Source organism: Vigna unguiculata, chromosome 10, assembly GCF_037176805.1.
Source record: "Vigna unguiculata cultivar grain cowpea cultivar isolate G323 ecotype 2 chromosome 10, ASM3717680v1, whole genome shotgun sequence".
NCBI classification, from domain to species: Eukaryota; Viridiplantae; Streptophyta; class Magnoliopsida; order Fabales; family Fabaceae; genus Vigna; species Vigna unguiculata.
The window spans coordinates 49451822-49523910 of NC_140801.1; the positions used below are offsets into that span (position 1 = coordinate 49451822).

The 72089-nt window shown below is 28.9% G+C and overlaps 4 protein-coding genes across 5 annotated transcripts in view; 2 read left to right on the plus strand and 2 right to left on the minus strand.

Annotated features, from left to right (window-relative positions):
* Positions 1–8816: 8816 nt before the first annotated feature.
* LOC114167449 (NAD-dependent protein deacetylase HST1-like protein) lies at positions 8817–12377 on the plus strand. Its single transcript, XM_028052544.2, has 5 exons — positions 8817–8958; positions 9115–9160; positions 9445–10088; positions 10341–10488; positions 12195–12377. The coding sequence occupies exons 1-4, from the start codon at positions 8953–8955 to the stop codon at positions 10485–10487; spliced, it is 843 nt and encodes a 280-aa protein (XP_027908345.1). The 5' UTR covers positions 8817–8952; the 3' UTR covers position 10488; positions 12195–12377.
* Positions 12378–24464: 12087 nt separating this feature from the next.
* On the plus strand, positions 24465–28880 carry LOC114167036 (cytochrome b5-like). The gene is made up of 4 exons (XM_028051947.2): positions 24465–24619; positions 24812–24911; positions 28082–28148; positions 28299–28880. The coding sequence occupies exons 1-4, from the start codon at positions 24534–24536 to the stop codon at positions 28577–28579; spliced, it is 534 nt and encodes a 177-aa protein (XP_027907748.1). The 5' UTR covers positions 24465–24533; the 3' UTR covers positions 28580–28880.
* Positions 28881–36220: 7340 nt separating this feature from the next.
* On the minus strand, positions 36221–38520 carry LOC114167002 (cytochrome P450 78A3-like). The gene is made up of 2 exons (XM_028051890.2): positions 37367–38520; positions 36221–37194 (listed from the first exon to the last, which is right to left on the minus strand). The coding sequence occupies exons 1-2, from the start codon at positions 38363–38365 to the stop codon at positions 36568–36570; spliced, it is 1626 nt and encodes a 541-aa protein (XP_027907691.1). The 5' UTR covers positions 38366–38520; the 3' UTR covers positions 36221–36567.
* Positions 38521–67304: 28784 nt separating this feature from the next.
* DECOY (decoy) overlaps positions 67305–72089 on the minus strand; it is a 7790-nt gene continuing 3005 nt past the window's right edge. For both annotated transcript variants that reach the window (XM_028050760.2, XM_028050759.2), the window contains 6 exons: positions 71072–71218; positions 70376–70441; positions 68973–69047; positions 68068–68197; positions 67870–67995; positions 67305–67640 (listed from right to left, as the gene is read on the minus strand). In XM_028050760.2, coding sequence (XP_027906561.1) covers positions 67497–67640; positions 67870–67995; positions 68068–68197; positions 68973–69047; positions 70376–70441; positions 71072–71217 — 687 coding nt within the window. In that variant the 5' untranslated portion in view covers position 71218 and the 3' untranslated portion in view covers positions 67305–67496. The remainder of the gene's footprint in view (positions 67641–67869; positions 67996–68067; positions 68198–68972; positions 69048–70375; positions 70442–71071; positions 71219–72089) is intronic.

A 72089-nucleotide genomic window follows, 5' to 3' on the forward strand; every position in this document is an offset into this window, starting at 1 on the left:
ATAATTTATCTAAGGGCCGGTCAACATCCAACTTGTTCTGTTGATATTTTAAGTTGATATTTTTAGAAACACTGTATGTCAGAATTTATATTTCCTTAGTTTAGTTGTTTGTTTTGTGACTACTATATGGAATTTGGTTTAATCCTTTCAAGTTGTAGTATTTTTTTTCTTTTATTTTTATTTTTTTAATGACAATAAATTTTTTAACAAATTTTTAAATTTTTGTTATTGACTGATATTTTCATCAGGGATCTATGGATAAATTTTGATGACAAGATGGATGTCAAAATTTTCACTTTTAAATCTGTAGACAAAATTTAGTGGTAATTAAATTTTTATAGATTTGTTAATGAAATTCTTTCATAACTGATTTTTATTTTAAATTTGTCAATAAATTTGTTGAATGTTAAATTTTTGAAAATTTGTTAGTAACTTTTTAGTTTACCAGTAATTGAAATCTTTTATATATGGGTAAATTTATTGGTAGATGATTGTTTTAAAAAGTTGTCACTAAAATTTTATCACTATAAATATAAATTCTCATGTTATATAAAAAAATTTCTGTAAATTTGTTAAAATAATTTACAAGAATTTTTTTTTTACTATATTTTCTAAGAATGTTAATTGGTAGATAAGTCCTTTGTGGATAATTATTTTCTACAAAATTATAAAATTTACAAGTATTTTCTACAAAATTTGTTGTAAAAAATGTTTTATATAAAATATTTTATAAAAGAATTAGTAACAATTTTTTGTAATTTTTTTTACAACAAAATTTGTAAGTATTTTCTATAAAAAAAATTTAAAACAAAATTAACAGGAAATATAAATTTTTTTAGTAATGTATAATAACTATTTATTTTTAATTTGTTGGTAAAATAGACTACAAGTATGTCTTATAAATTAACTAAAGGTGGATGTGAAGAAAAAGAAAGAGGAGAATGAAGATAAAAAAAGAAGTTAAATTACAATATTCACCAACAAATAATCAGTGATGATCAAAATTCTTCAATAACATGACAAACTTTTTTTATTCATCAATCAAAACACATCTTACCAGATTTTATTGTCATCAATAATCTGTGAATAATTTTGTTTGACGAAGAATTTACGCTATTACTTATGAATTGTGTCAATGAGTATCTAGTGATACTTGTTAATTTTTTTTAATAATGAAGTTTTTTTAAATTTGTTAGGTTTTACAGAGGGAGTTTTACTGGAGAGATATAACACCAATGAGATCTGAGTCTAACCATATAAGGCACTGACACCACTATCAACCCAAAACCTTAAGGTAATGGGTTTATGGGTCTTAATTCTTATATAGTGCTCTATTTTCTCATTTCTCGTCAATGTGAGACTTAGAATCACACTTGGATTCCTAACAAAATAGATAATAAATATCTTGTTAAGTACAAATAATTAAATATGTCCTTATAAATTAATCGAAGAAGAATGAGAAAAAATTAAAGATGAGGAGATGAAAAAAGAGAGAATTAAATTACTTATCAATAAATAATTATTGATGACCAAAATCCTCCAATAATTTGACAAATTTTTTTATTTGTCGATCAAATTTACAACAAACATTTTATCGAAATTTCGCTATTGATTATGAATTTTGTACATGTGTATCTGGTGATACTTGTTAAGGTCACAAGATTTGTTTATACACATGAAAACTAAAAAGTTGCTCAAACTCTTAAAAAAGTTTCTAAAAATTGTTTTATTCGAAAGTTAATTTTAATTTATCCAGAAATTAATATTATTTTTTCTTTTTTACTTGTAACTCATTATTATGAAAAACAAATTGGTCCAAACACGTGATAATGATATTATATAGAACTGTCAAAATGGGTCGTTCGGTTCAGCCCAACTCGATCCATCATGAGTTGGTTACTTAGTGGACCAACCCATTCCGGTTTACTTATAAGTGAGTCGAAAAACTTTGAACCCAATCTGGTTAACCACGAGTTGGTGGATTAAATGGGTTGACTTACTAGCCCACTTAATTTAAATAAAATATTTTTTTTTCTTAAGTCATAAATTATCATTCAAATTAAAATTTAGGTTAAAATACTCCGTTGGTCCTCGTTTTTGTAGCAAAATCTCAATTTGGTCATCATATTTTTATTAGTCTCAATTAGGTCCTCATTTTTGTAAATTAGTATCAATTAGGTCCTTTCCGTTAGTAGAGAACTAACACCATTAAGTAGGTGCCACGTGCGAGCTTCTCGTTTTTTTGAATTTTTTGAATTTTTTTGAATTTTTTTTGAATTTTGAATTTTTTTGAATTTTTTTTTAAAAAAATATTTATGCTAATGTGGCACGTGTCAATCTAATATGGTGACACGTGTCAAATTATTGTATGAATCGGTCCTCATATTTGTTAATTTGATTTGATTACAGTCCAAATTTTTTTAAAATAATTTTAATTTCATGTGCTCCAAATTTAGAACAAATTTAATTTTTTTATAAATGTAATGATGATACTTTTATTACATATTTTTAACAATATTTAATTTATTTAAATTTATATTTTACATTAAACTTTATTTAAATTTTATTTTAAAATTATAAATATATAGATTAATAAATTTATATTCGAAATATTTGTATAATATTCAATATCAACAATATTTTAGAGTTGGCTTAAAAATAACAATTTTATAAATTCAAATGTAAAATTTTAAAATAAATTTATAAAAAATTAAAATAAATATATTTAAAATTTTAATATTAAATATAATTAATATTATTAAAATATTTAATAAAAATATCAATTTTAATAAAAATAATCATAACATTATATAAAGTAAAATTTGGTCTAAATTTGGAGTGCCTGAAATTAAAAAATTTTTAAAAAAATTGGGACTCAAATCAAATCAATTTAACAAATATGAGGACCAATTTGAGATTCATACATTAATTTGGCACGTGTCACCATATTAGATTGACACGTGACACACTACAGAAGTGACACGTGGCATAAATATTTTAAAAAAAATTCAAAAAAAATTCAAAAAAATTCAAAAATTCAAAAAAATTCAAAAATTCAAAAAAATTCAAAAAAAATTAAAAAAATTCAAAAAAAGAGAAGCTAACACGTACTTAAAGGTGTTAGTTATCTACTAACGGAAAGGACCTAATTGATACTAATTTACAAAAATGAGGACCTAATTGAGACTAATAAAAATACGAGGACCAAATTGAGATTCTGCAACAAAAACGAGGACCAACGGAGTATTTTAACCTAAAATTTAAATAAACAACAATACAATCTAAGTACAATCCAAAATGATGTTAAACTCTAATACAAACCAAAATTTAAAAAAAAAAATTACTATATAAGATCAAAGCATTCTTGTTACTTATTCAACTATAATATTATAGTCTTGAATGGATAAATTCATAATATTTTCATCTTTTGAAACATCTCCTTTATCCCCATCTATTTGGAGTTGAAGTTAGGTTTCTATTTACCAACTCACTATGTTTGGTTAAAAGAAAATAGTTTAACATTGCAAAGCCCAACATAATATGTGTGACAATACGGATTGATAGGTCAACCTGGTTCACCACGAGTTCAACCTAGGTGAGTCGGATTCTTGATGCGCTGAATCAGAAATTAACCCGAAGTGACATTTATAAAAGATTCAATCAAATCCGACCCAGATCTATGGTAGCCCGAGTTGGGCATGAGTTCTGACTTACTTTCACGGTTCTAATATTATACACTCAAATCAGTAAGTCGCATGTGTAATATGAATTACATAGTAAGATTGAACAGTTTTGAATGGTACTGAAAGGAAAAGGTTATCACCGTCGCATTATGGAGAAAGGAGACTGAAGAAGGAAACAAAGAACGAATTATTCAAATATGTAACTCACTGTTATTTATTTTGTCTCTGAAATGACAGCATTTGAAAGTATATATATCTACCTAGGAAGAAGATAAGGTAGAATAAATTCCTCATTATCTAGGCATGCAGAGCCTACTGATCTAAAATCAAATTTAATTTATTTATAGTCAAATTTGGTGCAGTTTCAATGGCGATGTGTATGAAAGTATTAGCAAATATTTAAGTATTATAATCAATCGTTATGAATTGATTGAATGAGGCTTACAACTCCTAATGGTTATCCAAATTTCACTCATAGTGTTTATATGTATAATACTGACTTTTCAAGCCATTACTTTCAAGTGGGTCTTGCGTGTTGAAAAAAGGTTCCTGCATATGCATGCATTGAACAAGATACAGAATTTGACAAGGGTAATTAATTAGCTTCAAACTCTCTTTCATGGGGGTCTACAAGAAAAGCTTTGGACCATGGATTTTTAAAGTTAAAGGTAATGAAGTTGGATTAATTAAGAAAGTGTTTTAATTTTCATTCATTATATATATATATATATGGTCAATTATGTGAACATGAATGGAGCATTGAACCTAATCACCATTGAGAGAAATCATGCAAGGACAGTGTATCCTGAAACAAAAGAGACCAGACCACCTTGTCAAATTCAGAATTCCACGTTTGATTTTGGAAAATGTCTTAAGAGGGGTTTCGAGTATGTGCATGTTTTGATGAGAACTGGGATTAACATTCTGAATCTTTGAACCCTTCAACGAACTTAGCACAGAGACAGCTGTTTCCTCTGTGAGCTGTTTGGATAGGCACTTTTTCACATGCTTAATTGATTATTACAGAACCAAGATGTCCCACGATTAGGTGAAGATCCAAACCGCAGGGGAGTGTACCGTTTATAGTTAACAGGGTATCCTAACAGATTAGAGAGAGTGAAGGGTGGGTAGGCTTTGAAGGGGGAAAAGGAAAATGGGATGTGGGAAAGAAGCTAGAAAGTGAAAAGATGGTGTGGACAAACCTGAAAGCGGTGCAACAGTGGCTTTTGTACGGGCTGTCTCTGCATGTCATGGTCCCATCATCACTCAGATTACAAACCTAAACATGCAACCAAAACTCATTATTTTACTTGTTTATCTGTTTACTCTGTCTCTAGTATTCTCTTATACCTACATAACTGCACATTAAATTTCAGAACCAAACTAATCCATTCAACTTCCTGCCTACCTAAGTAGCCCATCAAGAGTGTGGATCTTTTAAGTATTTAATCTTACAGAAACAATATGTAAGATGAGATTTATTTCTGATAATGTAACTGAACACAAATACGACGAACATGGAAACGGAAATACCGTTAAATTAAAAAATATAGGACATGGGAAATACTGTTAAATTAAAAAATATAGGACATGGGATACGGTATATATATATATATATATATATATATATATATATATATATATATATATATATATATATATATATATATATATATATATATATATATATATAATATTTTTAAACTTTCAATTAACACATTGTCAATTAACATATAAATGAATTTATCTAATATAAAAAAAGTGAAAAGTAGTGATTATATAATACTTTTTGTTTATTTTTATAATCATAATAGAAATTTATATGATAAATTTACTAGTTTATGAATTTCTTAAAAGATCATTGTGGTTATTAATAGTGTGTTGGAGTCATTTCAAAATTATGTTAAAAACAAAAAAAATATCTTTCAAATTAGACACTTACGTGTCACACGAGTGTCATACGATTGTCAGTGTCCGATATGTGTCAAACATGGAACACGCCCATTAAAAAAGCGTGTCCGAACTTCATAGTAATGTAACATCTTCGACATCGTTTTATATACTAAGAAATCGTCTTCATATTTAAGATGGGATCTTTGACACTTTTCTTCGGGAGAAAAATTCCAGAGAGAAAGTTAGAACAACACTAAAATTGTTATGCTGGTTTAATTAAATCTACTATTGGTTTGTAACATGTGTTGTGTGTGGAGAGTTGTTATTATTATTATTATTATCCCAAAAGAGATTTCAACTGTGAGCTAAATTTGTAAGTTAGTGAGATGGAAGTACTCAATAATGACCCACTTGACTACATGAAGATATATGTGACAGAGGGTTTCAGCTTTAACAAGAATCCAAAGCGATTTATTTGTTTTTAAGGCAACACTAAGACGCATTAAGGGACAATAGATGAAGGGTGCATTCCAATTGGTGCATGGCATTTGCTGAATGCTACAACAAGACAATCAGCTATGAGTCAAAACATGGTACCATCATTTGAATGCCATCTTAACTCTGTTTCCTCTTGGCCAAGCCTTCTTGGAAACCTTCTCCAGCTAAGCTTTCACTTTCATGGAACATTCTTCTTGTGAATGTCTGCTTTGCCCTCGTGGAACCTTTGCCTCCTAAATTGTCCCTCTTCACCTTCACACAATCACACTCTGCTTTTTACATCAATATATTCTAAATTATCTTCAAAAATTTAAAAATGGCTACAAATTCAAGTCCCTTGCTGTGCCAGACACTGCACCATCCAGGAACACTTGGTTGGACTATAGCTTACGCCGTCGTTAGTGGACAACAAACAAGCCACAAGATAAATATTGCAATCAAAATGTATACATATTATTCAAATGTATTTCGGAAGCGTATAACAAAATCATATCCTTAAATTTCAACTTTAAAAATACGGCTTCATTAAAAATCGAAGAGAAACTTTGTTGTTTTTTCTTACTAGTTTTGTCGAACTTGAACCAATTGCTTATACTTAAAAATTGTTAACCGTAAATTAAAAACAGATATGTTTTTGTACTTGAAGATCTTGATAAGTGGGGTGGATTTGCTGTGTGTGGCCATTTAAAGAAAGATATGTTTTTATTTTTTATTTATTTCAATTATGTTTCGATGGATAACGATGCGTAAAACCCTAGTCCACAGACATGAAAAAGTTTTCCTACATTGCGATAGAATAGAAAATAACAACAGCAAGTAGTTCGTTAATGTGACTGTGCACCAACCACCAATATCTCATGGTCGGATATTCTTTGACATTTCAGTGTTCAAACTTCACATTAAGATTTATGCGTAAAAAACATTCTATTCATAATAACTATATTCTAAGCATTTACTTTCAGGATCCCAAACTCAAACGTAGCGTTCTATTGACATAGGATTCTCTTTTTAGAAATTTTACAAAGTAAGCGCTTAAACTTTTGAAATTGCAGATCCATCCTCGTCATTTATTTAGACGGTTTGCTGGAAGGGGCTTTATATGGAATTTCTGGGACTGGGACCATCATGGCGTGGCAAAATAATGTTTTATTTTTTCATTCAATATACATAGATTTCAATATCTATAAATCTGTTGTGTTTATCGATCTCTTAAAATTAACCTAATTCATCATATCTCATTCATATTATATTTCGCACATAAAACTCCTAAAAAACTAATCATATATTGCTACATGAATATTCTTCCGCCATTACTCACTCCACGTGGCACTGATTTGGATGCGAGCTAAGTGATACAACAACACCCAAAGATTTGTCTTTCGTGAGGAAAAAATCCTTTTTGAGTTTTTGATTCAAAGTTCATTCCTTGCTCTTTAAATTTTACTAAATAGTTATACTATTTGACAAATTCCATTAAAATGAAATTAAGTTTAAGCCTTTTAATTTAGTTAATTAGGTTACATTACAGATCTATTAGACGTGAGTGTTCAATCCGTTTACAAATTATACTATATTTTGGTAAGAAAAATATTAAACATTCAATATATAATATTACAAATTAATTAACAATAAAATCATGATATTTTTTACTTGTGGTAAATATATGCACAATATATATATATATATATATATATATATATATATATATATATATATTCTGAAATTAATAATTTTAGTGTGATAGACATTGGGACGAATTCACTATATAATTAAATATATTTAGTTATTTCAAATTTTAATTATAATATACTTATATATAAAATATTAATTAAAAAGACATTGTCATAATTTGTACATATACATTTGTATATTTACAAAAAATTATGAGACTAGAAATATATTTAACTTTTAATTTAATTTAAATATGTTTAACATTATAATTTAGTAAAGTAAAAAAAATTGGTGAAACGAAAAATTATAGAATGGCCAAGTTTAAACCTCGTAATAATAGTAAAGTTATTATATTCCATCACACTCTTGAAATATGAACTATATACACTGTGTAAAATCTTCTCTCTCTTTTTTTTCTTTCTTTTTTTGCAATATGAAGATCAAATTTAATATCATCTGTTTCAAATTTTTTTTATCACTAAACAGTTTTTAATGAATACGTAATAGCTTTTACACGAGTGGATTTTATCTGATATGCTGTACCCAAAGTATTTTACTTCTGAGTGATCCATAGTGCTCAAAAGATTATGTAATGGAGAAGTATACACAGGAAACGATTAACTAGGAAATGAGCTCGACCAATACGAACTAGTTTTTAGATTGCATGCCAACTGCTTGTTAAAATGATTCATTTCATTTTGGGTTAAACGTTGGCAACAAAGAGAAACTAATCCTCGAGGAAGAGGCCTGCTAGTTTTATACCAAAATCAACGTAATTTCACACACCGTAACGTAGCTTTCAATACCAAATTTGTGAGTAAAATTAATTTGAATACATTTCTCAGTTATGTATCATCAATAGTATTGCAAAACCAATTCCACGAAAACCTAAAACAAACAAACAACACCAAACGTTTCTGTAAATGAAAACCTCCCATCAGCATGTGCAACGTGAAAGTGAACAAGTACTGATGAGAAGACTAACATGATGACTCTTTAAGCATACTATGCTACGGACACACGAACATGGTTGAGCAACATGGGGGCCAGTGACCACGTGGCACAGCCTAGTTCAACCACCAATGTTGGTCCTCTTTGCGGGTTTATTCCTGTTCCTTATTATGTTGACCTCCACACTCCTTCACCCATTTCAATATTACCCAGCACAGCCCCATTCTCTGGCCAGCTTTTCTGAACGAGAAAAACAATGAAGGTGATTGAGTTGAAACCATGCACACAACCATTTTGCTCCTCATGCATATTTTCAATTTCTTGTACTACTTTTCCTTTAGGTTGGAAGTTTATCATATATATGTAGTGTTCTTATATAGGTATTCATATGTTATCTTCGTGAATTGTTTTGTCACAGATCTTCAATTGGGTGCACAAGAGGTTTCACCATAACTCTCTGAAAGGTTTGACCTCTATCTATAAGAACTTCTCTCATTTACAATTTAATAAATCTCATCCTTCAGAAGCTCCAAATATGGTGCCTATGAAGAAACCTTCATGATTATGCACATAGGTTGTTTGTTCTTTTTTTCAAGAGAGTGGCAACTTTTCTTCTCTGATGAACTCTACTGTTTAACCAACTCTGGGATCATGTGATCCATTTAACCAACCTTGAATAGTATGATAAGGTTTTGTTTTTTATGTAGTGTCATCTTCTCTTCTAATGAATCTTTTGGTTTTCACTCAGATGGGTTTGCTTCAAACATGAAAAAAACTGAACCTGCAATTAACAACGCGGATAGTCAAGCTTTGCTGAAACAAGTTGCCCTTACTGAATCACTTGGTGGATGGGAAGACGGCATTCTAACCATAGGCACTCTTGGCTATGATCCCTTGAAGTCTATGAATCCTCACAAAGAATACTTTGCTTTGGAAATTGAAGTTGAACAAGAAGATGGTGAAGGAGAGAACGGCATCATGGTGGATGAGGAGGAGGAAAAGTGCTATAATGCTGAGCACGAGGAACTGAATCCATTGATGTACAACACGTTTGAGCACAACTTTGAGGATATTGTTAGTGAAAACTATGATGATGGAGATGTGGTGAGGAGTCTGAACGAAATTGTGGTGGCTCCACCTGTGATTTGTGATGAAGTGATGGAATCATACGATATGGAGGCTGATGAAAAGAAGAAGAAAGGAGAGAGGATCACATTGGCTGATCTGTTCTTAGCTGATTCTGATGTTAAGATAAAGCTTAACCCTGCCAAAGTCTGTCACCTTGCTTCAAGTGAAAAACCAAACCTTAAAGCAAAGCATGGACTCTCTTTTGCCAAGAAGCTCATTCCCCGCGTTAAGGACAATCCCCATCCAATGAAAGATATAAAAAAAGTAAGTTATTACAAAAAAACAGTAACAGTTTTCATGTTCAGTAAATTCTCATTGATATATATTACCAATGATAAAGTTTATACTTTCAACCACTCGAAAATCAATGTTTGCATGATTCTTTAAACTAATATTACAGTGTCAAAATTTTGGTTGTTTCTTGGAATTTATATGTGTGTATGTGTATAGTGTTGGAACCACAGATTGCAGATTTGCTTGAATTAATTTGATTAAGTAATTTGTAATGGTGTGTAGCTGATGAAGAAGATGTTGAAGAGGAAAATCCACCCTGATCTTGATGTTAAGAATCTCAAACCAGAAGGGGAAGAAGTGAGTGCAGCAGCTTTAAATGATAATCACATGAATGAAGGCAATGACTCAAGTTATTTCCTTTCAATTTAAGGTATGGTAGCTCCAAAATCCCCTACATATATTTTCAATTTATTGAGTTTAACATCATAAGATGATTTTAGCTGATGATGCACTCACACATTCACTGATTAGGCTAGAGCGTGTTAATTAGATGGCATAAATTTAACACTGTTGGCAACTTTGTTTATACTTTTTTTTTCTCTAATAAACAATCTATATACTAATATAGACATTCTGCAACTGATTTATATTTGTGAATTTAATCTTTATCATAATCATACTGAGGTTAAACTCGTAATATGTGTATTATTAAATCAATTTTCATCAGTGAAACACTGTCAGAAAAAGCTTTATGACAAACACTTGTTTTTATTTCTAATGGTTGTAAAACCAATATTTTTCTGTACACTCATAATCTTTACAAGAAACCTTGGCTTGTAAAAAAAAAAAAAAAGAAGCTCTTTCAATAATTTTCTCATGGAAACTTTTTGTTTAGTGAGAATTAGGTACCTATAATTCCATGCATGTAAAACCCTTTTTTTTCAACCTCAACATCTTATCGATTTAACAAGACATGGCTTAGAAATTTACCACCACTACGTATATAACATATACTAGAGATATGTATGCATGCATTTTCGAACAAGGAGGTCATTTTCCAAATGATAGTCATGGACCAATTATTCATAATAAATGGGTCCCTCCTACAAAATAACCCTGAAAAATTCCAAGCATGGAAGTCAAAATAACATCTTCTCATCAATCTTAAAAAGTTGCATTCTCTTGTTGTGACCTTTTGCCAGCCAATCTGATAGCAAAAAGAGGGGACAAAAGCTAAGCTATATTATCTATTTATATTATAATTTTATTCTCAATTTTGATCATAATCATGTCTAATGAATTGAGATGTCTTGAAAATTAGCTTATTATACGGTATTCATTTCCACAATTTCCAAAACTTTAATCTTTTCTTTTTACAAAAACAAAGGCACAGGTTAACTAATAACTTGATTAAATGGAAATCGTGCATTATACAATAAAATTATCAAATAGATTGTAAAATATTAGCTTTTTGTTAATTATATTCCTTTTCATAAAATGTAATTTTTAATATCATTTCATTTTATATATGTAATTGATGTATAGCTATAATTGAAGGATTTGATGGAAATATATAAAAGTAAACATAAAGACATACACATGATCATCAGCTTGTCAGCTGTCAAAGACTATGAGTTTTGTATTGGCATTCTTCTTATCATATAGCTATTATTGGGTTTGAAAGTAACTACATGATTCTTCCATGAATTCGATCTGAAAAGAATGAACAAGAAATTTGTATTTCTAATTAACATATTATTAACAAAGTTCATATTGCTGATTAACCATTTATAAATTGTTGAGTTGAATCAATTTAGAAAGAAAAAAAAATTATAAACAAAAAACAAATTAAAGATACTACAACTCTATATACTACGGTTTATTAACCAAAAATAATTATAATCATATTCAGATATATCTACATTATATTCAAAACTCAAGACATGAAGAATGATGATAGGGACATATATGCTGCAGTACACACCATATCTCACTTTTTATAAAAAAAAAAAAAATCAAACTTGTATGGGTAAAAAATGAGTTACTCTTAATGATGTATAAATTAGTATTTATACTAGAGTGTTTAGATTTGTTAATTTAGTAAATATTTCTGATTAGCAGTTAATGATGTTGCAGGTACTAGCTAGTGTTGAGCTGGTGGGAGTATCAGTGTTTAATTATGTGGAAACGTAGATTTGTTTATGATATATGTAAGATTAAATACTTAGATTTTGTTCTTGTTTCTTTATGACCAATGCATTGAACCCATGTGATTCTGTAATTTGTGGTATCCCTTTGCTTCTGTTGGCTTTAGTTTAATTTGACGTAAGGAGTGGATGTCTCAAGTATATGTGCCTGTGCTTCAGGTTTATATTTTGGCACACCTTTATGCATAGTTTTAGATAATAAAAATAATAATAATAATAATAATAAATGGCTTTAATGCATGCAACCAGAACATTTATGGTGCAAAGAAATCAATTAAAAAACTTCCACCAAAAAATGACAAGCGCATAAGTCATGTAAATCGTATAAATTTTATTGTGGGTACTGCATCGTTAACAACAAAATAATATAAGTGTCACAAAAATTATTACGTCCCCACCCCCTCAAAACTCGGTGCTTAGTGTTTGTCTAATCAGAGTGATAGGCTTCTAAGAAGGGTATTAATGGGGTGAATAAATGAGAAGTTAGCATAACCTCACATAAGACATTGATACCACTCTCAATCCAAAATCTTAAAACAATGAATTTATGAGTCTTTAACTTTATATAGTATTTCACTTTTTTCATTCTTAACTAAAATAAAATTTACATTCACACTTGAATTTCCAATACAGAAAATTCATGAAACACAATGTAAGAAACCAATGAATAATATGAGAAATTAACATTATCAAGTTCTGTTTTACTATCGTTCCATAATGATTAATTCATAGAAAACATGTCAAAATAGGGATGATTAGTGTGAAAATGAAAAATAACATTGTGTATACTGCATGGGTTAAACGCAAAATCATCATTCAAAGTAACATGGGTCATTTTTTTTGTAAATAAATGTTCTATATAATATCAATTTTCATTTTTTGAGCATCGCTTTCTCTTTTTTATTCGGGTGAAGATGCTTATCAAGTGATATCACCACAATGTTGCCCCTTCATTTTTAAAACCCGAGGAAATAACATTTGCATCAAAAGAGACAAGTCAAAAATAAAATGTAAGAGAGTTTGTTTGTGCAAATTAAGAGTTTCTTATTGGACACAACACAAATCTTGATTTCATAATTTTGGTACTACCACTCAAATTTTTATTATAAAAGACAAGATAATTTTCGTTTATCTAATATAAGTTACCTAGTATCAAATATGTATTAGACGAAAAGCATGGTGCTAGAACTTTATGGAATAAGTTGTATTTATATTTATATTTATATTATCTATATATAGTATAGTGTAAATTAAACTCACTCTTTTTACATACATCTTTGCGTTCAAACTCATGGGGAATCTCTATGTTCATAAATAAGTGTTATATATATATATATATATATATATCAACATACATTTTTTATCATAATCAACATAATATACATCAATAAAACAATTGAAAAAAAAATTATAAAGAAAATATTAGATTGGTTGTTCCAAACAACCTATGTGATATTTGGCTTGGTTAGTAAAAGAAATCTACATATTAAATCGGTTTTGATACTAATCAATAATATATGCTATTTTTTAATCAGCTTTGTTTCCACCTATTCTTCCAACCTGTAATTGTAGTTAATTTCAAGCAACTGCACCCGATTAAGAAAAATGTAAATATAATATTAGTTTAAATTAATAAATGCCAAATTATACTTAAACATCAAACTATAAGTAAATTGATTATAACATTACTTAGTGAAAAGTAAACTAACTATAACAAAATAATTTAATTAACAATAATTTAAATCACATTGATATAAAAAAATCCTAAAATGAGAATAATTTAGGTATAAAAAATCATATAACTTTATTTCGTACTTTCTCAATTAGTTTTTTGCATGACAACTTGTTTTGATAACTTTTTTTTGGTATCCCTTATCAAAACAAAGTGTTGTTATTTTTCCAACTTCTACTTTTTAAAAAATAAAAAGTAAAAGTTTACTATATGGGTTTTTTTTCTCTACTTAAGACAAGTAGTTTTCTTTAAACGAAATTAAACAAACCCACCCAACATAAGCTCAAAGTTGGAAATTTAACCCTTATAGCAATTATCGGTTAATGGTGTTTTCTTGGAGGAAAATCAACAAAGATGATTAATTCAATTATGAAGTTAAATAATTTATAAAGGACTCACCTACTCCTAGAAGCTACAAATTAGAATTTTAGTGTCAAATTTCTCACAATATTGACACAAGTGTACAATGAAAAATAATTTTTTAAATATACACGGTGATAATCGATTATCACTTATGATAAATAATTAATGTAAAGTGAAATTATTTTCGAAAAATAGTTTTTTGGCAATAATTGATTAATGTTCTCAATAATTGATTATTAACGGTAGTTATAGTTTGACCTTTCATATTTTTAACCTAATTTTAAAAGTGACTTCCATAAATGAAAGTGAAAGTTCTTTTTACAAAAATAAGGAGTTGAGTTATATCTCTATGTGTAGAAGCTTTGAAAACATAGTGTTGGTAGTGCGATAACTTTCATCAAGTGTAATTTTGAATGATTGAGTTTTGCTCTTATTGCTAGGTAAAAAGAGTCATCCTTTTTGTGATTCAAATGAGCTCGTGACTTCAAGGAAGATGTTTCTTCGTTTTTTTTGTGACTCAAGAGGTGTCTTTATCGTTTGTAGGATTCAAATGTGGTGTTCATCCCTTATGAATTTCAAAGGAGATATTTCTCATATTTAGTGTAGTTTTAAGATAGGTGTTTTCTTTATTAAAGTGTTCCTAATCCTATTCGTAATCCCAATTTATATTAGTGTTTAGTTAATTTCTCTCTTAAGAGTAATTAACAACTGGAAGTATGATCTTTTTATCTATAAAAACAAAGTCAATTGCATGCAGTGGTGGATCTTGACCAAAAATGTTGGAGGGGGCAAAGTAATATAATTTTGAGATCATTAGATTTGATCATTAGTATAATGTTTCAAAAAATGACTTCTCCAATAAACAATTTGATCATTAGTATAATGCTTCAAAATATGTGAAGAAATAGAATCTATATTGTTTTCATCAATAGTTTATTTTTTATCACTTTTAAACAATACATGTATTCTTTTATTCTTTATCAATATATTTTTCTATAAATAATATTAAAAAATAATTTACCATAATTTAATAAAAAATTCAGACACGTAATTATTAAAAGAAAAATATATTATAGTCAAGTTACAACTAAAAATCGGTTATGAAAAAACACATAATACATTCTTTTTTTTCTATATTCATAAAAAAAATGAATAGACAAAAAGCTAATGAGATAAAAATAATATTTTCATTATCAAGTGAGACAAGAGACAAGAAAGGAAGAAGATAAATGAGAGATGAAGGCAAAAATAATGAGTTCGTGTCTAACTTTTTTTTTCTTAAAAAACGCAAAGAAAACATATAAGAGTGAGATATAATTACAATTTGTGAAAAAACTAAAAAGACAATAAGAAGAAAAATAAAATTATATTAATAAATATTTGATTTAATTACTCTTTTGATTCTTGTTTTTGTTTAAAAATGTTAAGTTGGTCCTCTAGTTTTTTAGTCTCAATTTGGTTCCGATTTTTTTAAAAACTAATACAATTTAGTCTTTTACATAAATTTCTTGAAATGAATCAATGATTCTTCGTTAAAATTGAAACTCTTAAAACTGATGATTTGTTTTGTGAGTGTAATTAATATAATCCTAGTGTCAATTTTTGTTGACAAAAACAAGGACCAAAAGAGAAATTAAACCTAATTTTATTAAATTTTATTGATATATAAATATTTGAAACAATATTTAAATAAAGTTCAATGCAAAATATACATTTAAATAAACTTAATTTTGTTAAAAATATCAATTTTGATAAAAATACCATTGTAAAATTTATATAAAAACTAAATTTGATATAGGAATGAAATTGATTTAGTTTTAAAAAAATTGAGACCAAAATAATAAATATAGGGACTACATCGAAACTTTTCACATTCAATACGTGGCACTGTCACAGTCACATTACATTGTCTCTACCACGTGGCACAATGTCAGATTGACACGTGTCAATTTAAAAAAATATAAAAAATTAAAAAAAAACATGTGCTGACACGTGGTACACAGTTAACACCGTTAGTGTACTACTAACGGCAAATACCTAATTGCAACAAATTTTCCAAAATAAATTAAGTCAAATAAAAATGAGGGAACATACTTGAGATTTCATTACAAGAATGGGACCTCTGGAATGATTTAATCATATTTTTTTCTTTATTATCTATTAACATTAAATGTTGTGCTTTATAAAAAAATAAACAAATACACAATTTAATTTTTATTAATAAAAAATAAACAAATACTACCTACAATTTAAAAAAAAATAATAAATTTCCATATATTTATAATATATATAAAATTTAAAAAATTCAAAATTTTGGGGGGCCACGACTTATTTCTGCCTCTAAGAACACCCACCCCTGATTGCATAAAAGTAAAATGAAATTAAAAGAGAAGGATTGAATTCAAAACATAAAATAGAGGGTTACACTTTCATCCACCCAACGTAACCCTTTTGCAACCATAAGAACCTGAAACATCGAAGAAAGGGGCTTATTGCGACAGTTAGCATCGATGATGAAGGGCAAGTAGTGGTACCACCACTAATCACTCCCGATAAATCGAGAACCTCATTTAGAATTGGGAATTTGAAGACCGTATGATATCAGAATGATGGTATGGAAATTATGACTTTAGAAAGATGAAATTAAGGCAAATTTTGGAGAAAATGACCTTGAAAATGACAGATTTTAGGAAAGACGATCTTGGACCTTGCTTCTTTGTGAAATAGAGAAGGAAGAAAATGCTTCCTCTAAATCTTAAATTTTTTTTCTCTCACTCAATTACTAACAACTTGAATTCGTCCGCTAATAATTGTCACAAAACAACTACCACAACGTTATTGAGAAATATAATTGTCAATAAAATAGATATCAATATTTATTGTTAATTTCTCTCGATAATTATATATTATTGACGAATTTTAATTCCTCGATAATTTCAATCAATAAATTCAATATTTCTAATAGTTTTTTGTCTAGTTTGAATAAATTTAAAGAAAGCATGTCTCACTTTATTCATACTTTTGATTTACTTATTTTTGTTGAGTTTTGTGTAATCATAAATAATATTTATATTTTCTCCCATTTGAAATATCATTTGTTTTCACACCACCATAAATGGTAGGGGACCATAAATGGTAAGGGTGATCATGGATTGAATTTTTAATAATCCAATCCACATCCATTTTGGATCCAAATAATTGGATTAGATTTTCGATCCAAATCTATTTTTTCAAAAAAAGTAGATTGGATTTTTTAAAAATCCAGATCCAAATATTTAGATCAAGTTTAAATCCATATCTAAATATTTGGATCAAGTTCAAAATTCAAAATCCATTTTTTATAAAATAAATTCAAATTAATTTTTTTAAAACTTGTGTCCATAGGACTGACACCATAGAATTTGGTAGATTTTTTGTCGGGGCCAACGAGGCCAAATTTTAGCATGGGATGAACTTGAATGACTTTCGAACGAATTTCGGTCGGGGACGACGTGACCAAATTTGGGTCAAGGTTGACTTGACAAAATTTCAGTCGAGATCGACTTGATTGGATTCGGTTGAATTTCGGCCAGGGCCAATTTTGCCTAATACGACCAAATTTTGGCCAAAGCCGACTTGGCCAAATATGGCCACATTTGGGCCAAGGCCTGATCAGTCAAATTTTGATCAGAGTTGACTCCACTAAATTTGTTGGTCTGAACCAACTTGACTGAATATGGTCAATTTTTTATGACAGCCGACTAAGTTGAATATAGTCAAATTTTGTTCGGGACTTACTCGAACGAATACCGCTAAATTTGGGCTAGTGCCGACTCGACCAAATTTTGATCATGGCCAACTCGACTAAATTTGGCCAAATTTAGGTCAGGACCGACTCGCCTAAATATGACCAAATTTCGGTCGCGATCGACTCTGCCGAATATGACCAAATTCAGGGTAGGACCAACTCAGTCAAATTTTGGTTGAGGCCAACACGACCAAATTTTGACCGGAGTCAACTCAACTGAATTCGATCGAATTTCGGTCGTGACCGACTCAGATGAATACGGCCAAATTTTGATCGTGACCGACTCATTTGAATACGGCTAAATTTCATCATAGGTTGTCTCAGCCGAATACGACCAAATTTGGGCCAGGCCCGACTCGGTCAAATCTCAATCGAGGCCAACTTGATTGAATTCGACCGAATTTTGACTAGAGCCAACTAGTTCGTCTCAACCTTTAGCCTAACCTAACCAAAAATATAAACTGAAAATTTGGATTGGATATTTTGGATTATCCATTTTGAAAATCTAGATTTAGAGTATGGATATACAATCCATAAAATATATAAAATGTAAATCAGATTGATATCCAAATCCAATAAAATGGATTAGATTTTTAATAAAAGGAATATTAAATGGGTTGGATCATAGCAAAATTGGATTGGATCATGAAAATTAGATATTTTGCCCATCCTTAGTTTAACTTTTCAGATCATCCTCTACTCCATTCCGCTCATTTAAGAGTTCAATAAATATAATTTATTGTTGTTATTCTCATAATTTTTATTTATAGGTTTAAATAAACATTAATTATTACTTTTACCCTCATATTTTTATTCTTTCACTTTTATATGTATTTAATCTCTTTTTATTAACACATTTTTTTACAAGAGTATAATTTAAATTTGTTTTTACAAATTTATGGATACATTAACAATTCTTTTATTAAACTTCTAAAATTTTTAATTAAATTGTAAGGTTTAAAATTTATAAATATAAATTTCAAGGTTTAGTGTTTACGGACGTTTCACGTTGCACGTCGCACATCTCAAGTCTAACGTCTCACATCGCGCATCGCACATCTCACGTCGCAAGTCGCACGTCTCTCACGTCTCACGTCCCACGTCCCATGTCCCACGTCCCATGTCCCACGTCCCATGTCTCACGTCTCTCGTCTCACGGTCTCACGTCGCACGTCCCATTTCTCACGTCTCACGTCCCATGTCCCACGTCTCACATCTCATGTTTCATGTCTCATGTCTTACGTCTCACGTCGTGTTACGTCCCACGTCCCACGTCCCACGTTCCACGTCCCACGTCCCACGTTCCACATTCCATGTCCCACGTCCCACGTCTCACATTCTACGTCCCACGTCCCACGTCCCACGTCTCACGTCTCACGTCTCATGTCTCATGTTTCACGTCCCACGTCCCATATCTCACGTCTCACGTTTATGTCTCACGTCCCATATCTCACGTCTCACGTCCCACGTCATACGTCTAACGTGTCACGTCTTACGTCCCACGTCTCACATCCCACGTCCCACGTCCCACGTCTCACGTCTCACGTCGCACATCCCACGTCCCACGTCTCATCTTCTACGTCCCACATCGCACGTCTCACATTATTGCACTGAAATACTTCATTCTTTCATAAAATAATTGTGCTTTGGTTTACTGGTTATAGTATAGCTAAGGTTCTTCTTTGTTGTTTATCCTTCTTCAGATAATAGTTTCTTATTGATCAAAAGAAGGAAGAGAAAGAACATTATTTTATCGAAAATACGAAAGCTAACATTATGCAACAACAGTAATTTAGAGCTTTTGCAAATGTCTGCTATCATTACATGGATGATTTTAGAAAAGTGTTTAGATGTTGGCAAATAATATTTTTTTATTGGTTTTCTGTTCTGACATTCAATATGCGAAGAGATGTGTCACAAAATTCTAATCAAAGGTGGGCAAAAAATCCATTTTTTGTATTCCAATCTATTTTTTCTATGATTTAATCCATTTAATATCTATTTTATTTAAAATTCAATCCATTTAAAATCCATTTTATTGGATATGGATATCAATCTGATATATATTTTATATATTTTATAAATTGGATATCCATTCACTAAATCTAGATTTTCAAAATGGATAATCCAAAATATCCAATCTAAATTTTCAGTTTATATTTTTGGTTAGGTTATGCTAAAAGTTGAGACCGAATAGTCCAAATTTAGTCGTATTTGATTGAGTTGATGTGACCCTATACAAAATTTGGCCGAATTTTGTCAAGTCGATCTTGATCGAAATTTGACCCAGCTGGTCTTAGACAAAATTTGTAAGTATTCGGTTGAGTTCACCCCGACCCAAATTTGACTGCATTGGGCTGAGTCGACCTAGACAAAATTTGACCGTATTCGGCCAAGACAACTGCGACCAAAATTTGGTTGTATTCAGCCTAGTTGGCTCCAGTCAAAATTTGGTCGAATTTAATCGAGTTGGCCCCGATTGAGATTTGGCCTAGTCGGCCCTGACCCAAATTTGGTCGTATTTGGTTGAGACAACCTAGGGTGAAATTTGGCCGTATTCAAATGAGTTGGTCACGATCGAAATTTGGTCGTATTCAACTAAGTCGGCCACGACCAAAATTCGGCCGAATTCAGTCGAGACAACTCTGGTCAAAATTCGGTCGTGTTGACCTTGACCAAAATTTGGCCAAGTTGGTCCTGGCCTGATTTTGGTCGTATTCGGCAGAGTCGATCGCGACCGAGATTTGGTCTTTTATAGGCGAGTCGGTCCTAACCTAAATTTGGCCAAATTCAGTTGAGTTGGTAATGACCAAAATTTGGTTAAGTCGGCACTTGCCCAAATTTAGCCGTATTCGGTCGACTAAGTCCCGAACGAAATTTGACTATACTCAACTTAGTCGGTTGTGATCGAAAATTGGTCATATTCAGTCAAGTCGGTCCCGACCGACGAATTTTGTGGAGTCAATCCTGACCGAAATTTGACTGATCAGGCCTTGACCCAAATGTGGCCATATTTGGCCAAGTCGGCTTTGGCCAAAATTTGGTCATATTAGGCAAAATTGACTCTGACCAAAATTCAGTCGAATCCAGTCAAGTCAATCTCACCTGAAATTTTTTCGATTCGACCTTAGCCTAAATTTGGTCACGTCGTCTCCGACCAAAATTCGTTCGAAAGTCATCCAAGTTCATCCTATGCTGAAATTTGGCCTCGTTGGCCTCGACAAAAAATCATTCAAATTCTATGGTGTCAGCCCTATCGAAAATTTAATCCACATCCATTTTGGATCCAAATAATGGATGTGGATCCAAATTTGTGTCCATAGGGCTGACACCAAAGAATTTGACAAATTTGGTCGAATACTTCCAAATTTTGTCCAGGACCAACTGAGTCAAATCTTGATCGGGACCAACTTGATAGAATTTGGCCAAATTTTGTATAGGGTCACGCCAACTCAATCAAATACGACTAAATTTGGGCTAGTACGTCTCAACCTTTAGCCTAACCTAACAAAAAATATAAAGTGAAATTTTGGATTGAATATTTTGGATTATCCATTTTGAAAATCTAGATTTCGAGAATGAATATTCAATCCATAAAATATATAAAATGTAGATTAGATTGATATCCAGATCCAATAAAATGGATTTTAAATGGATTAGATTTTTAATAGAATGAATATTAAATGGATTGGATCATAGAAAAAATGGATTGATCATAAAAATTGGATTTTTTTACCCACCCTTAATAAATGATAAGACTATAGTGAAAAAAATGACTAATCCTTCATTCGTACCATAAAATGACAATACATGCTCTCTCTTTTTCGGAAACGTCAAAAAGATGTAACAAGTGGCTGCTAACTTTCTTAATTAGGCGTTTATTAATTATTTTCTTATAGTACTTGAATTTTGAAAAAGGTAAGCACTAATCCAATAAATGCATTAACTTATTTATTCCCAATTTTAGAACACACTTTCCACAAACAACAATACGTTTTATCACCTTAGAAGTTGCTGTGGTATGTTTTATAATTGAATTTATCTAAAAAATTATCAGGTTCATTAACATGTTACCAGTTACACGTTAAATTTGTTACCTTTTGTTTACGATGGCCATAATTAATCCATAAATTAACATTTAATAAATTATAATGACATAAACATAAAACGAAAATAAGTAAAGTGTGAAATAAATATTTATCCCTTCCTTGCATGTGTGGGAATTAAATAGATGGGTTTTTTTTTATTTGTTTATTACTTTATAAGTTTAAGAAAACATCAATTCTTTTTATAATATTACATATATTTATTTTTACTTCATTTTTAATTCTAATTATTTTATATGTCATTTTTTTTATTATGTAAAAATGAAAAAAAAAGATAACATTTTATCTATAATAAAAAAATTATAAAATCCTTTATTTATATCTATTTTTTAGTAATAAAAAATAATTTTTTTATTGCCATAATAAAAAAATGTATATGTATGTATTTCTATTAGTAGTTACATAAACAAATTATAAAAAAATACACGCAAAGCTAATAATGAGTAAATAAGAATGAGAAAAATTGATGTCAATGACAATGAGAGTAGTTTCATAAACAATTAAGTTTGTGGGCAAAATGAGTTACAATATATATAAATTGGTGTAATAAACAATTTAATTTTTTAATTTAAGACTTTAATAAATTTCTGGAGTTATTATTAAAATTAATTGTATTAAATGGTATAATTAAATAGGTCCAAATTCTTATCTCTTCATGCATAAGGGGCCACCAAGTTCGTGTTTTCCACATTTCACCTTCCTAATAAATGTTTCACTCTTCACCTTCTCTATAAACATCAAATATGTTGAATCAAACACTTTCTTCCATATCTGATTCTCGCATTTAAGATTTTGAATTGAATGTGAATTGAGAACATGTGCGAAAAACGCAAATTTCAACGTTTGATTTTAATGATGCAATAAAGCGTGAGAAACAATGTCAACATAAGCTTCATGTGAATCTTTCCTTTCTTTCAAGTTTTTGTTCATATAAGAATTCACAAACACTTTTAAAATAACTTAATTTCATTTTTAAATATTTTATACAAACTTTTAAAGGGTTAAATATGATTTTGGTCTCTTAACTTACAGTGAATTTTAGAATTAGTCCATTTTGAAACTTTGGACCAATTTAGTCATTCATCATTCAAAATACGTGGATTCAGTTCTTCTAATCAAATTTTGTTAAGTTTATTTGACATTTCAAACATGTTTCATAATAGTATTTGACTTAATAATAAAACAAAGCAAAAATGTGTCAAACAGTATAAATAACTCAAATACAATCCTGAACCTGAAATGCGTATGAAATATCAAATAAACCTAATAAAATTTAATTAAAAAGACTAAATTTACGTATTTCGAAAGATAAAAGACTAAATTGGTTCAAAGTTTCGGGATGGACTAATTCCAAAATTTACTTAAAAGATCAAAAATATATTTAATCCACTTTTAAATTAGTCTAGTACATATTTAGTGAATGTAGTTAATTTTTTATACGGTAATTTAAAATTTTTAATATCACATAAGTTACTATCTTTCATTAATTTATATAATAAATTATTGAAAACTGACATTACCTATTATTTTGAATTGGTAATATTTTAGAAGACATTTTGTAATTTTATATTTGTTCATATCAAATATTATGAACAGATGAGTTATTTTTTTGATAAAAGATCATCATGAGTTCCATTCAATATATCCTTTTTCTTTTCTATTGTTAATTAAGGAAGAGAAAAACGATTTTTGTTATCAATTTAATAAGCGTTTTTTATCAATAAATGAAAAGTTTTAATAATAAAATTAAATTAGTAACTTGTAACATTATTTTATAAATTTAATAAAATTAAGTAAATAATTGTTTTTCTTATTGGTAATTTAGAAATGAGGGATTAGTAATTTAGTACCTCTTTTGATCCAATTATTGAATGTTTATTTTTTTTTATGTGGTTGTAATATTCATTAAAAGGAGATAATGTATTTTTTTTGTTAGATTAATGTTAATATTAATATTTTTTCTCTCACGAAAGTACAAATGTACGTACCATTCTACCAAATTATTATCATTAAATAAAAATAAACCACATTAATTTTTTTAATAAATATTAAGATTAATTAAACAAAAAAATATTAAATTGTTATAAATACTACAAACAAAAAACATGTTAAACCTAGAACTGAGTGATTATTTTTAACGAGTGGGGAAGAGAATAATAAATGAGGTTAATATTTAATTAAATAAACAAAACAAAATTTCCTTTCAAAATTGTAGAAAGAAAAGAAGTGTAGTCTTGGGATTTTCAAATGTACAAGTATATAAATAGTCTTTGTCTTTAGATGTTGGATGAGAGAAACAGCATCACTGTTAAAAAGTACACTGTTCGAAGGAAAGACCATCTTCTCCTTTCTATCCTCAGCAGCGTGTAAGAAATTTTCTTCTCTTTTAACTTTTTTCCATCTATGGCTGTGATTTTCTTCCTTTCTCCATTTTTAAGCCTAAGTTATCTGAATTTGTCTTGGATTTTGAGTGTTAAACAAATATTTTCCCCTTCTGTGTGTTGTATTTTATGAATAATACTATGGCAATGGGTTGTACTTGGTTTTTCTGTGGGCAGCGAAGAGGCAGTGATGGGTTCAAGTACCAAAACTTTTACCTTTGAGGAGGTGGCTAAGCATAACCACAAGAAGGATTGTTGGATTATAATCAAAGGAAAGGTCAGTTTTTTGTGATCTGAATTCAGTTTATGTTATCATTTGATTCTAGATCTGTTTTCCTAAGTCGATCTTTTATTTTTCCTTGGATGAATCTGATGTGTTAATAATCTGTGGATGAATGTTGAGGACTTTATCTTACTTTATTTGACTGATCCTGGTAGGGGGAGGGGGGAAGGTCCTAATTTTCCTCTGGCGTGGTTTGGGTTTGAACAAAAGTCATTGATTCAGTCCTTGTATGTATCAAGTTAAAAAAAGTTGTGTATGGAATTTAGATTTTAGAATTTTGATGTAAAAGTAATCAAAATTCTTTCATCAGTTTAATCCATAAGCATGATATGTACAATAGTAATTTATGCATTCCTATAGCAATGAACAGGGATTCTCATACAATGATGCTGAACACCCTATGATAAATGATGATAGCATTTACTGATTAACCAGATTAATATAGCGTACTCATCATGGAAGACCCCAAAATCCCAACATAATGCAAATGGGTTAAGTGTTTATACTAGCTCAGTAATAAAAGAATTCTCCTATGGGCAAATGGCTAAAATGTTTGATTAATTGAGGAGTTGTACTGTGATTGCTGAAATCATGTCAAATTGTGGGAAAATGCTTGACGTGGCTGAAGCTGTGGTAGTGAATGAAGAGTGGTTACCCAGAACCAAAAAATGGTTCTTAAGCATAATTTTGTGGGTTGACATTGCCATCTAGGATGCTAAGAACTTTATTGTTTTTTTTTTCTCTCTCCAGGGTTAAGAACTCTTTTGAAGTTCTTTATGTACCTCATCCCCTTCCCTTTTTCTTTCTCAGCTCTCTTTTCACCTTCTCTTTCTCTGTTATTCAGAGTTCTTGCTGAAGAACAATTCTTCCAACGTGGAGAACTTTTCATCTACTCCAACCACAGTTCTTCTAAGAAAAATTCTTAGATTGAAGAACCCAACAATAGAGATGCTCTTAGGGGGTGCAATTAAAGCTACTGTTCTTGGCTCAAATAGTATAAGCATAAATAACTGGACTAAACCCAATACTGTAAGATTTTTTAATGATGCAAATTCTTTCCTTGTGAAATTCATTGAAAGATGGATAAATCAGAGGGCTCACAATGGGAATATGCTATTTAATGATTTAGAAAGTTCTTTTGGGCATAATTAGAAGACATTTATACGATTAGTAAAATATGGATTGTCTTTGTTTATTTTCTCATTTTGGCTTTTTAGTATCTGCAAAACACAAACTACTATTACTATATTCTTAATTTTGTTGAGGGCAGCAACTGTTGGAATTTGAAGTTCAATTTTATCTCAAACTATTTCTATGATAAAACTGTGTCGCCTTATCAGTCATTGAACATGAAAGAGATAGCATACTCCTGGTTGGTAAGGAGACTATATATCAATGGTTGTCCTGGCGTGACTCGATTCATGAAAGTTTATGAGCCTAATTTTCCTTATTAATATTTAATATTTTATTAAGATATTTTGTATATGAGAGATATTTTGGTGAGTCGGTTATTATATTTGTTACTATTTTGCCTATAAATAAAAGATTAACTCTTAGGGTTGGGGGACTATTTTCTGGCCTCAGTGTGCTCTTTATTTCACATTAAGTCAGAAAGATTCTTAAAATTTTGTCTTTGGTAAAACATATTCAATTTCTTGCCGGAACAGTTATCTTTCTATCCTGGCTGGTGAGTCTTTTCACAAAGTGACGTTGATGTCAATTTTTTTATTAAAGAATAGGATTTTCCTGTTTCAATAAGTGGATGTTAAATGAGTTATTTTTCAAGTGCTCATTACATATTATCATAACACTACCAGAGTTAACAAGCTTCAAAAACTAACATATCATCTCCCATCGGGAAGAACATTTTGCTTTCCAAATTCTAGTTGCTAGAACAAGTTGTTTGTGTGAAGTGTTCCGTTGCATTTCATTAGCCTGTACACCTTTTTTCTCTTTATCGAAAGAACAAATTGTATTTAAGAGAATACAAACTCATTCAGAAAAGGGAAAACAATGAAAGTAGAAATTCTTCAAACAACATTTCCGGCAATGAATCTGAGCCAAAAGAATCCCTTGCTCTCCAGGTCTCCTCCTAGACCACTAATCTTCCAAAGCTTCATGTAAACAGCTTTTTCAGAGTTGCAAAAGGGAACAAACACCTTTCCTCTCTAAGTAAGAACTTTACATGGTATCAGGTATTGATTTCTCCATCAACAAACACCTCTGCGTCCATCACACCCTCCTCAAGCACTCAGAATCTCAGTCTTTCAAAAGTACCTCCACTCCTTCTCATAACCATATCTTATGATTTCTGGTATTGAAAACAATATGTTGCTAAGACTCTTGATTTCAATTTTCAAAGACTCTCTAGAAATCATTGTTCATTCCTGCCCTTTCATAGAGCCTATAATGTTTTCAACCCCATTGAGGGATGCCACACCCACCCCACCACCAGCTCTATCTAATCAGGGTGTCATCAATTCTTCCAAACCCACTTATCAGTAAAAGAAAATAATTCCTTATGTTTCTAATATCACAAATCTAAAGTATTTATACGAATGACAACCTGGTCATTGTTTCAATGTTCTATTCAGACTGTCTTGAATCTTAGAGAAAGATGAACACAATCAGTGATTAGTTAGTTTAGGAAACTTTAGGTACTGGTAATACCATTTATGTTATAAAGTTATATAGATCGTATCATAAACAACATTGAAGAAATAGTTAAATACATTTGCTTTTATACTCACTGTCTGACTATTGAATTGATTAATACACTCTGCACTGCAAAAAGAACACAGTCAGTGGTTAGTTAGTTTAGAAAACTTTAGGTACTGATAATGCCATTGATCTTATAAAGTTATATAGATCCATTTGCTTTTATACTCACTGTCTGACAATTGAATTGATTAATTACAATCTGCACTGCAAAAAGAGCCAACAGAGGGGGGAAACTTTTGTAGATAAATAAGATACTAATTTTAACCTTTATTTCTAGATGTCAAATACACTCCTTGATGGCCCCTGATTTCTTTACTTATCCTTCTTTTTCCTTTTTTAATGACTATAGAAGCTCAAGTAGATGTTCCTTGAGATTTGTTTTTGTGAATAGTAGACTGTATATAGATCAAAACAATTTACCTAACGCACTTCATTTGTGGCAGGCGTATGATGTGACCCCATTTTTGGATGATCATCCAGGAGGTGATGAAGTTTTAGTGACCGCAACAGGTAATTATTTCATCTTGGTCCGATAATGTCATTAACATGCCATCGGAATCTACTTCCTCTGGCCTAGTTTGCTAGAAGAAAGAAAATGAATCAATAAAGAAACAGAGAAAATAATAGACAGGGACTAAGAATGTTTTGGTGTTTACACAGAGAAGGATGCCACCACTGATTTTGAAGATATTGGGCACAGTGATGCAGCAGTTGAGATGATGCAGACATACTTTGTTGGGAATGTTGACACCACCTCTCTTCCAGCAGCACAAGTTCCCAACGAAACTCTACGCCCACCTGCACAAGCACCTGCCTACAACAATCAATCTTCTGGATTTGTGAAGATCTTGCAGTACCTGGTGCCATTGCTGATATTGGGCTTTGCATTTGCTCTGCAGTACTATGGCAAAAAAACCAAGTCCACTGAATCAGAAAATTGAATATGAGCTGTGGCCATAGTTTTAGTGCATCTATTATTCAAAGTCCATATCAAAAGTGTCCTAGTGGTAATAAAGTGGCTGCAGTGTTGTTTCTTTTCCTTTTTCCTTTTTTCTGGGTATCATTCAAAACTATTTGGCTCTCTCAAATATCATGCAGGGATTAATTTTGTTTCCTTGATTTGCTATGGCCTCTTTCTCAGTTATGCTAGTTGCTCATTTGGACTCAATCTATTATCTCATGAATAATATTTTGAAATAGATTTTATCAAACATAGTAATTGGAGTGCAGATTATTGTATTATGTCTTGTGTTCCATGTTTAAATTCTGCAGCCCTTGACTGAATAGTTTAGTTAAAAAGATCGAATCATTTAATTGCAGTAAACACTTGGAAAGTAGAAACAACTATCTTTTTTTGGGAATGCCCTTATGTTGACGATATTATGTGAAAGTTGTGTATCAATAGATAATAAATACATGAGATCATATTAAAAAAAAAAAAACTGTTTAACACTAAAAGGAAATTTATTGTTCTTGGGTTATAATTTCTGTTTAATTGACATATTGAGCTTGCATGAGGGCTTATATATACACATATATCACTATAGTTTTCTTTAACAGCGGCCAAAAGATTTAAAGCTAGAACTTTGTACAAAATCATTAAATTTTTCAGCATCAGATACTGGTCTTAGTAGGTTTTAACAACAGTATATGTACCCTCTACAATTTTTTAGCACCCCTTCTCCTAAATATAGATATGTTGCAGAAAACTTATTACTATAAGTAATTTTCATTATAGCAAAATACAACAACGAACAGAAAAATAAGTTTGACAGCTAATATTCTTCCTCCAACCCAAAGAGAACTTGGTTCGATGAATAAATCTGTTTCATACACCACTCTTTCTTAGTTTTTAACAAAAGAAGACGAAGAAGAAAGGGGTGAAACTTTACATATTTGATAAATCAAAATTAATTTTTGATAATCATGCTGCATCCGTTGTAGACCCGTTATTATTGTTTGAAAAGTGACAATAGAGGTATAGATAGATGGAAGAGTATAAAGTTTAAGATTCGGTCCCCCACTGAGTGAATCCCAATGACAAAATGTGTCATTTAGGTGTAGACATCATTGGACCCATGTTCCTTTGTGAGCTAGAGGGCAATAACCAAACGCAAAATCTTGTTTGTCCCACTTTGTTTGGCCCAAATTTGTGCCAAACGACCCACGAACCATTTTGTCCCGTTTGTTATGTTGTCAATTGCATATTTGAGCTCACTTCTTATTTCAGCTTTCTTTTCCCAACAACGTAATCTACCTTCCTGTTTTTGTTTTTTTATCAGTAAATTTTTTCCTTGCCTTCTTCTTTTTCTATCATGCAAAAGGATAAACTATAAAGTATATGGATGAATATGCCACCAGATTTTTTTTTCGTTAATGAGACAGGAACAGGATAAAGACTCAAGCTTCAACTGGTGTCACTGTCATTCATATTTCATAGGCTTTCGGTAGTATAAGATTTTTTTTTTTTTTCATGTCTTTGGACAAATCTTTACCCGCAAAAAGGGTAGGGTAAATTCTTTATAACTTTTTAGCTACCACTTTTTTTTTATATTGGAAAAAATGGTGTTCGTTTTATGCCCAACCGTTGTTAAATAATTTTGTTAATTTAATCCATATGATGCCAAGTCATACGACCAGCTTTATTATTGAAAATGTTGAAAGTGACACATTTCAAACCATTAAAAACCAATAAATATGTAACAAATGTATTTCATCCTAATGTTTGTTCACATACATTAATTGGTGTTCTTATCAATAATGCCAGTTTGCAAGAGACTGGTAGATAGTGGTTTCTCTAAAATATCATTATTCTTGCTTTAGTAAAAGCAAATATTATATATAAACCCCAAAATTCGTTTTCAATTCAATTAGCCTTACGTAAAAAATATCATCAGCTAGAACTACATATTTATTTATTAGTACCTTTCAGTATTTGTCCTTTTCTCTTTGAGCAACATAGATTTCTATCGAAGAAGAAGTCTAAGAAAACAAACTCTATTTGAGAGTAAAATTCATGTATATTTTCATTCAAATTAAAGGGTACATATACAAAAACTAAACCTGACTTTCATCAACTTTTAAGCTTTTACAGTCTATCATTATAATTGTTTTTTTTTTCTAAAGGATCGCTTCATTTTTGTGAAGTTGAGTATTGTTACAAATATATGATTCTTGCCACAACTCATATGAGAAATTGCAATTAAAGAAAAAAAAAATGCGTTGATGATTCCACTTGTATATAGTAAAAAGAATGAAGATTGTTTTCTCTTTCATCTAGGTTCTTTAGGACAAGGCTTGTCCATAATAGCTCTTTGTGTATCTATTAACAATTTTGATGTCATGTTGCATTTGTCATCAACAAACAATGTTGGATAAAACCCATCAACAAATGTTTCTAATTCATATCACATTCTAACTTCTCAGGTCCTTATTGTCTTTGTTATATCAATCTCTACTCTCTAAGGACTAATATTCTTGGTTGTCTCTCCTACTTACAAATATATAGGATAGAATGTAGAGAGGATGTAACAAAGTTTTCTTACAATTGCATGACTTCACAAAGTGAATAGTACAAAGATTTAAAATTTCCATACAAAAAAATTAAAGCTTAAAGCATTGCATATTTTATAATTCTTGACAAACTATATCTTGATGAGCAGTTGGAAACTTTGTCCTTTATATAACTCTTCAACAATATGATCATTTTTTGCCTAATCTTTAGCAATAATATCCTTTTGTGCTTGATAATAAAGTCACTCATCTTTTACACAAATAAGGCTTAATATAACTTCGTGGGCAAATTTATTTTAGTCCATGAGTAATTTCAAAAATTTGGATTCGACTTTTAATTAGTTTAAAACTACAAACCCACACTTGAATGAGTTGTGAAATATTATGCATATAGTATATGAGATTTAGTTTAAATACTCCATTACTTTTAGATAAAGCGTTCAAAGAGCTCATGGGTATCATAAAAATATATGTTGATGACTTTCTAAGGTGGGAGAATGTTAATCCGTATCCACCTGTTAAGGAATAATTAATGCATGTGGATTTATTATTTTTACATTGAAAGTTAGAATTATTAATTCTATTAATTAAAATAATATAAATGCATATAACTAGTTTTATAAAGACAAAAATATTCTTTAAAATATGTAAATAATAAAAATAAACATTTTTGAAACTCAATTAAATCTCAAATTGATACTTTAATTATTATTCTTTTGTAAATCTTTTAGATGTTTAATACTACTTTTTGTTGATTTTTATGTTAAGTTAAACTTTTTTATGTTTAATTATATTTTAATTTTTAATAACATTAAAACATAGTTATTTTATTATTTAATTATTTTGTAATTTTTATTGGTAAACATTAAATAAAATATTATATAACAACTATACAATACTTATGGATATTCTTGTCTTTTAAATAAAATAAAATTGTATTAATTGTGATTAAGTTAGATTTCATTTAATATCACAATTAATTATGAACTTTTGTACATTTCAAGATGTATTAATTATCCTTAACTTAATCGGTGCTCTAAGTGCCTTTAATGACAATGGTTAGCAAGATCCATTAAGGTAACTCTTGTGGAGCATTTCCTTGAAAATATCAAGAGAGCTTTTCTTATAAGAACGACAAAATAAATGCATTTGAAATCATGTAAATGTGTTTTTGGCATAGGATGTAAGAAATTTCTTGTTTTTATGTCCACTCAATGAGGAGTAAAATATAACCCTAAAAAATGTTATGATATGTTGCCTATAAGATGTGGTAATTTGAAAGGGTCAACACCTCAATAGAGTGCTCGCTTCCCTCTCCATTTTCCTTCCACATTTGGTGGAAAAGGCAAAACTCTTCTTTTAATTTTTAAACTAAAGAGTTTGAAAAGATTTATTCAGAACAAAAATTGTGAAGATGCTTTAAAAGATCAAGTGAGATATTTTTTTTTTTGTACTCTTCATTCCACAAACATGCTTTTAATCCTTAATTTAGTAGTTATAACACCTTGTTTTTAGAAATTAATATTAATTATTACTTGTTTATTTATAAACATATATGAATTTATAATTTCTAAACATAGTTTTCATTGAATCTTTGGAAATGATTTGTGATTATGACTTTTGGTTTTATCTTTTGATTTTAAAAAAATAATAATAATAAATGAAAGACTTCATTTGAGATATTCAGGACGACAGACAAACGAAGAACTTTGTTTGGTAAGCTTTAAAAGACATTTATATGAATATTCATGGGTAATATCTTAAAGATATATCAAATGGGTATTCTTAGTGAATATTCACGGATAATGGATATAGGTATTTCAATTCCTACTTGCAATGGGACATATTTAGTATCATGACATTCGACCAAATATATTAAGATGCTAATAATTATTACCGAAATTTTTTTAGCATTTTTTTTTAAATTTCAAGTGATCAAAATAAAATTATTGGTAACAAAAATATTAATCATACAACAATCGTTTGAAATTTTACTTCAAATATATATATATATATATATATATATATATATATATATATATATATATTTAAATGATTTTATTTAAAAAAAAATTAAAAATAAAATATAAAATTATCTATGAGTATTTAAGGTACCTGCAGATATAAAAAAAAATATCGGATACATTTTTACATATATCCAACAAATAATGAGACATGTTGTTAAACGAATTTTGTTGAACAGGATGGGTAGAAGATAAATATTACTTGCATCAATCCAATCTTGTCATCCCTATATAGATATCAATATTAAAGGAAGTAATCATTTAATATTTAATTATTTAGTATATTTTTTATTTAAAGTTCTTATTAACTTGAGAATATAAAAGAAAAAAACTGATTTTTAAATGAATCTCTATTAAGTTTTTAACAAGAACTTGAAGATCATTCATTCCAAACTCCTAAAACTTTAAAAAAAAAAAAAAAATCGCCCTTTCACATTTTAAAGACGCTATTCTTTCTCTTAGCAATATTCGTTTTATATAATAAGTGTCTTCCTTGGAATGTATATTGTGCTCAATTTTGGTGCATGATTTTAGGATCTTATGTTAAGAATATCAGGATTGTATATGTTTTAAACCACAAAAAAAGCAATACTATGGGACCAGAACTTTGATGTTAATTAGGATTTGGAATTGAATATGTTAAAAGTGTTGAATAGGGGATCTGAACTACAAAAAGTTTTGATGCAAAATGCATTGAACCACCTTTGAAGACAAAGCATTATAGTCCCAACGAAGAGACCGCCACTAACGTAAGATGGCTCGCACGCTGTGATCTCAGGCCATTACACTGTATCCCGCATTCTGAATTCTTCATCTTACAAAGGCAAGAACTTTAGGGCACACAAACATGTGTAAAACCAATAATCAATATTCATTCTCTAAGATTTTGATTTTTAAGCTCAAATATCGAAGTGCTTTTGAGTAAGTTTTCAGCTTAATTGGATTTTGTGTTACATAGGTCAATTGAGTTTTTCAAAATTCTAAAGATCCTTTTTCTATTAGTTAAATATGTTTTTGGTCTTTTAACTTTCAGTAAATTTTGGAATTAGTCTATTTTGAAAGTTTGGACCAATTTAGTCATTCATATTTCGAAATACATGAATTTATTCCTTTTAATCAAATTTTGTTAAGTTTATTTGACATTTCAAGCACATTTCAGAATTTTATTTGAGTTGTTTATATAGTTTAACACATTTTTACTTTAATTTAAGTCAAATACTATTTAATCATTTTTCTATTTCTTGCTTAGCAAAAGAAATGTATTTTAATTAAACCCTTTTACTCTTTTTTTTTTTTAATTTTCTCACACTAATTGTGTGGATATTCAACCCGATTAGACTTACATCATTGCATGATTGATGTCATGCATTTCTAGTTTGTCAACCTTCGAAAACAAAGCCGACTCTTGATACGTATGTGATGTTATTCAATTTCTAAAATTCATTTTAAAAAATAATAGTCATTAGGAAATCCAAAAGGTGCAACTTTTTCTACAATTAGTAAATACCAATCACTAATCATGTTATGTACAAGGAACACTTTTAGTAACTTTACCAAAGGTATTTCAAATCTCCAATAGCGATATGTGTTTTAAGCTAATTCAGCCGAGAGATCTACTTAACAAGAATTATTGCACATAGTATTAAAAGTGAAAAAAAAAAAGAAAAAAACGTGAGAAAAAACCAAAATTAGACAAAATAAAAGCACGAGTATATTTTTCCATGTCCTTCATAGAATTGGAATTGTCAATGCAGTATTCATTTTGTTTCCTAAAAAGTTGGAACAAGATATTCAATGAATTTGTATTCTTATCCAAGACATGTCACTACACTTGGGCCCAATTATGATGATAAACGTGTGAGTTTCGATGAAGTAGCCATAGTTCTTATCCTCAGGGTAGTTCACTACTAGTAAACAAAAAAAAATGTTGATAGTTGTTATCCGAACAAGTTTGTTATATATAATACGTGAATGGTTGTTTCTGAATCGAATTTCGCAACATCGAAGAAGAGACAATTTATAATTTTGCAATGACTAGAAGAAACGAAACGCTAAGTTCTTGAAGAGGAATTTAGAGAAGAAAAAAAGGTTGTGCGAATGGGAAAAGGAATAAAGTTGAGGTTGACAAGAATGGGATAATTGAAGACCAGGGTCAAGTAAATTGGTTTGACTTAAATGGTTATAGCCAACTATATGTACACGAAATTGCCGTATTAATGATTTTTTGAGAGGGTTTTACCGATGATAGCATGATGATAGTAACAATGGGGGCAAAGGCACTTTACGTGAAATGAAATTGAAACTGAGCAAAAGGGGAAAAAAGATTAATAAAAGGCATTGTAATAAATAAAACATTCCCTGTTGTGTATGTGCTAAATTTGAGTAAGATGTACCTCTCTGTGCTGTCAATTACATGTATAGTTGAAGTCTTACTTCTCCCTAGAAAATTGAAGATACAGATCAATGTGGTCCTGTTTTTTATGACAAATGAAAGAGTTTGTGGTGCAAAGCGTCATAGGTGGTAGGAGGTTAGGACAAGTTGAAAACCAGAGTTGCCCCCACCCATAGTAATAATCAACATGTCGTTGTGCATAGGAGTCACAATAAACCTCAGGGAACCATGTACTTGGTTGTAGACTTAGATCAGGCCAAGGTTTTTGTCTCTCACTGCATACTGCCAAATCCCAAATATTTCAAATTTAACTTTCATTCACAACTCCCACATCACCTCTCTACAACTTGCAATTCCACACTCAACCACATTCCATCACGCACTTCTCCCGATTCAATTCCTTAAATAAATTATTATCTACATTCTTTTTTTATTATTATTATTATGTGTCCTCAAATACATATATTTTTTCAATTCAACCACAATTATGATGTAATCACGTGTGCTATCTTGTCTATAGCTAAACTCCCACTGGCATATGTGTACCAGTGTACTATCTATCTATCTATCACATTAGCGTGTGTTATGTGCTACGGATTATGACATGATGATGAATTATTTTATTTACTTCCAGTTTAGTTTTTAACGACACATTATTTAAATGGTAGAGGCCAAACTTAAAAACTTGTATTAATTTTACCAAAATATTTACAATGAAAATAGATATTATCTAATTTTTTATAACCGGACAACTTCAGACTTCACTGTCAACTTAAAAACCAAAAACCAAAAAAAGAAAAAAGAGAAAAACCTGATGACTCAAAGGGCCATGCACTTAACATTTAGTGCCTCCAAAGGGCCATGCACCTCCCACCAACCCCTGCCACATGCAAAACCTTCCTCTCTTTCCCTTTTTTTTTTTTTCTTTTTTTCTCTTCCCATTAAAACAAAGAGTTTCAAGTTAATAACTTAGACAAACTTAAACACTGCTACTATTATTTCAAGGGCTGAGTCCACGCCTGGGACGGACTTTAACGGTGAGGGGGTTGGCCATTTCGCAAGAGAGCCTGAGCACCTCCGTTAGATCAACACCGTTGGCTTCATCAGAGGGTATCCATTGAAACTCGTGCAAGAGACTAGCCACCCAGAAGGTCACGGTACTCAAACCCAGAGTCTTCCCAGGGCAAGTCCTTCTACCCGATCCGAATGGAGCAAGTCTCAGATCCGACCCAAAAACAGAAAACTCGTTCTCCAAACCCACGAACCTCTCCGGCTTAAATTCAAGTGGGTCCACCCATACATCCGGGTCCCGTGCTATGGCCCACATATTAACCATAGCCGTGGTCCCTGCGGGCACATGATGCCCATCAATGGTGGTATCAGTTATGGCCAAACGGGCCCAGGAGAGAAGCGGGCCTGGAGGGTGCAGCCTCAGAACCTCCTTCACCACCGCCGGAAGATAAACGGTCATGGCCACATCATCCTCTGTCAAGGCACGTGACCCACCACCAACCACCGCATCCAGTTCCTCTTGCACCCTCCTTTGCACCTCGGGATGAAGCACCATCCTCGCCAATATCCACTCAATCAAAACCGCCACCGTGTCGGTCCCTCTAAATATCATTTCCTGTCAAAAAAATAAATTAAAAATTAGGAACATGTAATAAAATAGCCTTACATCACCAATTAGACATTTATTTATTTATATATTATTTAGGAACATGCATGCGGCAGTGAGTAATTAAGTTCTCAGGTTAAATTTATATTATTAATTTTGGTAGGAATTAAATTAAACTTACCCAGAGGACAGCAATCATGTCGGAGTGAGACAATTTATCTGGACCTTGGAGAGAGAGCAAAACATGAACGAAATCGCGGTTGGTTTGGGTTATGTCGGCTTCATGGTCGGCGATAATTGAACCAACGAACCGGTTCACTTTGGGGACGAGTTTTGAGCAAGTGAACCGGATTTTCTGGAGGTCAAAGTCTTTGAGAAAAGGGAGGTGGTCGCCCCAATTAAGGGTACCCAATAAATCGTACCCCTGTTCTACCAACTGGGAAAGCTCCTCCATTTCTGCGTTTGCCTCATCCAGCTTATACCTCTGTCCAAACACAGACCACATGATGTTGTTAAGAGAAGCTTTTTTCAGAACCTGGCGAAGCTGAAAGGCACCATGGCGGTTGGCGAAGGAGCGGGTCATTTGAGCCGCGATTTCTGCCCGTTGGAGCTCGGAGGCCTTGATTTGCTTGGGACAGAAGAGGTGCGTGGCGGCTATGCGGCGGAGTGTGCGCCAGTAGACACCGTATGGGGCAAAACCGATGGCACGGTTGAACATGAGACTGTATGCAGATTCCTTGATTGGACGATCAGCAAAGACAGAGCTGGTGAGAATCTCCTTGGCGACATCGGGGTGGCACGTGACTATGGCACGTGTGTCTCCGAGGCTGAAGGCCATGAGCCTGATGGCGTTGCATGCCTTGGCGGCGGTAAAGATACGGTGGTGCGCGAGGGAGATCATGAGGGTGATGCTCCCGATAATAGGGTAGCCTTTGGGACCGGGAATGATTTTGTCAGTATCCGAGGAAAGGTTAAGGTTGTTGGATGAGGTTGAAGTGGGCTTTTTCCAGTAATGGAAGGAGTAGTACTTACCCCAAGCAGGACCACCAGGGTGAGACCAGTAGAAGAAAGTCATGGTGAGCCAGAGAGAGGCCATGATCAAGAGTGACCATGCAATGTTCTCTTGAGTACATTTGGAGGCCAAGGCCAACACCCACAGGTTATCAATGTGCGTTGTCATCGAAGAAGAGTGTATTTTTCAAACAGAGAATTGAAGAAGAAGAAGAAAAGGAGAGGACCGAAGGAAGAAACTTTCTTTCTTCTGAGGTTGGAAAGCGAAGGAAGAGATGAGTATGGGAGATGGTGGTTATCGAATATATAGGGTCACAACACAAGGGAGAGAAACTGTTATACCTCAAATCATAACTGTTATAGTTATAGTTATACTTGTGTTTATGTTTATGATGTTTTTGTTACATGCTAGAAGGCAAATAGATTGCATACATGTACAGGTGAACAATACTAATAAGAATTGATTGATGGACTAATAATGAAAATAAAAAATAAATAATAAATAGTAATAACTTAAATTAAGAAAATTAGGAGTTTGTTTGGAAGGTGTATGATACAGAGGGTGGGGAATGAAAATAATAGGAGAGTTAGTATAGTTGTAGTGTGCAGTGTAGTAGTTTTTTTGGAGGAAATATTTGACGAAATCTCTTTGGAAAAAGTAAGTTACTAGATTGAGTGGGGTGATTAATGCACGCGCCATTGCCGCTTTGGTGTATAGGGTATGATGTACTACCCATTCCCTTTTGCTTTTACCCACTTCTTTCTATTTCTCTTTCCCTTCAACACAAGAATTAGAATATATACTTTCAAAACTTTTACCTTACCTTCTTACTTCTCTTTCAATTATTCTTTTATTGTTCAAATTAAATCATAAAAACTGTTTTTATATATATTTCTCTTATACACTCTTATTCAGATTTTATTTAATCTAGGGTACTAACTTTAATTCATATTTTAAAAAACATTTTTTATAAAAGTATATAAATAATAATCAATGCTTGCTTTATGGGTGGATATTTGATTTCTAAGAAATGAATCATCTATTTCCTCATTATGAGCTAATATTAAATTTTGTAAAGAACACATAAATAGGAAAAGTACAGAGTTTATTTGTTTAGGCTTAGAAGATATGAGAAGAGTCTGATGCGACATCAGACACATACTATTGAGAATTGAACTGAGATGTTCCTTTTAGTTTGATGGTGTGCCAATTTAAAATCACGTGATCTACTTATTGGTTATACGGACTAATTGTATTTAACAATCCAGCAACCATCATGTTCTTTCTATGTCTTTTAATCATTTTACATTATTTTTAATACTAACTAATTATTCATTTAACATCTTTTATTAACTGATAGATAACTAATCTAGTCTTCATAGTTTTACACCATACACACAATAATGTTTAATTGGATAAAAGAATTAAAAGTTAAAATACAACTTCAGTCTTTCTATTTTTTTTTTTTACAAATTTTATATTTTATCTTTTCCTTCAAAATATAGCTAGTTAGTGTTTTATATTTTGAAATTAAAAAAATTAAGTTAATTATCATAATGTATCCTTTTCAATAATAAGATTATTACTTAAATAACAGCTTATTCAATAACAAGCAAATAGTTGAATAAGATCAATATTGTTTTTTTTTTATGGACAAAGATCTTTATATCCTAGTTTAAGCCTTCAATAAATAAATATTTATTTCAGTTTGATGCTACATAAAATGCAATAGAAAAAGAGTATAATTAATATATATTAATTATTTGAAATCAAATCAAACATAAACTTACCATTTACACCTAATTCAAAATTATTTTAAATAACTTTTGTTTTTTTACATTCAAAATCTAAAACATGAATATGAATATGAAACTCTCATCAGAGTAAATTATATGTTAAAAAAAATACGTAAAAAAAAAATGTACGAAATTGAGCATGATCATGTTTCAAATGTGTTAATAAAAGGGACATCCTTCTTGGTTTTTTCATCAAATATGATCCACTAAAATTTGTTTCAACTGCCATTTAACATCTCAACCTAGATTTTCTAAATAGTTTTACTTTTACAAATCACAGTACTGTAATATCTACATTTTTATCCCATTTCATCTAAAATAAAATTTATTTTGCACATGTATGCACCTGAACCTACAAATTAATAAATATAAAAAATAAAATAAATATATTTACTATCTAAAAATATAAAATTATTTTAAAAAATCATAATTATATTTTAGATCTTACTAAGAACATCATGTTCTTTAATAAATACAGTTAGTAAAGATCACACCAAAAATCTATTGGAGATCACAGCAAATTCTCTTAATAATTCTATTAACATTTCTTTTAATAGAATCTTCTATTGTTGAGTTTTATACCTTATTTCAATGAACAAAGTAAGCAAGAATAAAACAATATTAAAAATAAAAATAATTATTTTTTAATAATTAAATTGTATTTTAATATGCTAGGTTTATGTGTACCTTAAAAAAGTTATATATATATATATATATATATATATATATATATATATACCTTTGTGGATGGACAGAAGATCTTAGACAAATCTAAGCATACCCCTTGTCTAAATCATGTTTGATGAGTCTCTTGTAATATATTTTGATAGTGTTTGTAAGTTGCCACTAGATTGGACACACCAATATTTGTCAAAAGTGACCCCAACTATGATTCATCCACCATCCAACACTGCTTCCTCCTCCAACTTGATAGCTACCAAATCACTGTTTACTGTACATATAAAACTATATTTCTTTAATTACTGTATATTGTATATAAATATCAATGTTTTCATTGATAAATACATTTCAACAAATAATTATCACATCCAGATACTTAAAATCAACTTCAGAAGTTGATATTAAAGATCATTATGTGTTGTTTACCAGAACCTTTATTTAATTTTATTTGATTGTCACATGACTTATTATATCTATTATATACAAAGTAAAAGTATTAGGACATTTTAGGTAGAATTATAGGTTTAATATCACAATTTTATAGATATTTTGTTCAATATTTGATAAATCTGATGTACAATACAAAAATAATTGAACAACTCATCTTGTTTGTTTTTACACTTAACAGCTGCATCAAATTTTGTTTAAAAAATCCTACCATTATAAAAGGCATCGAAATAAACAATTTTAAAAGCGCTAAAAACTAAATTGAACCTTTTAGAGATTAAAAAATGAAATTAAAGAAAAGAAATAAGGAAAAAACAGGTAGAGGTCGGTATCAGTCTTAAATGATATATGTTACTATAATTGATATAATATTAGAGTGATAAGAGGAGTGGTAATGAAAAAAAAAAAGTAGACAAAAACGATCTAGGATGAGAGGGGTTGGTTGGGATTGAGATCGATTGAAGAGGTGTTTAATGTTGGTGTGTTGTGTTGTTGAGGGAGGGAGTGTGCATGTCGTGTTGGGTTGGACGGTGAGGGGAAGCGCGTGGGGGAGAGACATCCTGGGACGACAAATTAACGTGGGAGCAGTAAAAAATCAGGTTAGGATGTCTGACACGTGGGGGTCGTGTGGCTTGATACTGTCTGGTGATGCGACTGAGAGAGTGAAAGGGCACATGAGGCCCATCCACTTATGGCTCTCATACATTGCTTTTAGGCAGTGAGTACACAGTATCAGTATCAGTATCTCAGTATGGCCTCTTCCCCCTCCCATTTTTCCATTTCTGATTTCCAATTTTATCATCCAGATCTCCCTCAATCTTAACATTAATTATTTTCTTTGTCCTTTTTTTGATTTCACTGTTAATTAATTGTAATAATAATATATAAGAAATGGTGAAAAAGGTAATAATAATATAGAGAGAAGTACATTAGTACAAGGAGGGCAATGTTGAGATGTACGAGAGTGTCACGCTTTGCTCCCTCACACTGCACTAACCCCTTTTGTGAGTGCGACAAGTCGTTGGGAGTGGGTTTGTTCCCCGATTTGCCCTCCACAACCCATTCTCCGTCTGCCCCACTATCGTCTTTTCCCATCCAGACCACCACACATGGAGCGAAGGATCCGCTGCAAGGCTCGCAGGGAGGGTGGCGTGTAAAGTGAACTTTTAAGAAACTGGGACCCACTCTTTTTGTTTCCACCTCATCAACGTTCCTCCTTTCTCACCTTCTCTCCAACCAATCCCTGTCCATCGATTCCATCCATCCCTTTCATCCCATCATCCCATACAGTCAAAATGTCAAAATTATTTCACTCTCTTCTGTTCAATAAATTCTATTCATACTATGGGTGCTGCTGGACTCATTCTCATGACTAGTCTAATCTCCTAGATATAACAAATCTAATTAAAATAAATTTACATCTTCTTACACACAAAGAATTATATATTTTTTAAAAATTAAATATGTTTTTATCTCATTAAATTTTAAAATTTATCTATTTTAAAATTTTGAACTAATTAGTCATTCATTTTTTAAAATACATGAATTTAGTTCTTTTAATCAAATTTTGTTGGGTTTATTTGATATTTTGTACGCATTTCAGGATTGTATTCGAGTTGTTTATATTATTTGACATATTTTTTGTTTAATGTTAAGTCAAATACTATTATGAAACGCATTTGAAATGTCAAATAAACTTAACAAAATTTGATTAAAATGACTAAATCCACATATTTCGATAGATGAATAACTAAATTGGTCTAAAGTTTCGAAATAGACTAATTTCAAAATTCACTGAAAATTAAGGGACCAAAAACATGTTTAACCCTTTTTTAAATATGAATGTTAGTAGGTGATAATAATATAATGTTATTAAATTAATATATAAAATAAATTTTATGTATTAAAAATAAAGTGAAATGAATAGATAAATTAATTGTTGATGAATAAAAAAAAGATACAGTTTTATAGAAAATAGGTAAAAATAACCATTAATTTTAAAATATTTAATAAATAATTATATTGTAAAGGGTAGAATTGACATTATGAAATATGGACACAAAAGGAAAAATCTTTTTTATATATTGTTATAAATATTAGTTTCAAACATTTTAATTTAATAAAATTTTCTTATGTTTATTTATTTAATACAATTTCATTTTATTTCTTTAATTGTTTATCATAAGTGAGATCAATAAAAATGAATTAGAAGGTAAAGTTTGTATTGTTCACTTAAGAGATTTAAGATGAAAATGAAGAATTTAGAAGTAAATTTGTGAAAAATTGTAAAATATTTGATTGATGTGATAGATTAAAAATTTAATTTAATTAAAAGAAAAAGTAAGATTATCAAATTATTTTTTATGTTGAAAATAATCTCAGAATATATTCAGATGAGTTAGTTTTATTTTATAAAAAATATTTAAAAAATATTTTTTATAACAATTATAATAAAAATGCAATGTATTTACTTTTTCAATTTTTTTTATAAACAATTTAAAAATTCTTAGAACTGAACACAAAACCTATTTTCAAATGCCTTTATAATTTCTCTTAATAATAAATTTCTTCAAAAGAATATAATATTAATATATTTAATACGATCAATAGTATATTATAATTATATTATCATATAAGACGGATTAAAAGAATATGTCTATCTTAGAGAAAAACCCTTGAATGGAGAAAAATAGTTAAACAATATCTTAAAACTTATGAAAATCATAAAATGCAATTTAAAATGATATTCTATTATTCATACTTTATTAATGTTCCATTCAGTGGTTCATGCTTTTTTTATGATTTAAAATCTTATTTAAAATATAAAATTATAAATATTTTATCATAAAATCTTAAATTTATAATGTTATATATCGCACTATAGTACAAAACTTTTATTTAAGCATTTATAACGTTTTACTATAAAATTTAAAATTATTATTTTTAACTTTTATGATATTGTGAATTTTGGTACTTTAAAAAAAAGTTTAAAATCACTAACTTTAATCATTTTGGAGATAGGTGACAGCTTGCAATATAGTTTTCTTTTTCTTTTTAAAAGGTTATTTACTATATAATATTATTTTATTTATTTTACATGGTTAGTTATTATTATGTTATACTAAAGATAAAAAATAATAACTTTCACGTTTAAAAAGGCTATAAAACAAAAATTATATAATTAAAATTAAAAGCACTTTTTCAATAGAAATTAAAAAAATATTTTAACTTCTTTCTTTATTAAAAATAATTTTGAAATAAAAAAATTGATAAAAATTTAATACATAAAAATAAATTTACTGTAAATTATAGTTTTAATAAATTTTAAAATCTGACAAAGAATGCATTTATAACAACTTGCTAAAGAGTCTATTTGTTACTTTTTCGGTTGTCTTTTGTTCATAGATAGATAAATTCAAGGGCACTCAGAGCTCAGGGACTGACCACCAACTCATTCAACATTTTTGTTTCTTCTGTGAAATAAATCTCCTTTCATATATTCATCTTGCTTAGATCAAAATTATTAAAAATTGTTGTTCTGATGTTTAATTTATTTGGGCAAAGAAAATTATATGAAGGAAAATATACTTTAACAAATTTTTTTTAACAAATTGACAAACCAAAATAAAAAAGTACAATTTTATTATTTCATTTTACTTAAAAATAAAAATTTCTTTTTTTAATTCTATTTATAAAAATTTTGTCAAATTTATCAAAATTTGTCAAAACATAATTTTTCTTGTATAAACTGGTTTATACATTAAAAGTGTTATTATAACACTCTCGTAAAAAAATCTCACTAGTGTAAAAATAATTAATTTTTATTATTTATTATACTAATTATTAGCATAAAAAATGACTAAATGATAGAAATGTATATAAGATAAGATTTTTTATATAATTATTACTAGAATCAATATAGAAAATTAGCGTAATGACGATTTCATAATAAAATAGAAGATTTTACTTACTAGTTTTAATTCACATAAAAAGTTGGAGTAAAATTTTGTAATAAATTAAAAGATTTTTCATGTCAGTTATACTTATAACTAACATAGAAAGTTGATACTTTTAATTTTAAAAACAAATACTATGTCACTTGGATCCTATTATTGGCATAATGATTTCAAATTTTCTCTACTCTCGTTCGTCCAATACTAACTTCACACTCAATGCACTTCAAAGTTCTCTCCTTTCGGATTGCTCTAGCACTGCCCAATTTTCGTCATTGTTGTGTCCTAGGGTAGTTGTTGTTGTCGTGCCTTAGTACTGCCCTCTTCGTGTTGTTCTCATCGCTATTTATGTGTCCCTATCATCGTGCTCTACTTTTTCTCTATTTTAAGGTGTTAGGAAACATTGAAAAGGTCATACTTGAACCCTAATATCTTACATTACATTTTTTTTATTTAAAAAATGCCCAATCAAAGAATCAGATTTAAAAACATGAGTTATTATTTGTAATGAATCTTACTACAAGACTTCAACTTAGTATACTTCGACAAAGTTATATCGGCACGATGTTTTAATATCGAGGTTCTTTGACTACAAAATGAGTACATATTTTGTATAATGTTGAATTAATACATATAAAGTTAAATACTTTATTGATAAAAAAAAATCAAAGAACAAAAAAAAACTAAATCTAGGGGTAATGCAATGGCAAGGGGTGCATGCTCTCGGCGTTGGGGACATGTGACGAGCTCAAACCAGGGGGTTCAAGGATGAAGTCGAACTTGCAAGGATTTGATGACGAAAGGAGAGTACGAGGAGCACTCACAGTGTGATGTGCAGGAATGTCGAATGGAGTAGTGTAGGCACGACCTCAAACGAATGTGATCTAGAATTCAACGAAGATGAAAGTGACCTAGAATCAGACGAGCTCTGATGCTAGTAAGCTTGTAGTGAGCTCGAGCGGAAGAGGAACGACCAACAACTAAGTTGAAGGAAGAAGACCCAATTTGGTTAGGGTCTAGTGGTAAACGCTGGTGGGCACAATGAAGCTCCGTGAGGGTTAGGTAACAGGTTGAGTTGACGCCATTGATGGGCAAGGCTAACCGGAAGATCTCATAAATTTGGAAACAAGTACCCAACTCTTTGATGCTCGCTATCGTCAATGATAGTGAAAGAGTCCAAACAGAGATGGTTCCAGTGAGGGTTTGGTGGATGCTGGAGAAGGTGATTGGTGCTTCTTTTCCCGTGTGAAGGAGAAGAGAAGGAAAAGTTGAATGGGAAAGATGGAGGATCGTGCGTGAGCGTGGTGTTGGTTTTTCCAAACGAACTTTTTATGTTGGTTTTATAACCGACATAAAAAAGTCTTTTTTAACCTAGATAAAAAGACTTCATTATCCTAATGGGTTAATTTTAACAAGGGTTATATTCCACGTTTTAAAAAAATTTAACCCCTAGTAAATATATTATTTGTGGTTTATCATTTTTTTAAAAGAGTCAATGTCACTAACCTATAAATCGAGATTTCTTGTAATCTTTAAAACAATAAAATTTACTCATGGTTTGTGAAATCCGTAATATTTCTCACAGTTTGAAACTCCAATTTCTTTCCCAGGGTTAAGGTTTGTAAAACCTCAAATACTTGTGAAGAATATAAAACTTTTTAAATAATAACAAAATATGAAACCCTGACGAATGTAAAACTCCTTATCTTATGTATTAGTTGTTGTATATGACAATTTACTAAGAAAATAAGGGATAAGTTTGATACACATATTCTAATTAATACTCTCATTTGAGAGGCTAAATCACTATAATTTACAAACCACAACTTGTTTTTACACAACATTCTAATTCATAAAAAAAATCATCAAATTTATTGTGTTAAATATGTTCGTGGTCCCTTAACTTTCAGTGAAAATTGAAATTAATTTCTTTTCGAAACTTTTGTCTAATCTAGTCCCCCAACTTTAGAAATGTGTGAATTTAATTTGTTTAACCAAATTTTGTTAACTTTATTTGACGTTTCAAATGCATTTCATGATACTATTTGAGTTGTTTATACCATTCAACACATTTTTGCTTCAATGTTAGCTGAGAAAAATGTTTGAAATGTCAAATAAACTTAATAAAATTTGGTTAAAAGAATTAAATTTATGATTAAAATGACAAAATCTATGTATTTCTAAAATTGAAGAATTAAATTGAGTCAAAGTTTTAAAAAGAAACTAATTCCAATTTTAAGGGAAAATTAAAGAAAAAAAACATATTTACCCCAAATTTATAACATGATATTTCTTTTAATGTGAATTCAATGAATGAATAGAAAGATGAAATAGTCTTTTACAAATATCATTCTCATCAAATTCAACGTTTTAATCATTATACTTAAAATTGGACAAATTTGGTTAATATTTGTTTTTTTAAATGGATATGGATTAGGAAATGTATGTACGTATCATTTTGTCTATGTTATTTTACACATTTTAATACATGTTTTCATTTCAAACTTAAAATATATTTAATTTATTACATAATTTAAAAAATTAATATCAACTTATTTTTTTGTTTTTATTTTCATTATTTATTTCTAAGTCACACATTTCATATTTTTGTATTTTTTATAGTTATTTAATATTTATTCAATTTTTATTTTATATTTTTACTTGAAATTGATATAATTATATTTTCTCTCTTAATATTTGACTTTGATATAAAAATAATGTATATCATTTTGACATTAAATAATTTGTAAATACCATCATTTTTGTAATTTTTACTTTTATAAAAATACAATTTAATTAATATTTAAAATAGTAAACGAAGGGTTGTCATAAATTTAATATCATGACATGAATGTATTTCTTCTTCTTTTTTCAATAAAATCGTGTCTCACCAAACTTATCTAGAGTTATAAAATTTTAAATTTTTTCCTTTACACAAATTCAATGTAAAATTGTATTATTTTGATAAAAAATAAAAATCTTGCTTCTCAAATTTGAAGAAAACTTAACTTAATATTGAAGGCCTCTTATTATTGTTGATTTTTATTTTACTTTTTATGCGTTTTTATTCTGACGTTAATTTAAATACTACCTAACAAGGATTAAACAAAATTTTTTGTTAAATTTTTGTATCTCTTAAAGTTATTAGTAGTATTTATTTATTCAAAGACTTTAAAAACTGAAATTAAGTATTTGTTGTAATAGCTCAAAGTTACTGCCTTAAAAAGATTTTCATCTATAAATTAATAACAAAATATGCTTCCTCAAAGCATGTCAAGGTTTAATCTTGGTGTTTAATTTTGGTTGTCTAACTTTGGATATGTGTCACATATGATTTATTTCATTTAAGTAGAAAGAATAATGCACTATGACACTAATGAATTCTTTTATATTTTTGTTGAGATGGTGTGATACAAAGTAAAGAAGTGAAAACAAAGAGTAAAAATGAAAATGACTTAATTATTTATCAAATGATGGAAAATAAAAATAAAATAACTTAATTATTATTTATTGTTTTTTAATACTATTTATTAACACATTCCATAATAGATTATTCTATATATATATATATATATATATATATATATATAAATTTTAATAATATAATTAATTATGTTATATTTTTAGTAAGTCCCAAACTTCTTTCTCAAATGACATAAATTAAAAAATAATAAAATCATGTACAAAATCTCAACTCTATTCTCTAATATACATCTTTAAAGTACAACCATCACACGTATTAGTAATGGTAAAGTAGTAGATGAAAATAGAGACCACAGTAAATATTATTAAAAAGTAAATTTAATTAAATTTCAAAAAGTTTTATAAATTTTTGTATTTTTAATTGAGTTATGTGTTGAAATATATGTAGAAATATTTAATGAAAAAAACAAATCAAATTTTCTTATGACCATGCTAACAATAATACTATTTATGACCTTTTCATTTTATTGTATAATACGGTATATAATCACTTAACTCGGCATTTTGATTTGGCAAGTTTGGTGCAGACTTAAGTGGGATGTGGATTTATGAAATATTAGGGTCATATAATTATAAAATATTATTCATCACATAATTATGAATTATTAGACATCATATAATTTTGGAATATTAGAGATCATATAATTTATATAATGTAAGTAGTCACATAATAAATGTTATATTTACTCATAAAACAATTCATCTTAATGCAAAAGATGAAAAGTAAGGAAGACACAAATCCTATATTTACTGAAAAACAATTCACCTCATTGCAAAAATGAACAGTCAGGGAGGCACGAAAAGTAACTTCAATGTCTACGTCTGATCGTCAACAACGTTTGAAGATTATTGCTTTGTTGTAGCAATCTAGACCGTAGTCCATGTGAATTATTGTTCGACAATACGAAGTTGATGAGAAAGTCATACAAAACTTGATCTGGAAATTTTTTCTTTCCAAATGCAGATTTAATTGAGATGTGAACTTAAATGAGTGCACACTTAAACGAATACAAGTGGAAGGAAATTAGACCAAAGACATGAAAATATGCAACATGATTGACTTAACTTCCTCAAATTTATAGTTTTGCATAATTTTTGAACTTAGAGGTGGGATAAATAGGTTCTTGGTAGAAATAACCTCTATTCAATGATAAGTTTACCAATAGTGTGGACTAAATTACCTTTCAATGTTAATTCTTATCCATGATTTAAAAAATACATATTTTGTTGATTTTAATTTACATAAATTAAATTTAAACTAATATTTGATTTCCCCATGCATGTTTGATTTAAAAAATTTACATTGGAAAGGGAAATGTTTGCACAATCTCTCAAATATCATCATCAGCTAATCAAGATCTATAGCCAACCAAATACTATCTCACGTCTATAATGTTTTTAAATTACAAAAACGTTTTTATTTTTCTTGTTGAATGTACTAGAACGTATTAATATTATAAAAGTTTTTAATGTTTACAATATCGCTTATTTTAACATAGTAGTTTATTAATTGTTTTAGTAGTTATTTTAGTAAATTAGTACAAACTATTTCTTATTCATACGTATTGAAAAAAATGTTAAATATTGTTTGTTCTTGAAAAAAAAAACTTTATTATAACTCGTTTTGAATAAAAAATGGTTAAATATGTTTTTAGTCCCTCAAGTTTCTAGTGAATTTTGGAATGAATTACTTTTTGAAACTTTATATCAATTTAGTTCTTCATCTTTAGAAATACGTGGATTTAGTTCTTCTTACCAAATTTTATTAGGTTTATTTGACATTTTAAACGCATTTTATGATAATATTTGAGTTAATATTGAAGCCAAAAATATGTCAAACGGTGTAAACAATTCAAATATTATCATGAAATGCGCTTAAAACGTCAGATAAACTTAACAAAATTTGATTAAAAAGATTAAATTCACGTATTTTTAGAGATGAATGACTAAATTGGTCTAAATTTTTGAAAAAATGACTAATTCCAAATTTCATCGAAACTTAGGGGAAAACAAAATATATTTAACCCAATAAAAAATAAACTAATTTTGGCAGTACTCCAATGGACTAAAATGTTGACAATCATTCTGTCTAGTTTTTTCTCCTTAAAAAAATATTTAAGGTTTAATTTTCTGATAAATTTATGTAGACATGTTGACATGTTCATTAAATAATAAAGCCTCTATTGTCTGGAACCTCCTGCCAAGGTTGCACCAATGAAAACCCTCACGTTGACCTAATCATGCTGTTAAAGAAAATGAGTTATATATTCCCCTCCTTATTCATGCACTCAATCAGTAAACTCAAATTATTTTTTCATTATTAAATTAAACTACACACCTAACGAGTCGAAGTTCTCAGTTCACACGAGAGCTTTTGGATCTAAAGAACTAGGGAAGGTTTGTGCATGAAACTATCATGCTCCAGCTAATTAAACTTTCTGAAACAATGAACCTTAAGCATTATTTGTTAACCTTTTTAATTACTCAAAATCAAATCAACTTTAAACATATGGCTGTTTCTTAATCGAAAAAAGTAAGTGTGATGTCCACTTCAGGACCATGAATTGAGCATTGTGATTAATGAATTAATTTACGTGTAGACTACACAATTAGACTAATCAAATCATGCCTTGATATTGTCGTTACCTACAACAAGACACCTAGTTTCTAGGAAACCTTCTTTATAGGATTATCATTAGTGGAAAGTATACTTCATTTGATTATATCTCGTTAATTCAATATGATTTTCTGTGTATTGTAACTGTACTTGACAATGCCAAATTCATAATTTAAGGTGTTTGTTAGATTGCATGTTGAAGGAACCTAGTTTAAGGAATTTGTTCGTTGGGAATTCAAGTACGAGTCTAAGTCCCACATTAAATAAAAATGAGAAAGTTGAGTATTACATATAAAAATGAAGACCATAAATTTATCGTTTCAAAGATTTTGAGTTAAGAGTGGTGTTAACTCCTTCTATATGAGTTGAACGCATGTATATGAAAAGATTAACCCCTTCTATATGAGTTGAACGCATGTATATGAAAAGATAATATTTATAAATGTTTTACAAACTTAATTAAAATCATTGCTAATCAACTGGTTGTTTATAGCCCTTAAATGTTGGTAACTTAGTGGAATTAATCTTATGGCAAACATAGAAATCTACTAAGAAGCTGCATTTAGATTTTATGTGTGTATTTTATGGTGGAACAACAGTATATGCTGTGACATTAATTTGTAAATCAATTTCGGTATTAGTTTCGATGATTTTCACCTAAGATACTTTAGAACTTGACGGAAACACATTGTTTTATGATATTAAATGAATAAAAATTTCCTCAATACTATACAAATTAACATAAAATGCCAAACTGTGTTCTTGTTCAAGTTCTGTTCTAATGAACATATGAAGAAGACAAGGGAAATGTTTGACATAACGGCGCGTACAAGTTTAAAAAATTGTGAGAATATAGGAACTGCGTTCACATCATGAAGTATATGAACATCGTTGTTGTTATATTGTAGTTATATTTTGATTATTTGATATAATTATTATAATTCTTATATAACTACCTGAAACTAATTATATATGTAACGGCTTTTCTTGAAGTTTTATTTAAATAAGATATTATGATTTATGTATTTAATATTTTTTAAGATTTATTTTTAAAATAATACAATAATTATTTTATTTTATTTTTGTTTTAATACAAAAAAAAAAAAGTATAACAATGCATTAAAAATGCAAGTAACGCGACGACATGTCTATCTCCATTATAATTATAAAAAGGTAGCTTATACTCTATCTGTCCAAGTTGTATTTTTTAATATAAACATTGCATATAATAGCGAATTTCTAACTACAGAATAATACAATTTTTTATACATAGAGACCCACGTCTTTAATACCATTTATATTTTTTTCCATTTAGTTTTATAATTCAAAATTATTGTTTTTATATCTTCTCTTATAATAATAGATAAATAATCATTAAGGATTATTTAAAATACAAATGTTAAAAAATCTTCAAGAAAATACATAATAATCCTTGAAACATACAGGAGACTTTTAATATACAACAGTAATGTACAGTGTGTTTGGATTAAGTAAATGTATTATTGATGCAAAATGTAAGCTTGGATTGTTGTTGTTTGGATTTATAGGTTTTTGCTGATCTGAGAAGATGAAAACTAAGAGAAGATGTTTCTCTTCGAGCATGCTTTAGTTACTAATTCTGAAATTGAAATTTCATTGGTCATAAGAAAAAAATTATGTAAGGTATAATTGATTAGGTCCGTGTAAATTTTTCAAAATAAATAACTATTATGATAAAGTATACGGTGGCTAGAAATGTATTGGATTAAAATAAAAAAAAAATTGAATATCATATAATATTGTAGAAAATACATTTAAAATTGTATAATAGACTTTAATTTTAAAATACGGTGACATTGTTTAAATTATTTATACAAATATAAACTTCGATTCTAAAATAATGAAAGCCTATATTGGTATAAGTTTTGATTCTTTAGATAATCAAAATCTACAGTTATGCAAATAATTTTAAAAATGTCATTGGTGACAATTTTTAAAATACTTGTACAATTATAAATCGGTTCTACAAAGTACAGAAACTTATAGATCGATTCTACAAAGTACAGAAACCTATTTTTCTATTTAGGATTAAATTTTTAAATAAGTTACGTCTATTGAGTTCCGTTGTTGCGAAATTTGTTTTTAGGTTTGCTATTTTCTCTTGTTTTTCTTTTTTTTTTCACGTTTGCTTTTCTCATTTGCAAATCTTTCATTCACATTCTTTGTTCACAAGTTTTTATCGCTATGTTTAAAGGGGTCTAATATTTGTTGTTCAAATTATTATTTTGTTTATTTTTTCATCATTTCTATATTTTTTTTATATTTAAAATTACTTAAATATTTGAAGTTATAAGTTTAACATATAGTTATTTTTTTCAGGACTTTATTCTTAAAATTACGTCATGTAATTTTTTTAGGAATAAGTATTAGTTTTTAGCATGTCTATAATTTTATCTATGTTGCACTAAATTAAAGTTGTTGTGTCTCATTTTTTTTCTTTTATAAAGTGTGTGATATGAAAAACAGTTTTGAATATAAAAAGTGTAGAAGGGATAATAAAGGAAGATTTATGCACCATCTTTTAAGTAAACAAAAATATCCAATCTGATCTAAAATCACTTTAATTGGATCATGTTAGACTGAATTTAATACTGCATTGAAACCTAACAAAGCGTACCCCTAAACTAAGGCTATTTAACAAGAAAAAGTTGTTTCAGAGAATCTACGTTATCGTTTTGGAAGATTAAAATCCAAGATTTTTATGAGTATAAACTAAGTTCGTTATCGCTTGAACCAAATACTATTAGGAATATTATAAACAGTTTAAATTAAGTTATGTACGGTCTAAAATGAATTCAATATTAATCAGTAATTAAAGATGTTCTCTAATGAAAAGCTAGTTTTACAATACTGAATGTTCCTAGATCAAATACAAAATTGACTCATTCACTACACAAAAAATAACAATAATTAATCGAATGTCATCCAATGATCACAATTTGGAATGATTAAAGGGATTTTATTTTTATATGGTAAACAAAAGCCACGTATTATGTTATGTTATGATCTTTTTAAGAATAAGAACCCCACCCATTAAGGGAATAAGATCTAGAGCTATCTTCACTGTGCCTCATGCGAATTAATTGTGGCAACAAAGTTCCAAACTTTTTTTTTTCTTTTGTTTTGCTGAATGATGTCATTGTCCATTAATAAAATGCAACACAACCAATCAATAGTTACAAGGATAGAATGAAATTAATTAGTACATGTTACCTTAATCTTTGAAAATCAGTTATTTAATGTTTAATGTTTAAGCATATATATAGTTTGGTCTTGAAGGGGACCTAACCCCACTTGGATTTAAACAACACATCTCATAATATTAATGAATTCGGGAAGCCATACTCTTATTTGTGATGAATCGGCTTTTGAGGATTGGGGAGGACGAAGAACATAGTTGATTTCTATGGTTTCTATCATTTTCTCAACATGCACAATTTTTTAATCAGAAAATTGAGTCTAGGAATGGAGAATATGTTGAACAACACAGATTTTGCTATGATGAACTTTTCTTTCTTTTTAAGGGTTTTGTGCTAATGAGTTGATGATAGATCTCATCTCCTATGCATGCCACTTTCTTTTTGACCTGCGTATTAAAATAATTTCTGATATGAAAACCACAAATCACATGAGGCTATATTTTAGAGATGGGAAAACTAATGGGTCCTTCAATTCTGTATTTTCATGTTCTGATTCTTTTCAAATATCATTATTTCTAAAAGATTTCAATCATTGTTTTTACTTTTGTAAAAGCCACGAAGTGTTTCTGTCGGCTCTGGATACACCCTATGATGATCTTTTGAGGGTAAAAACAACAATATTAACCTTTTCTAAACTTTCACACGTATTAAATCAATAACCTATGACATGTTTTTTTTTTTTCATTAAGCATGGGTTTGTTTTTTTAATGATGTTCAGCCGCTTCCCCCACTAAAACTGAAATAAGATTAAAAAAAAAAACAAAAAAAAACTAAGGATCTTACTTTAGGCATGGAGCATAACGAAAGTGCAAGCAACTACATAAAAAAAAATAGAAGCATTAATTATCAATGAGAGGTCGTAATATTCTTGTTTACTTTCCAAAGATTTGATTCGAGAAGCAAAATGAAGTATTTTAACCTTTAAATTACATCTTGCCTGCTTAATATTCACCACACCAGTCACACATGATACATCATATCATAACAAATATTGCTTTTTTTAATGCTTATTCTTTCAGTTTAAGTTAATGCCAAACAACTCAATCCCAGTTATTGTATCTTCCGAAACACGGCACATTCACAGGTTTGCAACTTGGTACTTTCTATCAATCATTAAATTTAATAACTTTTTTTTTTAATACAAACCCTTTTCGGATAATGCAAAAATGTTAAATCATATATACTACTTACTCACTGCTATTTTATTGTGAAAGAATTAACAAATAAGCTGGGATTGAATGTCTCTAACAAGGGATAGAAGGAACAATTTAAGATAATTACGGAAGATATGATTGGTAAGACAAGAATCATATCCTCATAATGGAGGATTGTGTTAGCACTTTAATATATAACCTAAGGGATTTTTTTGTTAAGCTGTCCCCTACTGTAATATAGATTATATATAGAGAGAGATGAATAATAGATATTATTTTAAATATTCTGTTATTTGGGCTTTGATAAATTGACGAGAATATATATATTAACATTAATTATAATTAAGATGAAATTCTAATTAATTTGAAATCGGGATAGAATTAATGTGTTATTTTTATATATCGTTGTGGCTCTATGCTGATATAAAATATCAGTTAGAATAAGAACTAAGGTAATCGTGACTTTTTTAAAATATGATGTTATTATTCAAAAACCTTTTTTAATCTGAACCAAATTGTTTTTTTTTTAAACCCTCCAGAAAACATGAGGAAAAATGTTCAAATCTAAAAGCCTAATAAATTGTACAGCAAACAAATCATGTTTAGTTAGATAAATGAATGAGAAACAAAATCTGCAAATTTACTATTGACGATATTAGAAAAAAAAAAGATTAAATGAGTAGAAAGCAACAAATAAAATTAGAAAAAAGATTTAAATGAATAGAAAACAACAAATAAGTTATAAAACAAAATATTCACTACCAAAAAAATCTTTAATTAGAAATCAATTTTAGAAACCAAAAATAGTTAGTCACGTGACCCATTTAGATACTATTTACAAAATTAAAAATTATTGGTTACTAAAATCTAGATAACTAATTTTTTTTGACTAATTTTTTTGGGTAGCCAAAACCATGGTACCTAATTTTAAAGACTAATTTAGTGACCAATTATAATTTTTTATTCATAATAGTGACTATTTTCGTATAACCAATAATTTTTAGTTTTATAAATTGTAATCTAAATTGGTTTTACTATAGTAACTAATAATTATTGATCACTAAAATTGATCATTATTTAAAAATTTTCTTGTAGTGATATAAAAAAAAGTTTCAAAAACATTAGAGATTATCTATTTATGAAGCTAATATATATATATATATATATATATATATATATATATATATATATATATATATATATGTTTTTGTGAGTTTCATTCATGTTTATAACTGTGATTGGATTTACATATTCATGTTCCCATAATGGATTAAGGCTTAACAAATCCATATACTTATCATTTTCCATCTATAGTCAATTTGTCAATGTATATAACATGATAAAATTATTGATTACATGTAATTATTATAATGTCAAGAAATATAAATGAAAATATTACATATATGGTCCAAAATTGTATGACTCAAATGTTTAAGATAGAATTTCTCGTATAATCTATGTTGCATCTGGTAGAAAAAAATGTATATAGAGAAATAATAGTTGTGTTGACTACAAAAAATTGCTAACCATTGTTCAAGAGCAAGCAAGTGCTACAATGAATAAGACACAATGTGTAATGTTTAAATGATTTTTTTTACCTTGGGTGTCCTAAGTTGACATAAAATAAGTTGCCAAAATTTTTAAAAATGCCACTACACTTTTTTTTTTGTGTTGTATTTTTGGACATTTAATATTCACTCACACATGTAATTGACTTATTTTTCACTAATATACTATATGTAAATGAAACATTAATTACAATAGTAACAATATATAAGAGCTGAAAAAAAAATCGTAAATAATGAAACATTAGTTACAATTGTTATATGAAAATAGATTAATACCCTAATTTCTATGAAGAAAATTTTCAAACCTATAACTCTTGCATGGTGCCTTCAGCAGAATGGTTTAAGAGCTTAGAGTGGAAACTTTTTCAAATCTCGCTGAGTGAGTCAAAATAATTGACTATACGCACAAGGTGGTGGCGGCGAGCTAAAGTAAACAATACGAGAGATCTAAAGCTTCCAGAGGGGAGCTTAAACTATATGTTATGGATATTTAGAAGGTTTGTTTTCTGACTTCATACTGTAAAAATGTAACACGTTCTTTATTTTTTTAACGTGGACTCATGATTTGAAAGTCTCGTTGGAAGTTCTATGACAGAGATAAAGACAATTTCAAAGTTTATAAATGAGTATAAATCTTATTTTACAAATCGGTGTTGAATTATGTTTAAAGTTCATATTATGTGTTAGAAGTTTTATATTGACTAAATATAAGACAATTTCAAGATATATAAATGAATGCAAATCTTATTTTATGAGTCGATTTTGTAAGGTTGAGTCTATTTCTTAACAAGTGATTTTGTTTTTGTTTTTAAAATTGTTATTTAATTTAGGAAGTGAACATCTTTATTAGATTGATTTAATGCGATATATAAAAATAATTAAAGAAAAAAAAAGCAATAAACGCTTATGTACAATTATAAACTTCCCTTAGATTTCTTTAGCTTCGATGATAATATTAAAGTCTTCTCTTTTCTTGAGTAGCATTATTTATTATTGATGATTTAAGAATAAAATGTATCTTTGTTGCTTTAAAGTTTCGATTTTTTTTAATTCAATAAATTCTTCTAGTTAAGAATTGTATTAATTTGGAACTTTTAATCTTTTAAATTATTGAAAAAAAATGAACAAAATTAATTAAATAACAGTTGAAACACCAAAAGAGGTATGCCAAATATTAAAGAAAAAAAAACGGAAAATTTAGATTAATTGGACTTTAAAAGTTTCAAAGAGATTTGTACAAGATGATTTGAGTTTTGATACCTATAAAATATATTTTTAAGAAGAAATAAAACGTTGAAGTGTAAGAAAACTATGGATTAGTTTATTAGTCTCAAATCAAAGCAGACATTTCAAACTTATATACATTAAAATGAAAATAGTGGGTTAATTATGTTTGCAGAAGATGATTTGAGTTTTGATACCCATAAAATATATTTTTAAGAAGAATTAAAAAGTTTAAGTGTAAGAAAATCATGGATTAGTTTATTATTCTCAAATCAAAACAGAACTAAAATTACAACTTATATACATTAAAATGAAAAAAATGAAAATAGTGGATTAATTATGTTTTTAGTTCCTAAATTATGATGTAATTTTAGTTTTTTATTTCTGTCAGAAATTTTGTTCGTGTTAATATGTGATACTTCAAAAATACATGGATATAGTCTTCCTCATCAATAACATTAAATTTTTACGTAGTATATGGCGAACTACGTTGGCTTTTGTACTGTGTATGCATGGCCTTTAAATTGTTAACTAGCTCTCATCTTCTCACTCTTCTTTCTTCTCTTCCATGATTGCTCTTCTCTCTCTCCCTACCCTCCTTCCTTCCTTCCTCTTCTCTCTCATTTCCATTTAAATTGCTAAAGTACTATTGGATTCTCTTGGTTTTTAGTTTCATAACGTTTTTTTTTTTTACTTTTGCTACACATTTTTTCATCTCTTTTTTAATTTTGTGGTTTTTTATATCCAATACATTTACTCAGATCTCCAAAGTATTTTCTCTTTTATCACAATCTTTTTTTTTTGTTAAGTTGAAATGATATATTATCAATTACAATGAATCAAGTAGTTTTTAAGTATTACATTTGATTATTCATACTCATTTATAACATTTTTATTTATAGATTTTTTTTCTTACATTAGAATTTTTTTATTCTTAATTTCAAGTATTCAATCGCATAAATCATTCATTTACTAAGGTAATATAAAAAACTTATTTTCATTATTCTTTTTTATCCATAATTTTAATTTCACTTGAAGAACTTTTTGTTTTGCTAAAACAATTTTTATTATCTTTCAATGATTCAACTAATTTCATGTCTGAAAAATTCTCTTAGATTTGCCTAGATTTATATCTTATCACATACTCTTAATTATACATTTGTTTTTCTTTGTGTGATTTTGTTCAATGGTGACAATCTAAATCTTTCTAAGACATACATTTGACGATCATGGTTTTTTTAATAATTTTTCACTATTTGTTTTTAGAGTTAAATATGTCTTTGATCCGTTAACTTTTCGTGAAAATTCAAATTAGTATCTCTTTGGAACTTTAGTCATATTTAGTTCTCCGACTTTATAAATACATGAATTTAGTTATTTTAACAAACTTTTGTTATGTTTATTGATCTTTCAAATGCGTTTCATGATAGCATTTGAGTTATTTACTATTTGACACATTTTTGCTTCAATATTATATGAGAAACACATTTGAATCTTCAAATAAATTTAACAAAATTTTTGTTAAAAGGGCTAAATCTACACATTTCTAATGATAGATGACTAAATTAGTCTAAAGTTTTGAAGAGAGAATAGTTTCAATCTTTACTAAAAGTTAAGAGACCAAAAACATATTTAACCATTGTGCAAAGTACTTATATGATGCTTTTTTATGTAATTATTTTTATTTTCTAACTTATTTTCTTGAATATAATTTCATTTATTATAATATAATAATTTAATTTCATTGTCATGAATATTTTTTATCACCATCGAACATTAATTGAATTTCAAAATATGAAATATTTGTGTTAAATTTAAATTATTATTAGTTTAATCTTTATTTTTTGTGTGATTTCGTTCAAGTGATGTATTAATTATAATCTTTATTAGTTGTATAAATTCATTAGAATTTAGAAAACAAAAGGAAATAGACATTTTGAAATATATCCAAACTTGAATATTTGTTTTCTTTTTATATTTTCTTAAAAAATGTTGTTTATCTTTATCAATTTTATTTCACTAACGTTTGTTAAATTGATAAAAATTTTGATTGTTATGAAATTGTAAAAATTTTGATTGTTATGAAATTGTATTTATGTATAATTATGTAATATTTTATGTAGCTCTTTTATTTTATCCAATTATTATTTGGAAATCTAATTTGAAATTTATACAATTATAATTTTTTTTCTAAATATTTGACAATAAGAAAGGATATGCCCTTTAAATATTGAATATTTGATGACATCATATGTTTTCTGGTGAGTATTTTTATTTTTATTTTATAAACATTAATTAATTGATATTTAAATAACACAATTTTTATACTTGTTGAATATAAATTTGGGGATAATGATGAATTTTTTTAAAGATTGATATAAGATTTTGAAACTCATCCTTACACTTTTCCATTGTTATCTCTCACCCTGTGTCATTGTTATCCCCGATCTTTATAAATTGTTTGATAATAAATATGTTACACTTTCTTAATTACTCATTATCAAGTTGTGTGAAAAAAATATGTACATGTTATGTCGGAATAGAATGAAAAGCAAAATTACAAAACAATTAAAATATATTTTTAATCATTTGAAATTCAATTGTAAGTTTCACATTGAGTAAAAATAAGAAAATTGAACATCATATAAGGATGAAAATCGATAAATTCATTATTTTAAAATTTTATGTTAAAGGTATTATATATATATATATATATATATATATATATATATATATATATATATATATATATATATATATATATATATATATATCCCATTCCCATATAGTCCTTAGTTTTGGTTTATATATACGTAGTTTGTGTTTGAAATTTTGTGTGGAATTAAAATCACTATCCATATTAACAAGGACGAGGTTTCCTGCAAATTTCCTCTCACTTGCGTGGTGAAGTGTTTGTGCACAATTATAAAGTTTCTTTAACATACAACATGGAGCACTTGTTAGTAAAATATTCAATAATCTTTTATGTTATGATTAATTGTAATTTGATGATCTGGTCAAGATGGGATCTTTGTAAAATCTGAATAAATTAAAAATTCAAAGGATAGAGTCAATGATGGTAAATTAAGGTTTTCTAGGGTTTATTCGTCACTTGGACTGAAATTCCAAACCCTAATTCAAAATATTTGGGAAAAAATATAGAAAGGGATAATAGGGTGGGAGACATGTGTGAACGACCATTAATTGAAGTTGAAATGAAAAGAAGGAAGCCAAGTTGATTATAGAATCTTCAATCTTTTTTAATTTAATGTTTCAAAAGATAGACTTTAATCTGCTTAAGTTTCCGTTGAAGAAAAATGGCGGTTCCAAATAAATTTATTGACATTCTCTCTGTTTTCTAAAAATGCAAATGTTAGTAAAATATATTTTTTATTTTCTTAAAAGTACTTTAAAATTGCAATCTCTTAACATATTAGTATCTTTAATTTTAAAAAATAAGAATACGTTGGTTGTCGTAGTAGTTGAAATGTCGTTACTAAAGTTTTTTTAAAGTATACATTAATAATTAAGTCATACTTTAGTTTATTAAAATATTTTAAAGGTGTAACTTGTTAAAACCTATACCTTGAATAACAAGTTATCAGTTTATTTATTAGATTGAAACTGTTTCTCAATAGATCACCATTCAATTCACACACTAAATGACATGATATCGATCGTTTTTATTTTACATGAATATACTGTTATTTAAAATACAACTATTATTTATTAGTAAATTACTTATATTGTATGTAAATTATTTATATTTTGGTATGTAAAAATATAATTTTGGTACATTTTAGTCTCTATTTTCTTCAGATAATGAATTAGTTTCCAAAACATTTTGGAAACAAGTTTAATTTTCTGTTTGAATTTTTTTTTAGGGGTAAGACTTTATTTTTAAATATTAAATTCAAAACATACAAGATATTACTTTCAAATATTAAGCACAAATTTATTTATTTAAAAGAATATAAACTAAAATTAAGCTTGATGAAAAATATATGAATTATGAACATACTTTTGTAATTACACTGACTGAACAATATTTCGGTGAAAGATTTTAATGTTTGAATAGTAAGACAATAAGCTAATATTAGAGACTTATTTAACTAATTATAAACTGATACCAATACAAAATAGTTTGATATTAAGAACTTCTAATTTATATTTTGTAGCTTATTTAATTTTCTTTTAATTTCATTCCTTATATTTTAATAAGTATTGTTTTATCCCTTATTTATTTTACCTATTAGTATTTATTTCAATTTTATAAACATAATGAATTAATATATTGTTTTAAGTATTCAATGAATTAATTTTTATTTTTTTCACACAATTTAAATTAAAAAATAATTAACTCCAAAGTTAGAAGTAACAACTTGCATAATGCTGTGTGAAAATTATACCGTGTAATAAACATATATATATATATATATATATATATATATATATATATATATATATATATATATAAAGCAATTTTTTAAAAATTAACTTAAAATATTATTTAGTACTATTTTTTAATATTTAGAGACCAAAATATATATTTAGATAAAGATGAATATATTCTGTTAATATTAATAAGAATACACTACCGAGTCACAAACATTGTAGAAGCTTCACTTTTGATATTTTTTTCTTCACTTTGATTGATTTGAAAAAAATATTCAAGGTCTTGTGCTGGAAAGTTCTTCATATATAGTCTTGAAAGGTAAGTGTGAAATTCAGCTGTATTATGATTTTGATTCGTCCACATAAAATGTCCATAAAAAATTCATTAATTGTTTGAGTAGGGTCAAGTTAATAAGTAGGTAAACATCATATTATGCTTTTATTACACTACTTAAATTTCTCTCATCCACTTGACCATTCAAATCTCTCTCTCTCTTATTCAACACACTAAAAAAAAAAAGTTAAATCAAATATACCTAAATATACCCAGATGAGTCCATCATGCAAAAACCAAAAATTAAAAAATTAAAAAGTTTTTCCATTCACATACATAAATATATATCAAGACAAGTGGTGGTGGTTCTGAATTTTGATTATAATTTCTTTCAATTATTTATTAGTCCACAAAGACTAACAATTTTGTGACATACTTCCAAATTGAGAAACATAGACTTCAACTTCCTTTTCCAGCTACGAATGAATACTAAAATGCAATAATTCATGTCCAAAATGGCCTCATGCATGCTTGATATCCATTATTCTTTCTACTAATTTCTCTTAAATTTCTCGTGGCTCTACAATATTGGCAACAACAACTAAATATATAATATGTTCCAGGTGGTATTAATTGTTTCAGAGCAGAAATCATATTACAATTAAATCGTGACGTTTATATCGTTACACTCTTAAATATATCCTGACTAATAGGTATTCTTTTGAGAGTGAATTGATATTATTCTCAACCCAAAACCTTAAGACAATATATTTATAAGATTATAAGTTTTGACCCTTATATGATATATAACTTTCTCATTTTTATTTTTTTATTTAATGTAAAACTTAAACTCACGCTTAGATTTCTGAAAATAAACGCTCACTGGATCCTATCATAATATAATGACTCATGAATTTGATGAATAAACTATTTTGTAAGAGAAGGAATATACTCGACACGAAACCCTTCTCTGGTCTTGAGGTTGATTGATTTGGTTGCATTTAAATTGAAGTTAGAATTGTTCAAAACAAGGAACCAACAACGGTCGGAAAACATAATTAATTAAATTTAAGTTGCAAATTGTTTTTGTGACATGGGTTTTGACCAAATGAAGTGACATGGATGTTAACATATGATCTCACATGTTATTTGTGTCCCTAGTTACACACTAGTTTCTTTCTGGGCAGACAACTTTTCTGGATGGTCAACATTTGATTGGCAACATGTGTTTAGTCAACTATATCAATTATCAACATGCAATCAACAAAACATTAAAAAAACCATTTACTTAATTTGGTTCCACTATGGTAGCTTCTGATATACTTAATTTGGCATTTTTTCTTCTTCTAAAAACTAAACACAAAACATTTTAGTTTTCAAGTATTTATTTTATTTATATACATAATAATTAGATGGTTGTTTAGAAAATATTTATACAACAAGCGTTTCATCACCGCAAGTTGCTCTCTTCAACTTTTTTGTATGATTATTTTTCATTTTAAAAAGTTTGTGTTCTTTTCACGATACCTTGTGTTCTTTTCATGAAAGCTTCATTTTGATAAAATAATAATACAAAAGTATAGTATATGAGCTTTGGATTAGATAGATTCTAATAATTTTTGCACAAGGCTTCTTTTATAAACAAAATTGTCTCGCATGTGAGTAAAAGACTTTTTACACAATGAATAGAAGCTTATTTTATTTTTAAAATAATTTAATTTTTATTAGGGCATGATTTGATAATTAGATGTTAATAGGTGTAGTTAGATGTAAATTCATTTGAAGGAAAACAGAATGGTAAATAGATAGGGCTACCCTAAGTTTTAGGGTATAATGGTCCTTTATTTGGAATAGCATGGTAGGGCTATTCACAAGGCATACTCTACCATTTTAGTTGTGAGAGCAAAAGTCAAAATCTTAACCCAATCCCATTAAAATAGTAAGCGGTCCATTGGAAAGTACAATCATTCCATCACTTAAAATCTTATCTTTTAACTTCCTTTTCACCAATTGCTTCCTGCACCTCCCCAATAAGAGGAAAAGACTAAAACACCCTCTACCACTGCGCCACACTCGCTGCCACTGTTTCCAACATTACCGCCACTGCAAAGAAAGAAAAAAAGGAAGATAATGATGCAAAAGAAGAGAATATGAAAAAAGAAAAGAAAAATCATTTCAGACAACTTTTCCCAAACACATTTTTTTTTGTATAGTATTTCAAAAAGCTTGTTTTGAAAGACGTTACATATATTTCGAAAAGTTTTCTCCAAAAATTCTCTTTCGAAAAAACTTTTCCGGAACATATTTTATATAGAAATCTGTTTCCGGGAATTCTGTTCTGGAAATCTGATTTCGGAAACTTGATTCAGGAAATTTGATTCCATAACCATTTTTTCAAAAATTTTGTTCCGAAAATCTTATTTCAGAAATTCTGAAAAATTTATTTCGAAAATGTTTTGGAAGATGTATCTCGGAAACAAAATTTTTCAGAGGGTCAAATGGTTATTTTGAAATTTTGATGGTGCGCCAAGAAGTAAAACTTCTTTTTGTATGGGGTGCACGAAGTAAAACTTATTTTCTTTTTTGACAAAGTAAAGGCTATTCTGAAAGGGAATTGCTAAATTTTTAATTACTTGATCAATTAGAGATTTTTTTTTTATACATATACTGAAAAGTAATCACCAGTTTTTTTCTAATATATCATCCTTGTTGAAAAGTATGTTTGTGAAATTTCTTTTATCAACAGTACTTTTATATTCAAAACTAAACCTAAAATTTGTTTAACATAATGTTTTGTTTGAAGATTTCTTTTTTAAATTTCTGTCATATTTAATGTGTAGGAAAGAATTTCATTTACAGTTTTCAAATTTTAAAAGATATTTGAAAGGAAGAAAAAGAAAATTTTAAAACATTTCAATATCAATTTGTAAAAATGATAAAAATGAAAAAATAAAGTATCTTGCTTCATCACAAATTCAGTCCTTGTAATAGGTCTCGATGAAACAAAGAAGTCTCCTATAACCCAAGCCCAAGCCCAATCTGCTCTCTGTAAAAAAGTTTTCATTCTTGTCTTAACAATTTGTTTTTGAAATAATTTATTTTTATTTCTTTACTTTTGTTTTTCGTTTTGCTCCAAGCCTAATAAACAGTTATAGATCCATAATTGTTTTCGGTCGATATATATCCAATAATCGTCGCCTTCTCCTAACAATAGGCCCGATACGGCCCATTGAATCAGATTAGTTTTATTGTGTTAATAATTATATATAACTGAAAACTCAATATGTTAACTGACAAGTTAGATGTGAATAACTATATGAGTTCAGAAGGTTCTTATTACAAGAAAAAAAAAAATCTGATTAAGAAGAAGCAAAACATATTAGTCCTCGTGAACAACATCTACTGGTGTATTAAAGAAAATAATGACAACATTGAAACATCATGTTATGAAAGACAGACACAAAACATAATTATTATGGAACATATTATTGCAACAACAAAAAAAGTGGGACACATTTAATTAGTCTATTTATGGTCACACTTAAGGATTCCCATCCTTTTTGAAGTTGACAAGGAAATGAACATGTATGGAAGAAGTTAAACCCCGTAAAGAAAGAAATTAAGGTTCTCAACAAAGACTTCTATAAAATATTTATTAAAATCAAATCAAAATAAAATTAGTTCTTCTTATAAATCTACAAATATTGTGGACTAAATTGCCTTTCAATGTTAATTATTATCCATGATAGTATCAAATGTCTTAATAACTCAAATTTACGTCGGCAAATTAATACATTAGTACAAAAATTGCTTTACACATCATCAATTAATAACAATTATAAAACCACCTACGTAAAAAATATCTGATTTGTTATTAAAGAGAAGTTTTTAACTACGGTTATCAGAAACCGTTGTGGTAAATTCAAATTTTAGCGACATTTATACAAATAAAATGTTGTTAAAGGTGTGAACTTACGAGAATTCACAATAATTGTATAACTGAACCATCATTCAAAGTTTAAGGGAAAGGGAAAAGAACTTATGAAAATGTTTGCACAATCTTTCAAATATCATCAATAGCTAATATCAAATACCATCACCTCTAAAAAAAATTAAATAACCAAAACTTTCTGTTTCTTGCTAAATTTATTAGAATGCATATATAACTTCTTTTATGTTTACAATATCATTTATCTTACCGTAATAGTTTTATTAATTTTTTTTTAATAATTTTTTATCAACAAAAATAAATAAATGGATATAAAGCACTTGTGGGTACACATAAAAACAATTTACTCTGAAATTTAAAAACAAGATATGTTGTTGAACTGGAAAGATAGATATCCAAACTTTAAATCGAGATGTGGCCTGAAACATTATTTGTAGTTTGATGTTCTTTCAAGGTCATTCACTATCATTCTGTGATAATTTGCAATTGTTTCAACAAAACAAATGTCCTCCATTGTCATCAGCTAATGATCATCTTGTTAAAAAATTCAGCTTGCTCAGGAAAATACTCCATCAATTCATCCTTCGTCACCCAGACAAAATCCTCACACTTTGCAATGTTGAACTTGTTTTTAGCAATTACTTGAGACTTAAAGAAGAACCTCTGGCAGAAGATTTCAGCAAAGAGAAAGAATAAGCAAATAAATCAATGTTTACATTGAAATGGAAGAAGCACTGGAAAGCCAAAATTTGGAATCATGTGATAACCAAACATGTTAAAGTCCTAAGCACTTCAATAAAGTGCCAACATATATTGATATAAATAAGAATATTAAAAGAACTGAAGCTTCCATAAGCAAACCAGAAGTACAACAATTTTCATATAAATATACCTTATAAGATGTGGATCCAGACTGGTCTTCTGTAGGCTGCACAACCATATGGCCCATTGGAGCGTTTCCAACAAAATATGTATTAGAAAGATCTCCTATGATTGACTCCAATGCAGACTCTGCACACTGAAAAATTAAAAAAAGTTAAAAGGGAAAAGTTACAGAAAAAGAAAAGGAAAGCCATATGCCAACGTTCACCTTGCGCATGGTGTCCTCAGATTCATAAACTTTCTCAGGAAAATGCCACACAGGCTTTCCACTAGGAGCTCCATGCGCGTTGCCATAGACGAGAAGGTAGAGTCTTCTATCAAGAGCTCTTTGTAATGACCTAAGTAGACAAGTAGTAACGAGTAAAAGAATGAGCAGTCATGCAAAAATTATATCTGAAAGCAAATTCATTTCTTCAAAATAACGAAAAATAAAAGGGATAATATAGATAAATGTAGGTAAGTGTCTCTCTGTCTACTCAACATTCAAATAAGTCACAGAGTGAGGATTGGTCCTTGCCCTAGTATAAGGGTATTTTAAGTTTGAAAACATTCCTATGATGACTTTCATAAAGACTGGCGAGTACGAGATAAAATACAAATGGCAAGTTTGTCTAAATTATATAATCAACAATTTGTCAAAGCAAAATTCATTCACCCGCCACTCAGGCAGGCAAGGGAGTAGAAATGAAATTTAAATTCTAAAATAACCTTGTTAATTATTATCCGTAACTAAACAACACGCTACAGAAAATAGACATTGGTCCATTCCCAAGGAAGATGAGATCGAGAAAGAACCAATATTTCATAGAAGAAATCACACGTATTGAGATGATGGATGCTCTTGTATAGCATTTGTTTCCCTTCATACATTCGAGAAATTTAAAAAGAAGATATAATCGGTACTTCAGTCCTCATATTGAAGGCAAATATTTAATTGTTTCTCAATATTTTTTTTTACTTAATTGAGTACCAACTTTGTGAAAAATCACAGGATGTTTTGCCCTTTCATTAAATTGGCGTTCATGCCGCTTGGTAAGTGTCAATATCTCAAATTTTATTTCTTTTTTAAATTTTTTTTGTTTTCTTTCTGGAAATTCTCGCATTGGTGCATACCTTTTATCATTGTTTTTGTCAGCTTCAGTGAATCGTGGAGCTGGCACATAGTCAATCTGATAATCACCTTTTCCCCTGGAAATAACAATTTGATGAGAACATATGAAAAGAAGAAACTATCTGTATTGCCAGCTGTGATAAATCTTAAGTATATATCAACACATTGAGAAGCACGCAATATATATATATATATATATTAAATCATTGCATCATAATCCAAGCCACCGAGTTAAATCTGCAGAACCAATTCAAATAATCTTAAAGGCGTCATTAACTTTATAGGTTTGGCAAAAGATCCAAATCAACTATATGGCCAATGAAGTCATTATAAGGCTTAGGCAATCCTTACCTTCTCTAAGCTAATTTTTTATGATTGAGTTAAGTCATAGATTTTAACACAGGAGAGGAGTTTATCCTAGATCTGTTATTGGGTCACACCCATATTTGTCAATGCTTTAGGATTTACTCCTATAGATATGAAGGAGGTGGTATTGCTCTTTGGGCACATGCAATTATCCACCAAGCTCCAAATGTTCAGTTCTAAGTGTGGGGCAGGGAGTGTTGACATCACAGGCTACAGGGCGATTGAATAACAGTAATTCCCATCTTACAATTCCGGTTTATAGGATTGAGTTACGTTTTTAATCAAATTGAATAACAATAATAATAGATCATAATCCTAGTAATTAAATAAGGAAACAAATCATGAAACCTAATTAATTAAATATGAATACAATTCTAAGAGATAATAAGGACAAATGGAAGGCGGACATATGGAAGGCAGACATGAGAAATTGTTAATACTCTTAAGATATAATAAACTGAAAATTGGATATTTTTCAGTTGTACTCTAACACTTATATTTTACCTTTGTTTAGTTGTCTATTGTCTTTTATATTCCCCTCTTTATTACCTTGTACACTAGTTTTCATATTTCGCTAGTTCTAAGGAAGGAAAGAAAGAAGTTTTATGTAATACAGATAATTAGCAATAGACCCAATGGTTCTTTTCAGTTTTCTATGAGTATATAGATAAATGCCTACCTTACATCCATTTGAGAGTATTCACATAAAATAAGTTTAACAGAGAAAAGAAAAATATTTTGTGTTGGTTACTATTCAAGTATTTATCTCTTCAACTCTCAGGAAACTTGCAAATAAGTTTTTCGTACATATTATAACTAAAAGTGCAATCTAAATGCACCTGCGGTCTCATTGTCAGTCCCGAGCCTGGATAAAGGATGAGGGTTGTGCTAGGCCTTCGACAACCAGCATAAAACACACCAATATAACACATGGATCACTCACTATTTGAAATCCCACCTTGCGATCTCTCTCTTCAAAACTAATTAAATGTAAACACCAAAATACTGAAACTATAGACATACCCTTGAGTACTTGTACCTTGCATCAGATTTGTCAAGAAATTCATCAGGATATCTGCGTTGATATTGTTGTCGCCACCGAAACCTAACAGTTTAACCCAATAAAAAATATATTTAGTATAATAGTCACTGCTAAAACAGGTTCTTCACATTTGATTAATCAAATGACAACTAAAAGAATCCACCAGAATACAATTTTTTTTTTCCATATTTTCTCTTTTGAAAATTTGAGGAGGCGGAAAATAAGAAATTCATCACTAGAATTTATCAAAACATCACCCTCCATCTAGTTTACAAATCACCAAATTCATAAAAGGAGAAGAGTCTAAGTTGAACAATTCGGGTTAACATGACATCCATTCCTACTCTACAGTCCTCCAGAAGCACATATTTTTCTTTGAAAAATGAAATAATATCTTCTGTTGTTAGGTTGATATTAAATGCATTACTAGAGGTTGTTAGAAGATTCTAGAGATCTTTTTGTAATTATTACTTTAGAATTAGAGTTCTCTGTATAGATTAATGTACTGTTTCAAATCAGTCAATGGAACAAGAATCTTCTTCCTTTAAGATTAATTCTTTCAAGTTCTTCTATGACTACAAACCCAAGACTCAATGAAGCTCAAATTACCCAATTCATTTTATCTTTCCTAGAAATTCTTTTTATTCAAGCATAGCATAATATTTAAGTCAGCAAAATCAGAGATAAACTTACGAGAATTCTTGAAATGCGTAAACTACAGGGTCAATTTTCGGAATGACCACCGGCAGTCTCTCAAAGAGCACAGAAGCAACAAGGTTCTCAGAGCTTGTGCTGAATCCTCGCCTTGTCAAGAGAGGTCGAACCAATGACATCTTCATCCTGGATGTATGCAGAACCATCAGATGCAGAAAATGAAGCAAGAGAAATAAATATATAATATGAACGAGAGAGGATTACACTCTCTTCAGCAGAAATACAAATGACTAGTTTATTAGGAAAAATATTTTCTATATTCAATTTAATTATTATTGCTGTCATGATTTCTTCCCTAATTTTGTATTCAGAAAATTTTGAAGATCAATTTTATACAAGTACACAATAATGCTATTTTTTCTAAGATTTGAAAGAATACATCATTTAAGCAAAGGCTTGAGGTGCAATAACAATCAAGAGTCAAGACACCTACAATAGTCATAGCTTCATAACACAACACATGTACCTATATCCAAGGTAGTCATAATTAAATCAATAAAATCCAAGTGCCCAAGGTTCTAATCTTCATGTCAATGTACGCCTGAATTAGTTCAAGTATCAGATATTCTATGGGTGTCCCTGCCCCTTTTTTGGGTGATCAAGGGTAAGGTCCTATAGAAGGATTTATAGCTTAATCACCAATGCACTCAATACGAAAGTAGCATTTCCCAAGTGCTTCTGCTCTAGAAAAAAAAAAGGAGTAACATACAGTGTATGATTTTAAAAAAATCACATCGCCAGAAACCAATGGCTTCTAATATCTAATATCAGTGTGATAATGTTTCAGAGCATAATTTCACCAAAGATTACTAACAAGTAACACCATGAGCTTGATATTCTCTTCACATCTGCAGATAAAAACATATAAGAAACAAGTATCTAAGGTAGCAACTGACAAATTAAGGTGCCCCAAACTCAAACACAAATTCAAAATTGATGTGTGCATGAATTTGATGCAACACGTGTCACTTTCACTATATCATTTTTCGCTTTAGAC

Coding starts and splice junctions, on each gene's coding strand:
- LOC114167449 (XM_028052544.2), top strand. Junction 9,161..9,444: donor TCACCATAACTCTCTGAAAG/GTTTGACCTCTA, acceptor GTTTTCACTCAG/ATGGGTTTGCTTCAAACATG. Junction 10,089..10,340: donor CAATGAAAGATATAAAAAAA/GTAAGTTATTAC, acceptor AATGGTGTGTAG/CTGATGAAGAAGATGTTGAA.
- LOC114167036 (XM_028051947.2), top strand. CDS start 24,534: ATGTTGGATGAGAGAAACAGCATCACTGTTAAAAAGTACACTGTTCGA. Junction 24,912..28,081: donor GGATTATAATCAAAGGAAAG/GTCAGTTTTTTG, acceptor CATTTGTGGCAG/GCGTATGATGTGACCCCATT. Junction 28,149..28,298: donor AGTTTTAGTGACCGCAACAG/GTAATTATTTCA, acceptor GTGTTTACACAG/AGAAGGATGCCACCACTGAT.
- LOC114167002 (XM_028051890.2), bottom strand. CDS start 38,365: ATGACAACGCACATTGATAACCTGTGGGTGTTGGCCTTGGCCTCCAAA. Junction 37,195..37,366: donor ACATGATTGCTGTCCTCTGG/GTAAGTTTAATT, acceptor TTTTTTTGACAG/GAAATGATATTTAGAGGGAC.